Source organism: Medicago sativa, chromosome 8, assembly GCF_051527215.1.
Source record: "Medicago sativa cultivar Bolivia chromosome 8, Bolivia_mono, whole genome shotgun sequence".
NCBI lineage: Eukaryota > Viridiplantae > Streptophyta > Magnoliopsida > Fabales > Fabaceae > Medicago > Medicago sativa.
Genome location: NC_140756.1, coordinates 41,794,789 through 41,855,767, shown reverse-complemented (window position 1 = coordinate 41,855,767; position 60,979 = coordinate 41,794,789). Strand labels below are relative to the sequence as shown.

Below are 60,979 nucleotides of genomic sequence, written 5' to 3'. Positions count from 1 at the left end.
TTGAGTTAGCTTATGAGACAACTTGCACTCATCTCCGCCTTGAATCTGATTTCAAGCTTATCAACTTGGTTTTTACGCAATCTAAGATTATTCCTTGGAATTTATATCATCGTTGGCAGAACTATTTGGATTTTATTAAAAAAAACGAATTTCAAGGTCACTCACATTTATAAAGAAGAGAATTGTTGTGTTGGCCGTATGACGAATGTTAGTATTTCTATCTCGTCTCACTTGGTGGGATAACTTGCCAAATTCTATTAAGGATGATTTTCATCATAATAGATTGTGTCTACCTTTGTATAAATTCTACACACTTTTTCCCTTGGTAAGGTTTTCCATGCAGCATTTTCCCTCAAAGCAATAGTGTTAGGTTAATCATCATTATCATTGTCTGAATTTCAATTTTCCAAGATAATGGAATTATTAGGGATGATTTTATTTAATTGTATTCAATTATGTGGCTGATAATTAAAAAAAAAATAATCAAATATATGAAACCGAGTTACAATAAAGTTTTACATATATTGATATAAGACTATTTGAAATGTGAAATCAAAGTTCAAACACACCCATTATTTTGCTAATTTTTTTAAAAATTATAAACATTTTTATTAGTGTTAATTGCTTTAGTTTAAATTTGAAATAAACTTTTTTTTTTTTTTAGAAAAAACAACTGTACCTTGAAGCTTGGACTTGGTTTTTCTTGGCCCTAGCAAAATTAGAATAAATATGGATAGTGCCCTGGTTCGACTGCACAAGTTTGCAAGTAAGGAAAAATCAATGCAGAAGATGCATAGGAAGAAGGGGAATTTTTTTTGGTGGTAAGCGGATCCTTCATGCGATAGAGCTTTTTTTATCGAACCACTCCCTTCATTTCTTCAATGATCAATGTTTTTACATAGATTGTCCCACCTTCTACATATTTATCAATCACACTAAAATAAAAAGAGCTATCTAATAACATCAATTGGTGCAACAAAAACTTGTTTGTTAGAGGGACAAGTTCTAAAGATTTTGATTTTAATTTTGTGAAACACCACAACGCAGCAGAAGAAGATGTACACAGCTCAAAAATAGAGAAAATGAAACTCACTCACCCTTAGAAAACTTTTAGCATCATATATATCTTAAGGTATTCATATACACCCTGTCACAAAAAAGGGGTATATGCATATACATATAGGATATCTCCCCCCATCTATTTCCTTCAAATATCTTTTCTGGAACTGATTTTACTGCAGTAATTCAATACAGTCGTACATTTAACTCCTGGAAGATCAGGCTGCGAGTTTAGAACTTCGAAAGATCCTATCTAAGTAAGCAGAATCTTCCCTATGATGCTTTCGGTGAGTTTGATTGACCAGGAAGCAAGCAACCTCATGCTTATTCTAACAGAACAATCCCCAACATGAAACTCATTATATACACTAGTATTTAGTAGAGAACAAACAGCAGCAGATTATACATTAATTGTATGCGGATCAGTCTAATGATTTTCGTGGGTGGAAGAAATCGTCATCTGCTATGTACCCAACCCACCAACATCACACAAATTCTACTAGATATATCCAAGATACAGCTTCTGTTCGACATACCGAGAGATTCATTTTACATTAATTTGGAGAAGTTTCCTATGGCAATCACCATTTCAAGCACGTTGCTACTCAGCTCCAAGCTAAGTGCTAAGTGGCAATACTCTAAGAGACTATACATGATAAATAACGTTGAAGTCGTGTGGGTTTAAAATGTTAAGGACCATGAAAGGAACTCCTACAAAAGACCTTCCATTCTTATGCCTATGCATCCACAAAATTAGGTTGTTTTCACTTGTAAGAAATGAAATAAGTTGTAAGGGTAGTCTTGTACACGAATTGAAATCAACAAAATAATAACCTACGTAGCACGGACACTTTAGATTGAAGTCTTGTCAAATGTCCAACACGTGTTCAGTATCAAGTTTCGACATGACACAAACATTGTGATTACATTCAATCATTTACAAATTTTTCTAGCGTCGATGTGTCAGTGTCATGTTTAGTGACCGTGTATGTATCAATGCTTCATAGAAGAAGATAACTACTTATCATACTACAATATCGAGTGTAAGAAAGAAAATTTCTTACCCAAGGCTGAAGGTAGCAGCAGAGTCCCTTTAATGTTGACTATAGCATTTCAGCATAAGAATCTTTGTTGCAGGAAGAACAATTAAGATATTTCAGATTTCAGTACAGCAAACTACTAAGTATCGTTAATTTTCAATGATGAAAGTGAATGTTTTATAAAATATGAAACCAAAATAAGTAGTGCAAAATCAGAGAACAAAGCATATATTTGGTTTTTGCTTCTTTCTACAACAACCACATACTTGAAGTTGAAACTTTATATCCAAGGAATGTTGAAATTAAAAAAACAAAAAATACAAAGTTTCCCTTCCCCTAACCCCATCAATTAAACAAACCCAATTATGGATCCGAAACTCGCACACATTCCTTTGAGTCATTTTCACAAACACTACACATGCATTAAAAACTAACTAAGAAGAGCCACCACCAGGAGTATTACGAAGCCTATAAATGATGCGTCCTTTGGAGGAATCATATCGACTAACTTCAACTCTAACTCTATCTCCAGGAAGGATCCGAACGTAATTCTTTCGGATCCTTCCAGAGATATATCCAAGGATAAGGTCTTCATTATCGAGACGAACACGGAACATTCCGTTAGGGAGGGATTCTGTGATGAGACCTTCGTGGACCCACTTTTGCTCGCTGGCTTTGTCGGGGGTTGAGGACTTGGCGGCGACGGTGAAGATGGGTAGTGGAGTGGGGTTTAGGGGGGATGGAGGGCGGAGGAAGGATGGGGTGCGAAAGTGGAGAGTGGGGGTGTGGAAAGAAAAGGAGTGGGTGGTGATGGTAGAGGGTTGGCGATGGTGAATGATTGGGGCGTGGAATGGGATGGAAGATGAGGTGAACATGTTTCTGCTTTTAGGGGAATTGAAGGTAGTTTGATGTGTTTGATTGTGGTGTGAGGAAGATGAGATTTTTTTAGTGGGAGGGATAAGGTTTTGCTAGAGTCATTAGAAAAGTAAGGATCGTAAGACAATTTTAAGATGAGGATGTAATTGAAAAGAGTAAACCATTACATTAGTATGTTTTTTTTAAGTTATTTTTAACGGGGTTTGCTAGAAAACACACACTAGTTTTTATGTGGGAGTGTTTTAGCAAGTAAATAACTAAAAAGTGGTTAAATACACCCTAAGGTGTATGTTGCTATAACACACCTTCTAACAATAACAAGTGGGTGTGTTCTAGCAAATCCTATAGGCATTTGCTAGAACACACCCACTAGTTTTTATGTGGGAGTGTTTTAGCAAGTAAATAACTATAAAGTTGTTAATTACACCCTAAGGTGTAGCTTTGCTAAAACACTCCCACATAAAAATTAGTGGGTGTGTTCTAGCAAACCTCATTTTTAATTGGGTTAAATATGTTTTGTATATTAACTTTTCGTTTTAGCCTCTTTAAAATTTTCCTTCAATTTTTAGTCTATATAAAATTTTCATTCGCTACCTTTGGTCCTTATATTTAAGTATATTTTGTATTTTTTAATGAAATTGTGCATAAAAGTATAAAATATTGTAATAATCACTCAAAAAAAAATAGAATTTTTTAACAAAACATAAATTAAATATAAATTTTTTATCGCTAAAAATATAAAAATTCATATTTAATTCATATTTTGATAAAAAAGAACTCTAATTTTTCTTGGGAGAGATCCTTATAATATTATAAATTTTTCTGGAAAATTTTATTAAAAAATATGAATTCTACATATGAGTTTACTTTAAAGGAGGGTCCAAATAAATTTTTTTGGATGACTAAAAATTGAAGAAATTTTTAGAGGGACTAAAACAAAAAATTTACATATTTATAGAGACCAAAAACATATTTAACCCTTTTTAATTTAATCTATGACTTTATTAATATTTTAAATAAGTCATTGTCTTTGTGAAAAGTTTTTCGATTAGGTCCTTGTCTTTATGTTTTTGTCACATAACGAGAGACTTAATTGAGAAACTTTTGATAAAGACAGAGATTAGTTTGAAATATTAACACAGTCATGGATAAATTTGAGAATGAGTACACTGACATGAACCAATTTGATGATTTACTCAATTGAAAAACCAATAAGCACAATGAATTACGTTTTTTTTTTGTGAAAATCATTTTGATCTATAAAACTGTAGACTTGTTCCTCATAAAAAAAAAACATAAAACTAAAAAAGAAAGAAAAAAAACACTCAATAGTATTTAGATTAAATTGCTAAAAAACTTATTTCAGATTAATTAGAGGTCTGAATTTGAATGCATCATGAGAATGCAAAAATGTTAAATCTATTAAAAGAGAATTTTGGGATTTTTACAGTGTCATGTTTACGACCAAAACAAAAAGAAATTGTGGAATTTCATGTCTACTTATTTTCTTACATTTTTTTTTGAACAGACAAAAATGGAATATATTAATACCAATAACGTAATTGTTCCAGCACAAGGTGTGCCAAAACAATCACGGAAAGATACACAGTCTAGTCAAAGTTACAATACAATTAGTCGATACTCATACAAGTAAGCGGGTTCGACCACCAATTATAAGTACCAAAGCTAAAAACAACATTACTAGCTTTCAACCACCACAAGGAATATGATTTTACTTTTTCTAGCATATGCGGTATAGAACTCTGTTTGTTTCTGAAAACTCTATCATTCCGCTCTTTCCACAAAATCCAAATACACAGGAGCCATATCAGATGAAAAAAGGAACGTCGCGCTCTCAAACCACCTGCATAATTAATAAATTATAAGAAGTGGTCTGTTATAGACTGAGTCTCGACCCCAACAACACCAAGCCAAGCTCGCACCAACGGCCACAACGCACCAAAGTAAGGACAAGACAGAAATATATGATTCAGATCCTCAACATTCCCACACCCATCAATGCAAGACCGCGCCTCCATAGATAAGACCCCACGGAGTGCCAAATTATGTTTAGTAGATAATCGGTCCCTCATCAAGCGCCACGCAAATATGGAAACTTTCAAAGGAACCTGTTTATGCCAAATCAACTCATAATTTTGATGAAAGATGGGTTGTTCATGCGATGTCAGCATATCATACACACCACGAACCGTATACCCACCTATCGGATCCGGTAACCAAAGCCACCTGTCAGAAGATGAGTCGTGCAAAGTAACTGTAAGTAAAAGTTCCCTACACTCCTCCACCAACTCTTCCTCCCAAACCCACAATCGACGACGCCACTTCCACGCCCCCCACCAACCTCCACACCCTGCTGGAACATGTTCCTTACTGTAACATCTTTGTTTACAGTCAAATCAAAAAGCCGTCTAAAACGCACACAAAACGGAACATTTCCGCACCAACAATCACGCCAAAAATCAGTCTCACCACCATCTCCCACCTGTCTCCTAATACCAGACACAAACCAACCCTCTCCACCCTCTCCTATCCCATCTCTAATCCTCACTATCTCCCGCCACCAAGATGAGCAACTCCGGCCCCCATCTTCCAAACCACCATCCTCCGCACCATACCTAGCCACCAACACCCTACGCACAATCCATCTCTCTCTACTAACAACCTCCAACACCATTTTCCTAATAAAGAAATGTTAAACTCCCTCAAACTCCTAACACCCAACCCTCCATACTCCTTCCTCAAACACAAAGAATTCCAACTAATCCAAGAAATTTTTCTTTTATCCTCACTCCCCCCCCCCCCCCCCCCCCCCCCAAAAAAAAATTTATTTAACAAAGATTCAATGGAAGAGATTATACTTGACGGAGCTTTGAAAAAGGAAAGAGCATAGACAGGAAGCGCAGTCAGGACAGATTTGAGAAGGATCAACCGACCACCAAAAGAAAGAAACCGACTATGCCAACCAGACAATCTAGCTTTAATTCGATTAACAACAGGCTCCCAAAACAATAACCGGCGCGGATCGCCCCCAATCGGAAGCCCCAAATAGAGAAACGGCACTTTACCCACCTTGCAACCTAACACAGAAGCTGCTTCAGACAACCAAGAATCATTGATGTTGACACCAACCAGAGAGCTTTTATGAAAATTTACTTTCAAACCAGACATGGCCTCAAACAAAACTAAACCAGCCCTCATTGCACGAACATTACCCCAACTTTTATTACCAATTAGAAGTGTGTCATCAGCGAATTGTAAGTGAGACACCACCACAGAGTTGGCGCCACCCACCTTGTATCCTGTAAAGGTACCTGTATCAACCAAGGCTTTCATCAATACATTCAGACCTTCTGCTGCCAGTAAGAACAAAAAAGGCGATAAAGGATCACCCTGACATAAGCCCCGCTCAAGAGAGAACTCATCTGTCGGACTGCCATTCACTAACACAGAAGCAGTAGCAGTACAGACACACTCTTTAATCCATTTTCTCCATAAAGTCGGAAATGCCAGACTACCCATAACCTCATCAAGATACCCCCATTCCACAGAGTCATACGCCTTTTCAAAATCCACTTTAAACATTCAAAGCTCTTTCTTCGATTATTTGTCTAATTTACTAAAAATATCTTCTGGTAATTTTTTATGGGGTTTTCTAACCTATACAACATTGCATAGGATAAGGTACAATAAATGTACATCTTTTTTCAACATAAACAATCATATTAATTATTCTTTTTTTGAAAAATGATTCTTTTTTATCTATCATATTAATCATTCTATTTTTTTTTATCCATTGATCAATACAACAATATTATTTTTTATAAGTGTGTCATCATTATTAAAAAAAAATCCTACTTTTTTTATATCCCTTACGTCTTCTTCCAACGACACAGCATGATGAATCAGTTCATCTTTCTCCACCGCAGTCATATAGTGAGTCAAATGCCCCGAAAATTAGTGAGCCAAATGCCAAAAAGACGTAACCTGACGACAATGTATTTTAGATGCTGCATGCTTATTTTATTCTTCAGCATTAGATAATTTTCCTTGAAATTGTTCCTAGAAATAATTTTGATTGTGTTTTAGGATTGATTTTCTCGGTTGTTGCTTATAAGGGTGTCATCAAAGAAGGCTAAAACACTTCATTCCGTGTCTTATTTGTTAGGTTACGTTTTTTTGATCAATGTTGTTGTATTTGGATCAGAAAATTGCCCAGAAAATCAATGTTGTTGTATTTGATGACACCCTTATAAGCAAATATTGTTGTATTTTCCTTACTTCCAAAAAATCAATGCTTAGCCATAACGCTTATTTTTTTATCATTAGGAAAACTGCTCGGAAAATTGGTGACACCCTTATCTAAAATAATGTTGTATTTGATCAATGGATAATTTTCATTGCATTTGTTATTAGATGCATTTGTTATTAGATGTAATCTTTATTGTTGTAGTATGAAGTTTTTGGTGGTGGTCAGGGTTTGAACCCTGGACCTTACATATATTATGTATTGTTCCTATCAATTGAGCTAAACTCATGAGAACGTTGTAGTATGAAGTTATAAAAAAGTTGAATGATTAATATGATAGAGAAAAAGAATCATTTTTCAAGAACAAATTAATTAATATGATAGTTTATGTTGAAAAAAGAGGTTCAATTACTGTACCTTATTGTTAGAAAAACACAAAGTGTTTTTCTAAAAACTATTATAACTACTCATTACATTGACAAATTGACAATTACTCAAAAAAAAAATGTACTAATTGATTGGTCTCTCACTCAAATGAAAATCTAATTAAATCATCAACTCTTCATTCTCTTTTTTTTTTTTTTTGTGGGAATCAACTCTTCATTTTGTTTGTTACTTCTATCATTAGTTCATATGAAATTACAATCGAACTGTCTCTCTAAATCAATTATAATATAATATATAAAACTAACAATATTATATTAATATTCTTTTTGTTTTAGTGCTCCTAAAACAAAAAACGAATGAACAAAAGAATGAAATGGAGGGTCACCGAATTTATCAAATATCAACATAATAATAACAACAACAGAACAAAAGAAGATGGATATTCTTCAAAAAAAATAAGATGGAAATTATCACCCAAAAGAAAGAAAGATGGAGTAGTCATCACGTTGTGATGGCCTCGGGTGGTTTATAAGAAATGGACCATTATTAGCATTTGACATGAATTTTTTATCAGATGAGTTTTTATCCGCCGCAAGGTATAAGTTAACTTCTTGGCCTTATCAAATAGACACCGAATCATAACATACTAGTCAATGTAATGCATCCTCGAGCAGTTGGGGTTGTTTTTTAAGGCTGTAATATGCCAATTATTTTTTCCACTTGATGCAGTTTTTGTGTACCTTGTTTTTTTACCATATTATGGGATGGTTCGAATTATATAAATTTGTTTCAACAACATAATAAGACGGTGTAAAACAACGTAGTCAAACACGCAAAAGTTCACGGATCGGTCAAACATAAATCTTCATCTGGTCTAACCATGAGAGCCCGAATTTCATCATAGTTCCTGAGCTGGATCAAACTTTTTCGAATATCTTTGAAAGATATGACCAATGAAGCGTCCAACTCGATCGATTATTTAGAACTATACTGACCAAATAACAAGAACATGGTTCCCAAGCCATCATAGTTCCTAATCTTCAATTGGGTGAACTAAACCCTTCCAACTGAATCGGTTCATGGACGACGATACTCAACATTGTCCATTGTCCTTATGTCTCTATGACTAAGTCGACAACTGATTGGAATGAACCAAGCACACCAATATATAGAAGTTTATGTTCGTCGTGGACCACATAAATTATGGGTTCAACGTGGACCACAGAAAAATCATGTACTTCACATGTTTAGATTATAAAATCTGAAAAATCCCTCACCCTACGAAATACGAGTTTTAACACAATTTTGGACCAGTTCATATTGTATAATTCGAATAATTATGGGATGATTTCAGATTATATAATCCAATCCATTTCTAAGTGTGGACGGTGGCTTGCTTAACATGGATTGACTGATCAGCAAGACCTGGCCACGTTTTCTACCATCATCAATGGACCATTACACTCTATGCATCCATTCTTCACAAATTCCTATATAAATACCCAACAATCCTTCACAAATTCTCATTCCATCTTACATTCTTTCTTTCTCTTTTATAAATTTCTTCTACATTGTTCCACCGTTAGCCTTTCATATAAAGGTTTCTTTTATTTTATAGGGATGGTATGATGAATGGTCAAAGAACAATGTCACACTTTGTAAATCAGTAGTAAGGTTGCTCATTAGAGTCGCCTTCTTCCACCAAATTTATCTGTACCCCTCCCCTTCTCCCTTCCTAGAATGCGAGAGGAAACAAATCTTACCCTAGCCTCCTTCCCCTCCATCCTCTTGCACTAAAGATTTAGCTTTAGGTGTCTTATAATTTCTTGCAGAAAACATTATGTTAATGTAAATGTATTGCGAAAGTATTGATCAATTAATAAAACGAGAATTTGTATTATGTTTGTCTCTTTACATTTATTTGGTTTTTGTCATTTTCAATTACATCATCTTAATAATATGTTATCTGATTTATAATCTAGGCAAAACAAGTTTTTAGATTATATAATACGAATCAATATTAAAGAATTTGAATTATATAATTTGAGCAAATGATATTTTGAAAAGAAAAAAAAAAGGATGCGCGAGAAACAAAGAGTAAAAAAAAAGTAATAGCTAAGGATATGATAAAGGAATATATGATAGTGTAGTGGCCAAGAAATCAGGTGTCTACTTATCATTTATGCATGTGGATTAAGTGGCTGATTCAGGATCGTTGCACCTTGAAGGACTGTTCAATGTGTCAACGAACCTCCCCAGTTCTCCATTACTTTATTGATTATTGCATTCATCTTGAACACTACCAGATATTCCTTCAGATATTTTTAGTTCATCCGACCTCTTATGCACAAGTTCGTTTTGACACACAATCTAATTTATGAATAATGCTAGCAACAAACTCTAAAGATTAGCAGCAAAAGTTGATGATACAGAAAGCCATGATCATTATATATCTCATTATATTCGTAGATATAGGTAAGAAATTATGTTACTTGTTATTGTGTGTTGAAAAACAAAATACACCACTGCAAGAAAGCATAGAATCCGAAGTACCACAAGTACCGTACGCGTATCCGGTACGAGTACTTTACCATTTTAGAAGTATTCATGCTTTAGAGTAAAACAAACATTCAACTCAACTGTTAAATTTATTATATCACTTACTTTTGAAGAATAAAGGACTAAATATTAACTTCTTAAAAAAAAATTGATTTTGAATTTTCATTATGATTAAAACCAAAATACTATTTTTCTTCGAATTGACGTCACGTTATTCATAAAATTAAAAATCAAATTAACATCACCTATATTTTCAAGAGAGATATTGACCATCCAAGAAAATGTCAAAGCAAGGAAAGATGTTTTAACTGCCTGAACTTCTGTTTTCATGCTAAGATGATGGCAGTCAGTACTAAACCATAACAATTAAGGGAAATGTTAAGGAGTGCCCCCTTTAAAGGCTTTAAATAGTAAGTTTTTTATAGAAAAGTTTTTTATAGAAATTTGTATAATCTATGCATTGAAAATTGAAATATTTAACTTTCTTAAAAAATAGTAATTTCTTATTTTGGATTGCTTAAAGAGTCCCGGGGGCACTCATTAACAAGACCCAACAATTAATTAACGAGTCAAGTATCAAATTGTTTCTAACAAATACATCTAAATCTGATTTTCAGAACAAGTAATTACCAACTTGCCCATTTCAAAAACAGATTCACAATAAAGAGGTTTCCTGATTGGATGTATGCAAAACATGAAAGCAAAGAAAAAGATAAACCAGAATAAACAGATGAGGGATATTTTGCCATCCTAACAATGCATTAAGAATTCAATCCACAACTATATAGTATATACAGTATCGAGAACTATGTGCAGGCCATTGTTCATCAAAACAAGAAAGTCTATATAACAAGGGTTCAAAAATGTAAAAAAAAAAACATAAACCTGCTATTCGTTTAAAGTATAATAAACCTTTATGCAGTTTCAAAATTGGGGTTTATTAAGATTCAAGAAATTGTAGCAGCAAAATGCAACTATTCCAACGGCTTGTTGCTTACTGTTGATGAAGACAAGAATTTCTCACAGTCCCTTGCTCCAACTTGGGTAAACTCTTTAACAAGCATATCCACATATGCAGGTAAAGAATGCTTAAACTCCTTTGAGCAGCTCTTGTCACCCTGATCAACATCCTGAACCCCACCTTTGACCAAACAACCAACCTGAGCACCATCTATGTATGCTTTACAAGCTACCAAAATATCCTGAGCTCGGCTGCAGAAGTGCCCCTTAACAAAGTCCTCAAAACTCTGAAAACCCAAAATAACCTAAATAGTCAATTTTTTATGGAAGTTGCAAGTAAGGCAATAAAATACAGAAATAAATAAACCGCCACATATAACATAACTTGTCTTAGTTACCAATCAATCATGCATTCCTCAACAACGACAAAGCCTTACCCCACTAATTGGGGTTAGCTACATTGATCAAATTACACCATAATGTTCGATCATACACTCAATTGTAAGAAAGGATGAGGGTCTCAACTTAAACAGCACAAGCTCAAGAAACAACCAATCTCATTGTATTACCAATCTGAAATTTATTATTACTCTCATTCTTAGATCTGACTTTCTTCCTCTTTTCTCTCATACTTATATGTGGTTTGTTTATAGTTAATTGTTTTTGTATCTAATATTTTTGCTGGGTTTCTTCTTTGTAACAATGAAGATGTTGTTCTTCTGTTCTGAGTGAAATATATGAAAAAGATTGAATTTTTTTAGGCTTTTGTTCTTGATTTTTGTCTGAAACTCATGTCCCCAAACCGTTCCAAACCACCCGCACAACCTACGATCCGCCGTAACCGAAACCCGCTCACACTGATGGACGGGAATGGGTGGGATTTTCTCACCCACACTTGGTATACGATTCCTATTTTTCAGTCCGTCGCCGACCGTTGTCCACCCCTAATTTTAATGAGCTACTGCCAACTACAACAGTATGTGCCATATTTAAAAAGAAAAAAGACCTTGAACAATGCAACTCCTTCTTCATGCTCCTTACCCTTTATAGTTTACCTTAGGGGTACTCTACCTCTTGTGATCAGAATTTGGGGTCTGCTACTGTTCTCGATGTATCTACGACCTCTGTTATTCTACTTCGGCTTCCAGCTAAACCCCCTGCTGAGACCTTTGTTACCCTTACTGTTGGTGACAATGTGTGCCTTGCGTCTCAAATCGGAACCATTCTCGGCGAGAATCATCCACCTCTAATCCTTGTCCCAAATGTGAGCACTCTGGGGCATACTACGGATTACTCCTGAAAATTTCATGGCCGACCTCTCATCCTTTAAGTACGGCTTGGATTGCTCCACTGACACTCCTCAAACCACAGATTCTCTTGGACCTCTCGACATATCGTATAATACCATATCACGTAAGAAGAAATAGAAGAATATTTTATGATTACTCTTTACTTTTGAGCCTATATAAAGAGAGCCCAATGTGCAGTTGAAATACAGGGTTTCACCACATGCCTTTCTCTTTACCTCTCATTCAACAGTATCAAACTATATGGCCAAAAAAATTTGCACAAATCCAACATGTATAGGCAATTATATAAGTATCTTGTGATTAGTATAGATAAATCATGTGGACAATGCTACATGGCAAGAACTCAACTATTTACTACTGGAAGTATAAAGATATGGGCAATCTTATATGGCAAGATCTCAGCTACTTACGACTGGAAGTATTGATACTTTGAAGGGAACTGAATCAAAATCCCCAATATCATTTTCCCATGTATGCCCAGTTCATTGTTCAAAATGTTGAATTATTTCCTAAATTAGCAATTACAATGTCTATCATTATTCTCTTCTTTCGCTCCAAAGCTTGCCTTCAGGCAGAGCAGAAGAATTTCTAGGCATTACTCTGCCGAGGTGCAATGTTTAAAAGATATATAGATAAAAGCATGGAACCAAGAGATGCTTCTAGAATCAAACCTTTGGGGGCCTTCTTATCAGATAGACCATTGTCCTCAATGATAATAGGAAAGTGTCCTCATTATACCGCAGGGATCTCATTTCACCCTCTGCAGATCCACTCAGGCGTGCATATCCAGGCTCATTAAAGTAAGGCATTGTATTCAAGATTAGACCTTGTATGGAGACCAGGACCTGTAAAATTGTTGAAACGCCTGGGAGCCACTTCTCATTCTTATTGCCAGACCAGGTGTTAAGTAGGCTAAGACAAACTTTGCCACAATTATATAAATTTGGGTTGAGTCGAAGTCCACCAGAGTGGTAGTAGACATGCTGCCATGAAAAATTTCCCTTGAGTCAGACTTTGAATTAAAGATTAAAAATGGTGTACATAAGAATAATGTAAGTCAGATGCAGTAATGTCAACAGCATACCGGAGGTACATTGGGAAAGCCACTGGGAAAGAAAAAATCAAAAAAGAATAGGCCATCATGATAAGGGGTTCCCTCTGCTCCAATAATCACAGCCCTCAACAGATCTATTCTTGATTCATAAACTCTGACAAATATTGAATCTAATAGAGATAAAAAAAATAAAAAATGCGTCAAAGAAACAGCAAGAGACTGTATTAAAACTCAGTGACAGGTTGCTCACTATGACATTAAAAATACAATGTACATTTTACTGCTTTTTTATCCTCCAGCCTCGGAACAAGTATGTAACCTCTACCAAGAGAAAAGAAGACTAACTATTTTATAAGGATATTTAGTTAAAAGAATGTAGCCACACTAATAGCATTTGGGTTTGACAAACACCGCCACAGCATGTTAATAACAATAAAGTCAATCACACAATAAAGATCCTTCAACTTAAAAAAAGAAACCTAATGCAAAAAGTGGGGTAAGAAAAATATTACAGCCAATGCGTGACCGAAATACTGAACAAACAACTTTACCTGGTAAATCCTTCTCCAATGACTTCCATTCTTCCTGAATTCTTTTGACCCAGTTCTTGGAATGCTGTCCAGGAAATAAATTAATGGTAAAACAATATAATTATGATGAATACTGAAACAAAATGCATTAAAAAGAAAGTTACCAGCTCCGTGGAAGAGTTTTTGTGAACATAGTAATGGTCTGAAGTGTCATCAATAGTGTCAAATTGCTTAAAGTTTTGAAATTTCTTCAGAATTTCATCTCTGGCTTCATCAGAGATGGCAACAACAGTACTATCAGCAGTTGGGCCATTATTTCCATCTCTTGCAGGATTGTGAACCCAGGGATTATTGAACATTTGCTCAGGTGTGGCATGAAGAGGAACAAATGGATTAAAAAAACCTGAATTAGCTGTATGATTTGGATATGGGTTAAAATGAGAAGAATTCAACCAAGGATTTACAAATTCAGTTCCCGAAAAAGGAAATGATCCATTTACAGGCCCTAAGAAATTTGACTGATGTGAACTGATACTTCCAGTTCCACCTGCTTTCTTTGCCATTTCAAGTAGTTTCCAATGTGGTGATTCACCTACATGTGGCAGCTTCATGGCCTCCGAGTTGCCTAAAGAGCTAAAGTTAGTTGAAGAACCAAAAACATAAGGTTTCTTAAAACCAGAAGGTCCTGAAAACAAATTGGATGTAGATGACTCCATTCCGACTGGCAACTTTAACTTGCGTCTCCTGCTCTGTCCAGCATCAAATTTCTTCATACTAGGGACAGATTGAGAAAATAAAGGAGGAGGTAATTGTATTTTGGAAGGGTGATCAATAGATTCCACTTTACTTTGCACACTAGTACTACCTGCTGACGGTTCTTGGGTTTCCGGCTTAATAGGCTCTAATGACCATGTAGGCTGAAATAAGCCACTGCCTTGAGAATTTTTAGAATCAGACTGCGGAATATGAAAGCTAGGATGGAATAAACTACTTTCAGGCTTCTTCGAACCTAAATCATATTCTTTCAACCAAGGGACGGGTGCCTCAATACCAGGAGGTATATTCGCATTATCAAAATGCTCCTGTAGTAAAGTATAATTATCTACGTCCATATAATCATCCATAAAAAGATCAGAGAGGTCATCGTCGTCATCATCATCATATGAGTGGTCAGAACCTTGGTCATCAATGCTGATTAAGTTTTTTGATGCAGAAGTATAACCGTTGGAAGACTCGACCCTGCTACTTGGTCCAGATTTGTCAATCACAGGCGGATAATATATATTATCAAAGTCTTCCTGAAAATGGTTTCAAGCAAAATTTAGTCATTGTTAAAGTCGAAGAGGATGACATCAATCAGGTGCAAGAAAAAAGTCTTATTCACAAACCATAGTTTGATGATCACCATAACCATTGTGAACGGATTCAATTGTCTTTCCCTTATTACTGTTAACAACTTTTTCACCAACAACCACTAAATCTGTTGAGTCATCATCATCATTGTCGATGTCAATCACATCCGGAGAAATGGGCTACAGAAGAAAAATATATCGTTGAGATATCCAGGTAAGAAAATAACATACAAAAGGCATCATTAAATCTAAGAAAAACAAAGAATGCAAGGCAATTTATAACTAAGAGTGTGGATGTGCTGCAGAATAGATATTGTATGTAAAGGACATAATGATATAACCCAATCAACAGCAAGGCAGACAATTTGAAATATCTAGACTTCAACTACTTTTGGTGCCAAAGTAATCATGGATATAATAAAAAATCGGACAAAAAAAGCCACACAAAACAAACTAAATTGGCGTTTCAAAAACAAAATAACTATGAAGCACTGACACTAGTGTTGTCAAATAGCATAGCGGAATTTGAACAAACCGCTATTGTTCCGCCATACGCTATTTAGTACAAAATGTTGTCAAATAGCTGCTATAGTAGCGCTATATCACTACCGCTATCCATGATTGACAACATTGCTGACACCGATACCAACATAGACAGAGTACAGACACAACAAAGATATGAATGTTGAGCCGGTGTCAAACACCAACACATACCAAACACCGGACACATGAAGTGTCACTACTACATAGCAAAATAAAACACAAAATTGACAATGTATTACATAACAAAAGTGATAGCATACAAAGCGAGAAATATTGAATCCACGAAATCGATGAGAAACATACAGTAACGTAGGTGATCACCCCCAGTAAATTGAAATAATTAAAATGAAAAGTTAATAATCAAAGCTAAAATGAAATCAGTATAATAAATTGAAGAAAAAGAAGTGAAGTATACCTGTTTTTGCTTCAATAAATTAGAAGAGTTATGAGTTGATGGTGGTGGTGGTGGAATTTCGATGACGTCAGGGTCCATGAATAGATGAGAATTACTCCCAGAATACACACTCCTCCTGTAACAACAACACAAGACAGAGACAAAGACAAATAGTGAGTGTTTTTCAATTTCATGCACATGTATGTCACACCAACCGCAAAGAGAAAGAGAAAGAGAAAAAAGAAACCGACGAGTTAGAATTCTGAAATGAATGATCAGACAGCGACGGCGACTGCGGCGGCGGAAGAGGAGGCGGTTGCTCGATCGATCCACTCATGAAGAATCGTCGCAAATTTCAATTCAATTCAATTCAATTCAGTGTTCTGTGAAAATGAAAAAAAAGAGTAGAGAATGTAATGTAATGATACAAGGCTTCTTCGCGCGCGCGACTACTCCGTGTGTTGTGTTGTGTTGTGTTCTTTACTTCTCTTACAAACCCCTCTTTCTTTGCTCATCACCTAAAAAGACACGCCCTTTTAGTCATTTGCGTGTTTGCCACTTCGGAGTGTATGTTTTTGTTTTTGTCTTAAGGCTTAAGCACCGTGTAAAATGAATCAATCAACTCAAAAAAATACTCCCCCGTCTCAAAACGAGTGTCGCTTTAGCCAAAAAAATTTGTTTCAAAATGAGTGTCGCTTTCAGTTTTCAATGCAATAATAACTTTTTCTTTTCAATTTTGCCCTCCAATTAATACTCTGTACACTACTTCCTAAGTATTACTTTTAAAACTAACCAATAGTTAATAAGGATAATTTGGTAAAATAACAATTCTCTTTCTTTTAATCATTGCATTTCTTAATATGTGTGTAAACACCTAAAACGACACTCATTTTGAAACGGAGGGAGTAGTTTGGAATTTCAATAATTTATTTATTTATTTATTGAACTTGATTCATCGATTATATAAGTTGAATTTGAGTTGAAAATTAGGTTCATCAATTAAAAAAGTTGAATTGGAATTGTATATAGTTCGATTTGGATGGTTTATGAGTTGATTTGATAACATTTGAAAGTGAAAGACTATCGTAAGGATTCTTTTTTTTTTTTTTGAACAAGCCTATCGTAAGGATTCTCAATTCTAGTTGTGGAATTTCGTTGGTTTTTGTCTCGTTTAGATGTACTCCCTCTGGTCACTATTATAAGCAAAAATCAACTTTTTAGGTTCATTCATTAAATGATGTATTTGATCTATATTATTAACCAAATAATCAATTTAATGAATGAACCTAAAAAGTTGATTTTTGCTTATAATAGTAATCGGAGGGAGTACTAATTATGATGTGATTTTGTATTTTTTAGGAGTGTTCGTAAGGAGTTAAGGGTGGCAAAATGGGTCCAAAACGTCGAACTAGATCGTTTAACACGTCATTTTAGATGGGTTAGGATCCTCTCCATCTGATAAAATAAATGGAAGTACACAATTTGGAGAGAGATAGACACATAAAATAGATAGTGGGTCCTACCACTAAGTGGGTTCCATCATCATTAATTATTTTTCACTTTTCCAATTTTTTTTTTGAGTTTATATCTATCTCTCCAAATGGAGATGATACAAAATGGAGAAGATCTTGACTCATTTTAGATTGAAAATTTTTCTTATCCTTTTTCAGTTTTACTCATTCTCACCCCGAAATTCCCCATTTAACCCCAGTGTAAGTTAACTACCGCTTGGTACCAATGACAGTTAACTCGCTGTGGGTACCATCGATAGTTAACTTGAGCTGAGCCCAATGACAGCCAACTTTTGCGGGTTTCAAGTCTGCACAGAACAACAATTCTTAACAGAATTGATGTTTTTTAAGCACATAAACACCACATTCATTCATTGTTTAATTCAATTATTTTCATTCATTCTTTCAATCATTTTCATCGATTCATTCAATCATTTCATCCATTCATTCAATCGTTTTTAAAATAAATTCAAACTTAAAATACGCAAAATAAAAAACTATTCGAAAACTATTTAAATGTCATAGAAAATATGAAAATGCGCAAATGTCACAAAAATGTCATTATATGACATAAAGAGCCAAAATGTCATAAAAAAACCCAAAAAAATGATCAACCATATCATTGGCTCGGGCTCTGGCTTTCCCTCATCTCATCCTTCCACCTCCTCCGAAAAATTTGTAGCTTAGTCACGGATGCATCTCATGTTGTCTCAAGATGTTACAGACTCTCGTGCGGATGAAGAAGCAGCCAACTAACATAAAATGGATATCTCTAACCAAAGATTGCCAAGTTGTCGTTGAAGCAAAGACACAATTAAAAATTGAAGACTCGTGATGTTTCAACATTCCAACATCAATCAACGGTGTTTATATAGGTGAAGCCCTATGTGACTTAGGAGCAAACATCAACTTGATGTCGTTAGCAACCTTCAAGAACATCAAAGGTCTGAGAATAAAGCCAACGTAAACAATGATAGGTGTAGTTGATGGAACAATGATAGAACCTGAAGGAGTACTTAAGAATGTGCAAGTGGAGGTAGAAAAATTCAAATTTATGGCAGATACAGTGGTAATGGACAAGGAAGAATGTCCCCTGACATTAGGCAGATCTTTCCTAGCTACAACCAAAGCTTGAATTAATGTTGAACACGTGGAGATTGTGCTTAGGTCAAAAGATCAGTACATGATATATCATCACTCAAACGATAACTTAAGATCAGATACATGTACTGAATGTCGTGCATCAAGAACAATCAATACTTACGGTTCCCAAGTACTAAAAAGACGAAAAACCTTGAATAAGGAAAAAAGCTTAATGAAGAAATAGGAGACAACATCAACATCTGGGACATCATGGAAAGAGGTAAAGGGACTCTTGATGACGATCAAGATTTTGAAGCTGGAGACCGTGTAATGCTAAAGTCACCTAAGGAGTTTTATTGGAACCAATATCCAAGGAGAGGATGGGATGAACCATTCTTAGTAAAGCGTATCCGTCAATATGGAAAAATTGTGATTTGGGATGAAGTCATGTGGTACTCGTACATTGATCCAGTTGAGATAAAGATGATTGAATACCATGTTGAAGATTATCCATCTGAAGAATATGAACTTACTTTGAAGAGGTTCAAAGGCACAACATAAATATAACCGTCAAGCTCGAGGAGTAAAACACGCGCTGAATGAGAGACAACCCATTCCGTCAAGCTGATGACCTAAAACAAGTGTTGAATGAGAGGCAACCCTTAATTTTATTTTCTGCAATTTCTCTTTCCAATAAGCTAAGTTAAGATTCCCTGTCTGAAACAATTTCTTTCTTTTATTGTTGCTAATCCTCATTATTATATTTAACTTTATTTCTTTGCATTACATAAATAACCTTTTTCATTTATGATTAAATTTTTTTAGTCTCAGAAAGTTATTTCAGAACATATACAACAAAGGCTAGCTTACCCCCAAAGTTCAAGAGCAGAGTAACTTTTGGGAACTTTTGGGATTTGCTGCGGAAGGTACTCATCACAATCACCATCTATTTTCTGTATTGCATAACCGGTGAGAATTTGAGACAAATATTCAATCCACTCTTCTAATATAATTCTTTCTATATTGAGTGTTTCATATGAATGCTATTTTTGCACGAATTTTCGGTTGTTCTTTACGGACGATCAATCATGTTATATTACACATGAAACAATTTTTTGGTACCTTGAGCCTTTCAAGCCATCGTTTATATTTGTATTATCCGTTGTGAAACCAATTTGAGCCTCCAACAATAATTTCTTTTGTACAAGACCTATGGCATGGTTGTTGAGAATTGTTTATGTTGTTGAGATAATTTTTTATGATGATTTCCCACTGCGATCTTTTGAAAGCATAATTATGCATGTTTAGAAATTAATTGAAGATATAACACCTAAACTCTTTTGAATAATTGTATTATTTGCATGTTTTATTGCGTTTAAGGGTTTAAGGTGTTATACCGAGCACATGAGTGTATGGCCAAAACCATGCTCTAGCGCATGGCACTTCTACCCGAACCTAGTTTCTCTGATTTTCCGTCGTTTTAGGTCTTCGTCTTCAAATAACTTGCCTCGGAACTTGGGAAAAAAATTCCTCTCTCTTGTAAGTCTCTTGAGGCCTCTTGAATCTTCATTCTTGGTCTTCCTAAGTCTTCACAAATCTTCGGATGTTCTAGATTTTCCGATTTGCATGATTTCTTTGTGAATTACTTCAAAAACCCCCTAAAATTGCTACGTTTCGGGAAAATTAGAATTACAAACTCAAATATAGAAAACATTACAAATGTCCCAAAATCATAGGCAATAATTCTAATACTCATCCTTTTTGCTGATAAAACCTACTAAAAATGACCAAAAAACATGCTAAGAATAACGTAAGATGACCTATCATCAATAAGCAATAGTTTAAGTTTGGGGTTGTGATGACACGTCATCTTACGTTATTCTTAGCATGCTTTTCAGTCATTTTCAGTTAGTTTTTTTATATCCAGAATAGAGGAATATTAGAACAATTGCTTATGGTTTTTGACCTTTCGGGACATTTGTAATGTTTTTCTATATTGATTCATGTAATTTTAGTTTTTCCTGAAACATAGCAATTCTAGGGTGTTTTAGTGTAATTCAAGAAGAAGTCATGCAAATCGGAAAAACAAAACATTTGAAGACTTTAGGAAGACCATAAATGAAGATTCAAGAGGCCTTGGAAGACATTACAAAGGGAGGAATTCTGTTCTCAAGTCCCAAGACATCTTCTATGGAAGCAAACACCCAAAAAGATGAAGCAACATGTGATTACGCACAAAACTGCACACTCATGCGCCTTGAGCATGTGCCATGCACCTTGAGCACAACTTTTTGGTCTATGCTGCCTAGCCATGTACCATAAGCATGCTAGGAACGAGTCAAAACTGCTCTATGCTACTTTTAAGTGGAAAAAACCCAGTTTTTCAACCCAAGCCCAGTTGGAAACTTGCCTATAAATACCAAACCTCTGTTTTATCTTGGTTTTTCGGGTGTCAAACAGTGATTACGTTTGAACCATTTTAACCTTTGATATCTCATTTTTTCTTGGGAAGGGAAAAATAAGAAAAACCCTTGAGAATCGAGGTCCGGGAGTTGTTTTCGCTACGGGAAGGTGTTAGGCACCCATAACGACTATAATATACTATAGGAACCGTCTTTACTTTCTACGCGCGCGCTTTATTTTTAAATGCTATTTGAAAAAATGATATTTACACCTAAGAGTTTACTAAGTGAAGAATTGGAGGGAGAAGAAGATGTTTGAATTTTGTTTTATTGGACTTGGAGAAGTTTTGACTTCTTGCCTACATACCCTTTTAAGGGATCAAACTCCATGTAGTTCTCTTCCACAAAAATGTTTTTGTTTTTGTTGGTTGATTTTAATTTTGAAAAATGGAATTTTGAAGAATGAGAGGGAGAGGCCTCAAGGGCATAAGATTGTGAAAATATGAGGTTGAATTAGTCATTTTGCAAAAGAAAGTCTAAGTATCATTAGAATTCGTTAAGGTTTTTGTTTAAGAAAATAAAGAGAAAATCAATGGGATTTTGATCCCAAAGTTTATTTAGAAAATTATTTGAGTGAAGTTGTTCATATTTTTTGGAAAAGAGAATTTTTCTAAGTATCGCGATTCCTAAGCATACATCTAAAGCATACATTCCCTAAGCATACATCTAAAGTAACCATGTGATATGTGTGCATGTGTCGGTGCTTGTGTCGGTGTACATCATTAGAGTCCATTGTCCTTTACACATGCCCTAGTTTACATTCTATGGTCTTGCAAGAATTTAAAAGCACAAAGTAAAATACACCACTCTAAGTTTTACATCTTAACTTTTGCATGAATTTAAATGGCAAGAAGTGAAATGGAGATGGGATGCTCATGAGATGTATGAAACATGAAACAAAGGGGTTAGTAGTACCAATGATATAGAAACAAAATAACAAATGCATAGTAAAACAAATATAACTTGCAAGTAAAGTAAACTAACAATTTTAGCAAAAAGTGACAAAAGGACTTGAAATTCAATATAATTCTAAAGCAAGCTCAAGACCTAGATTCTCACAACATTAAGACATTTCAAGTGATTTATTCCAAGGAAAAAAATATGAGAATCAAGGAAAGTTAACATGCCAAAAAGTTATAAGGTTTTCAAGCTCTTTATGCACTTTTATTTCACAAAAGCATTTTGCATTATTTACAGCACAAAGTTCATAAAAAGACTAAATCAAAACAGCAAGCATACATCACATTTAATAGGCAAATTCACCCCAAAAATTATATGTCCAAAGCCACATTTATGCACCAAAACCCAAGCTTAAGATCACACCAAAATGTCATAAAAAAAACTTAACCAAAAGTAAGCAAACACAAGAACATATCCTATATGTTTTGAAATGAACTTTCACATGTGATCTTATTCCAAAAGATAGGTCTCAACCACCAAAATCATTTACAAGAAAAATCCGCAAAATTTTCAAAGGGTTTTTTCACAAGTTTTTAGTAAAATTTTAACATAAAAAAAACAATGAACAAAATATTTTCACATACATTTTTAACCAAGATTTAACATGCAAGAAATATCAAGAATCAAAGAATATCAAAGGAAAATAATAGGCATTTCTTGGAATTTTTAACATAGAAAGATAACACGCAGGGGGTGTATATAGCAGTTTTCAACAAAAAAAACATGAAGCAGGGGGGTGCGCGTAGTAAAATGATCACACAAGTATGCAGAAGCAAGAAAAACGTGTTGTTGGGCTTAGGGAGAGGTTGGACCGGTCCAAGAATGGGTTAACCTGATTTGTTGGCAATATAAATGGGCCTGAACCGGTTCAAAACTCATTTTCTCCCAATCCCTCTCTCTCTAAAATTTTCTAGAGTGAGAGGCTCTCCTCTCCACCCCTTTCTTCTCCGACGAGGCTTGAGAACGCCGACGTGGTGGGTGCCGGCCCAACAGGGCGGCGCCGCCGCGCCGGAGACCCTAACACCTCCTCTTTTCGAAGACAAACACACCTTTGAATATCTTTTTCTGTGTAGATTACGGATCTGGCTTCAAAATTCCAAAAACACGCTTACAAATACGTAGATCTACACATGCAGATTCGAAACAAAACGAAGAGAGGGGAGAAAGAACGAGTTACCTCAGTTGCTTGCTCCTTGCTCCTTGTTCGTTGTGGTAATCTCCATCTTCAAACAGATCGGAATCGTGATTTCTCCGCCTTGATTTGTTACGAGTTGCTTCCTCTTCCCTTGCTTGAACTCGTTCGAATATTCTTCTTCTTTGATTCGTGTTTGAGTTTCCAATTTGATTCTGGTTTTGTGTGGATCGATCCGTTTTTGGCTTGATGTATGTGTTATTGTGTGAATTTGCGTTTGAATCTGCACTGTGATGTTGTTATGAGCTTGGATCGGTTTCTTTGTGTGATTGATGATGATGATTTGGTTATGGAGGTTGGATGAATATTCAAGTGTTCTTGAATGTTCTTGAGATTTTTTGTGATTTTTGGTGGTGTTTGATCCGTAAAATGTAGAGAGAGAAAAGTGAAATCAGTTTCTGCTGATTTGGCAGAATGAATAGTGTCTTCTGACTCAATGATGAGTTGGCCTGCTTTTATAGGTGCCATGCAGTGATTCCTGACCAATAGGAGGACACCACGTGGACTGAGTTGCATAACAAACTTTGACCATCTTCTAACTGCTTTGACTTTGGGACTCTTCTGCAAAATATAACAAACAAAGGACCAAACTGCAAAAACAATAGAAGGACTAAAAAGGACTGAAATGCAATTAATAATAAAATTGGAATAAAATTGGTAAATTGGAAAAAACGTAAAGTGGAATCAATAAAAAACACAAAATGGACTAAAACGAACCAATTACATAAATGAGGTACTTCAAAGTAACCTCTCTCTGTCAAAATTTCATGTGAAATGACCAAAATGCCCGTAGGGACTAAAATGACTCAAAATGATTCAGATGCAATTTTGGGAATGGATTTTGACATGAATTAAACCAGGGACTTATACAAACAACTTGAAATGACTCAGAGACAATTTTCAGGGATTAAAATGAATTTGAATGCAGGAAATGACTAAAATACCCTTCTTTATGACTTTTGCAAATAACTTTGAAATAAGATTCAGAGAAAGATGCAATTGATCAGGGACAAATTCAAATGACTTGAAGTGCAAGAAAAATATTTTTGGATGTCTTGAAATGCAAGAAAACATAGACAAATACACAGTTGAAAAGATTTTTAAAGCTAAATTGGGAGATAAAGCAGAGTAAAATATCAGTGTAAAACAATAGCAAATTGGCAATCTTTCAAGAGTAATAGACATATATCAAAGATGGAAAAATATTTTGAGCAAGTATTTTTAGGTCCAAAATTAGGGTATAACAGCTGTCCCTATTTAAGTTTCTTTGTCCGGAGGGTCAAGAGACGAAGTCTTTGATCTGACGGGACGGAGATACTTAAATATTAACATTTGCACTATTTTTGGACATAAAAATACGCTCTCTCATTTTCAAAAACATGAATGCCATGCAACACTTCGATTATGAGTGCAAGACAAACAACTGGAATCTACAAATCATGTCATATCGCTGGGGATCTTGGTAGACATTGACAGGGTAGATAATCCAGGGGACAAAAGGTAGGTACAAGCTGTTCTTTGGATCGAACTAGCCACTTGACCAAGAAATACAAACAAGAGATGGGTACAAGCTGTTCTTTGGATCGAACTTGCTGCTTGACTGGGGAATAGAAATACAAGACAGGTACAAGCTGTTCTTTGGATCGAACTTGTCACTTGACCGGAAACATAGACATATAGGTAGATACAAGCTGTTCTTTGGATCGAACTTGTCGCTTGATTGAAGATACAAACAGATAGGCAGGTACAAACTGTTCTTTGGATCGAACTTGCCGTTTGACCTGGAAATATAGGCAAAAGGCTGATACAAGCTGTTCTTTGGATCGAACTTGCTGCTTGATCATTATCACAACATATAGGCAGGTGCAAACTGTTCTTTGGATCGAACTTGTCGTTTGATCGGAAGAATAGGCATATAAGCAGGTACACGTTGTTCTTTGGATCGAACTAGCCACTTGACCAATAGCAAGACATATAGCAAGATACATTGGAGTTTTGATTTAACAAGATACAAACTGAGGGTAAGTTGACATTTATTTGTTTTGAAAATAGACATGACCTTTATTGTTGGCCCAAGAGCAAATTGAGAGTGAATTAATATTGACGGAGACATTGAATTGATTTGAAAGTTGACATTGGAAGAGACGTTGAAAGTTGAAAATAATCAGAGGCATAGACATAGACATGGAGTTGAATTGAAAGTTTAATAGAGACATAGACATTGAATTGGAAAGTTGAAATTGAGTTGAATTGAAAGTTGAGATAGAGTTGAATTGAAAGTTGGAATTGGGGATGCAACATGTATGTATGGTATAACAACATCATCGAATGTATGATCACATAGAATGCATGATTATGCATGTATGAATGCTTGGAAATGCATGCTTGGTTTACAATTTGGCAGAGAAATTTCGCAGAGACAGACAAAACATTGGAAGATTGGGCACGTAGTGGCTCGTGCTATAACATATACACATAGAAATCCTCTTTGGAGAGACCGTCGTTGAGAGACGTATCGAAACCATGGCTGAGGGCAATATACAAAACTTGTAGAAGAGGGACCTCGGAAGATTCTTTGATACAAGTCGCTATTGCTAGGCGTGTCAGTGCTGGGTAAATATTGGATATCTGCATCTGTGGTCAATGCTTTTCATATTATTTCATTCTTTCTTTTCTTTTATTTTTCAATCCCATTTTTGCCTGAACCGCCCTTTCGGGTTTTCGATTCACCGGGAATAAATTCTTTTCATTGCCCCATTTTTGCCTGAATTGCCTTCATAGGTTGTCAATCAGCGGGGTACTCATTTTTGCCTAAGCCGCCCTTTCGGGTTTTCAACTTAGCGAGCTTTTCATTTTCATTTTCATCATCATTTTTTTTTACTTTCATTCTGTTTTTTCATTCTTGCCATTGACCACAGACCATCCTGGGGAACAACCTACTTGTAACATGTATTGAAATAGACATTGACACTCATTTATTCATGCATGTTTCACTGGAATGTACCCTATTGCTCAGGTTTGTTTTCAAAATAGATGGAAAAGATTTTTCAATTTTAAAAAATGTTTGTTTCAGACGTTGACATTATCAAATAGAAAGAAAATATTTTGTATATAGCATGGAAAGTAGCAAGAAAGTAGAGTTTCAAACAACAGCACAGGCTCAAATTGATGTAGAAGAGTGAGAGTCAGCCAAAGGCATAACTCCACGGATTTACAAAGCTTGGAAAATGGTAATTTTATTGGTTGGTGGTACATTGAACACGATGACCGCTACATTTCATAGAAATTTTGAATTCACAAGTACAGAAGCTTTTGATGAAGACGATCATTGACAGTTGCAGATGCCCCAAGTGGTGATGGTGATTTGCCAGATATAGTTACTTGTCTTTTATTATCAATCCCATTTTTGCATGAACCGCCCTTTCGGGTTTTCGGCTCATCGAGATGCTCATTTTTGCCTGAGTTGCGTATAATCTCAGCGAGCTTTTCATATTCATTTTTTTGTCCCTAACTTTTGCCTGGATCGCCCTTTCGGGTTTTCGATCCACCGGGAAGCGAATTTTTGCCTAGGCCGACCTTTCGGGTTTTCGACCTACCACGCTGTTCTTTTCTTTTAAGACAAAGTATTTCTTGACTATATCGGCATTTACAGGATTGGGAAGTTCAACACCATCCATGTGTGTAAGGATCAAAGCACCACCAGAGAAAGCCTTCTTGACAACATAAGGATCTTCATAGTTAGGTGTCCACTTGCCCCTTGGGTCGGGTTGCTGGCTTATCCTCCTTTTCAATACAAGTTCGCCTTCCTTGAATTCTCGAGGTCGGACTTTCTTGTCAAAAGCATTCTTCATTCGCACTTGATACAACTGTCCATGGGCCATAACATCCATACGTTTCTCTTCAATCAAGTTCAACTGATCATACCGACTTTGACACCATTCAGCCTCAGTTAGTTTTGCTTCCATGATCACTCGAAGAGATGGAATCTCCACTTCCAGAGGGAGAACTGCTTCTATACCGTATACCAGAGAGAAAGGAGTTGCCCCAGTTGAACTGCGCACGGTAGTACGGTAACCATGCAAGGCAAAAGGTAGCATCTCATGTCAGTCTTTGTAAGTAGTGACCATCTTCTGAACAATCTTCTTGATATTCTTGTTAGCGGCCTCAACTGCACCATTTATCTGAGGTTTATATGGAGAAGAGTTGTGATGTTCGATCTTGAATTCTTCACATAAAGCCTGCATCATGCTATTGTTCAGATTGGAACCATTGTCAGTGATGATCTTGTTGGGAACACCATATCGACAGATGATGTTATTCTTGATAAACTTCACTACCACTTGCTTGGTCACATTTTCATAGGAAGCAGCTTCAACCCATTTGGTGAAGTAATCAATTGCCACTAGAATGAAACGATGCCCATTGGAAGATTTTGGTTCAATTCTCCCGATCATGTCAATGCCCCACATAGAGAAAGGCCATGGGGAAGATATAACATTGAAGGCGTGTGGAGGCACGTGAATCTTATCAGCATAGATTTGACATTTGTGGCATCTCTTAGCATGTCTGTAGCAGTCACGCTCCATGGTTATCCAGTAATAGCCGGCTCTTAACAGTTTCCTTGACATGGTATGGCCCGTAGCATGGGTTCCAAAAGTGCCGTCATGTACATCATGCATCAATTTCTCGGCTTCTTGTTCATCAACACATCTCAATAAGACCATACCATAGTTCCTCTTGTATAGGATTTCTCCGTCCAGAAGGAATCTGCTAGCCCATCTCCTCAGGGTCTTTTTATCCCTATTGGATGCACCAGGTGGATATTCATGATTCTGCAAGAACTGTTTGATATTATAATACCAAGGTTTTCCATCATTCACATCTTCATCAGCCTGATCTGGCATATTTTCAATAGGAAACACATGAGCGGGTCTATCAAGACGATGTACCTTGATTACGGGCACATCATTCCAGTGGTTCACGCGAAACATGGAAGACAAAGTAGCAAGAGCATCAGCCATCTGGTTTTCATCCCGAGGGATATGGTGCAGCTCAACCTTTGTAAAGTATGTCAACAGACGTCTTGCATAGTCACGGTAAGGGATCAGCTTCTCATGATGAGTCTCCCATTCACCTTTTATCTGATTAATGACAAGCGCGGAATCACCGTAGATGTCAAGATGCTTGATTCTCATATCAATGGCTTCTTCAATGCCCAAGATGCATGCTTCATATTCAGCCACGTTGTTCGTGCATTCAAAAGTTATTCGTGCAGTAAAAGGAATGTGGTGCCCCTGTGGAGTTACAATAATGGCCCCAATTCCTTTACCATAAGCATTGACAGCACCATCGAAGACTAATCCCCACTTGCTATTGGGATCCGGCCCTTCATTGATCAGTGGTTCTTCACAGTCTTTTGCTTTTAGATACATGATCTCTTCATCAGGGAAATCAAACTGGATCGGCTGGTAATCATCAAGAGGTTGACAAGCAAGATGCTCAGCAAGGATACTTCCTTTGATTGCTTTCTGAGCTTTGTACACAATATCATATTCAGACAACAACATTTGCCAACGTGCAATCTTTCCAGTAACATCAGGCTTTTCAAAGATGTACTTGATTGGATCCATTCGGGACATCAACCAAGTTGTATGATTCACCATATAATGACGCAGGCGTTTGGCAGCCCAAACTAAAGCACAACAAGTCTTTTCAAGCATTGTATATCGAGTCTCACAGTCGGTGAACTTCTTGCTCAGATAGTCGATAGCATGTTCTTTCTTTCCAGTCTCGTCTTGTTGACCGAGAACACAACCCATGGAATCATCTAACACTGACAGGTACATAATCAAAGGCCTTCCTTCCACTGGCGGGACAAGGATAGGTGGTTCCAATAGGTATTCTTTAATGCTATCAAAAGCTTCTTGGCATTCATCGTTCCATACAACAGGCTGATTCTTTCTGAGCAGTTTGAAAATTGGTCCGCATGTAGTGGTCATGTGAGATATAAATCTTGAAATGTAATTCAGGCATCCGAGGAAACCTCTGACTTGCTTTTCAGTTTGAGGGGTCGGCATCTCTCTGATAGCTCGGACTTTGTCAGGATCAACTTCAATGCCTCTTTGGCTGACAATAAAGCCTAGCAACTTTCCAGATCTTACACCGAATGTACACTTGTTGGGATTCAACCGCAGCTTGTACTTTCTCAATCTTTCAAACATCTTTTCCAAATACACAACATGCTGCTCTTCATCACTTGATTTCACAATCATATCATCAACATATACTTCAATCTCTTTGTGAATCATATCATGGAACAGAGTAGTCATACCTCTTTGATAGGTAGCACCAGCATTTATCAAGCCAAACGGCATTACTTTATAACATAACGTTCCCCACAGAGTGATGAAGGACATCTTTTGTCTATCTTCAGGTGACATCCGTATCTGGTTATAGCCAGAGAAACCATCCATAAAGGAGAACACTTTGGATTGAGCAGTACTGTCAACGAGCACATCAATATGAGGCAATGGGAAGTTATCTTTTGGACTGGCTTTATTCAAATCTCTGTAATCAACACACATTCGAACTTTCCCATCTTTCTTTGGTACTGGTACAATGTTGGCGATCCATTCAGGATATTCAGCTGTCATGAGGAAGCCCGCATCAATTTGCTTTTGCACCTCAGCCTTGATCTTAAGAGCCATGTCTGGACGAGACCTTCTCAATTTCTGTTTGACAGGAGGGCATTCAGGTCTTGTCGGTATCCGATGTTCCACAATCTTGGGATCTAGACCCGGCATATCTTCATAGGACCATGCAAAGACATCTGGATAGTCACGGAGAAGCTGAGTAATCTTCTTTTTCACTTCTGGCCCAAGTGCAGCACCAATCTTGATCTCTCGTTTGTTCTCTTGAGTACCCAGGTTGATAAGCTCAATCTCTTCATGGTGAGGCTGAATGGCTCTTCTTTCTTGCTCAAGCAGTCGAGTGATCTCACACGATATCTCTTCATCATCTTCCTCATCTCCAGCTTTATATACAGGGAATTTAAAATTTGGAGGAACCATAGGGTCACTGTGTTCAACGGGCTTATTATGGTTCAATCTGCATAATATGATTGGGATGATTTTAGAAAAATGTTTTTCATGCATATTTTTGAAATTATTAAAAAAATACAGATGTTTTGGTTTTTTTTCTGGCATTACCATTATTTCCAAGAAAAAGGCACTAAAAAGTACAAAAACAAAGAGTCGCGGAAAAGACGACAACTTTTATTGATAACGGCAATGCCGAAACAAACATGCCCTTACAAGGATATCACTTTCGCCTTGGGCAGAGCATAAGGATTGTTATTTTGAAAACAAAGAAAAGCATGAGCAACAAGACACATTACATGGAAGCATGCATGACTAAAGGAACATCAATGGCCTCCCAATTTCTCACGGTGCCTCCTGGTACAACAAATGTAGGTAAATAACTACTTTCAGCAACATCTTCAGCAATAACATTGATAAACCCAGCACTATAGAAAGTTCCTGTTGAAACGCCTGAGGTTGGGGAGAACCCAAGGCCCTCTTTACGCTTGTTCTCCAAAATCTGTATCATTTTGCCCCAGCCAGCAGCTTGCCCTTCTTGAACAGCTTTCTGGGTGTCTTTCAATGAAGCCATACTAGCACTAGCTCTTCGAGGCTCTGCACCTTTAACATTCAAGCCTTGAAATGATGTCCCTTCAGCGGACCCTGCTTCAACACAAGGGAAAGATGACACTTGGCTAACCAGATACGCTTCTTCACCATGTATAGTGACAAGCTTACCATTCCTCACAAACTTGAGTTTTTGATGTAGAGTAGAAGTTACTGCCCCAGCGTCGTGAATCCACGGTCTTTCGAGGAGACAACTGTAAGAAGCATTGATGTCCATGACCTGAAAAGTGATCTGGAATGTCTCAGGACCAATGGTAATTGGCAAATCTACTTCTCCAAGAACATCTTTACGAGATCCGTCAAAAGCCTTAACCAAATAACTGCTTCCCCTCAGAGAAATTCCATGATGACCCAACTGTCTCTATGTAGACTCAGGCATGACATTTAAGGATGATCCAGTGTCCACCAGCACATTGGATATCATGTCAGACTTACAGAGCACTGAGATATGTAAAGCTAAATTGTGGTATTTCCCTGCTTCGGGGAGCTCATCGTCACCAAACCCCAAGTTATTGCAAGCAGTAATGTTACCCACTATTCCATCGAACTGATCCACGGAGACTTCATGATCCACATAGGCCTGTTCTAGTACCTTCATTAACACTTTCCTGTGAGCTTCTGAGCTCAGGAGCAGAGACAAGATGGATATTTTTGACGGAGTTTGCAGCAGCTGGTCTACAATCTTATAATCGCTCTTTTTAATAAGCCTCAGAATTTCGTCCAGATTAGACTCTTCAATAGACTGGCCTGATGGGCCGGCGTTCTTGTCAATAGGAGGAGCAACTGGTGGAGTTATTGTGGCAACAGGTGTAACCACCTTCTTTTGGAACAAAGGTGGACGGGCCTTTCCGCTTCTCAGAGTTGTAACTTCTCCAGCAATGTTATCAACCGTAGCTGGGGATACCAGAGGCACTTCCACCCATTCTCAATCATAGTTGCATCATACTTGTAAGGGATTGCCTTCGTAGAGGCATAAGATACTGGGCCAGGTAACCTGATCACTAAGGGTTCAACATTCCTTGTCTGAGATACACTTCCAGCAGGAGAATCATGAAACACTGGCACAATCACACAAACATCGCTGGCAATCAAGCGTTTGTCATCCATTAGGCTTTGTATATCACCTTGCACCGCACAACAACCCATAGGATTTTGAAGACATTCTGAACAAGAAGCATGATCGTGATCAAACAAAGAAGCTTGGCAAAGTTTGACATGTAGCGGTACCAAAGGAGTAGCAACATTACGAACATCTAAAGTGGGAGCCTCTCTAGGAACACGAACTCCTTCGAAAGCCTCGATCATGTTAACGACAGCATGGTTTGAAAGCGGGTTGTCAAGAACATGAGGAACACTATTTTCAAAAGTCAACCGTCCTCTGTCTATCAGGTCTTTTACAACATATTTCAGAGCATAGCAACCCTCAACATCGTGGCCTTGAGCGCCTTGATGGAATTCACATGTGAGATCCTGTCGGAACCTGGGAGGCAATGGCGTAGGCGGAGGCTTGCCTGGTCTGGTGACGCAGTGGCCATTAGCGAGTAGAGTTGGGAGTATATCAGCATACCACATTGGAATTGGTGGAAAATAAGTCTTGGGCCGAGGACCCTGTTGTTGTTGCTGTTGCTGTTGAGCAGGAGGCTGCTGTTGTACCTGCTGGGCAATGACATTAACGGGCACTGGTGGTTGACCCAGTGGCAGAGGATATTGCTGGTAGAATGGTGGGAAGAAAGGATGTTAAGAGTACTGCATATATTGGTAGGGCAGAGGTAACTGAGCAGCAGTTGTAGACTGGTTACCAGATACCATCCCTACTTCGGAATCTTTCTTCTTATGGTGGCCATTACCATACTTCTTTGGCGCACTGGCTGAGGTCTCACCCTTTTCAAGAATAATAATACCTTCTCTGACGGCCTCCTCTAGACGAGTTCCCATAGTAACCATGTCGGAGAAATTATTTGGAGCAGAGACTATCATTCTTTCAATATATTCCTTCTTCAAATTTTTCAGGAATGTCTGTGTCAGTTCTTCCTCATCAAGCCGAGGAGAAACACGGGCAGCTGCCTCTCTCCATCTCTGAGCATATTCACGGAAGGTTTCATCTGACTTTTGAGACAAAGACTTAAGAGATTCCCTATTCGGCTTCAAACTGGTGTTAAACTCATAATGATTTTCAAAAGCAGCAGTGAGTTCCTCAAAAGTATGGATATTGTCTTTGCTCAAACCAGTGTACCAGTCTGCCGCATCTTCCATCAAGCTATCCTGGAAGCAGTGGATCATCAGCGCATCATTATCTGCGTAATTGGCCATCTTTCGGACGTACCGAATGACATGGTTATGTGGACAAGAAGTTCCATTGTATTTGTCAAAATCTGGTACTTCGAACTTATTGGGAACCTCAAATCGGGATACCAGGCATAGATCACGAGCCTTAGCAGAAACACCGTTCCCACGGCTAGCTTTGACCTCGCGAAGTTCTCCAGCTAACTCTCTTAACTGTTTTCTCATAGCCTCCATTATAGGGTCTTGTCCACGTGGAGTGTCAACATCGATTACCTATTGCACAGTGTGTACAATAGGATCGGTAACAACAGTAGTCACTTGAGGCATAGAGGTAGATGTAGAAGCAAAGGTTGTCACAGGAATCTGTCATTGATTGCCAATACCGGAAATACCAGCCGCAGTATTGGGAGCATAGAAAGCTGAGAGTCCATAAGGGCGTCCATTGGGCATAACGAACCGAGCATCAGAAACCACAGTGGATAATGGGATGGACGGAGTCACTTCAGTAGAAGCTGGAATAGATGTGGCTGGTTGTTCTTGTGCAGCCATCAGACTAGACATAGTGTCATGAGCCTTAGCCAAGTCTTCTTTCATAGCAGCCAATTCAGCGCGGAGCAGAGCATTTTCTTCTTCAAAGTTAGCCATGTTTCTTCTCTTGTACAATCTTGTTTGATGAACTCTATCTGGTTGGTGAATCTTGCGTGCACGAGCCACTTTTCAGACTGCGGCGGGAAAACCAGGAGGCAATGAGCACGAGGGAAGTTTTTTGTGACCAATGAATGCATATGATGCATGAGATGTGCATATGCAAAAAAAAGACTCTTTTTGTGTTATCGAAGGGTTTTAGACAAATTAGAAATTTGTAAACATTACTAAACAAACTGAAACATTCAAACATCACAAGGTCTCACAAGATAACTCCCTTTGAAATACTAAGCCAAGGGATAGACTTTGAAACGTAAAACAACAATAACGACTGGAAATAACAACAGGAAACAGAAATCCTCAAGCATAGGAAGTGGAAACATCATCCTCAGACTCAGTCTTAGACTCGTAACTGTAGTATTGGGTATAGAAGTCACGGGCCCCCCTAGCCCTCTTGGAGTCCCTCATAAGTAACTTATCCTTTTCTTCAATTTCTTTCCTAGCTTTAGCCAACTCTTTTTTCAATGTCAAAACCTCATGAGTCTTCTGTTCATCTTTTCCATCCAAAGTCATGATCAAATTCTCAACCTCATAGTATCTAGCCTTCCACTGATGCTTCTCTCGGGTCTCCATAGCTAGATGCTCCTGATACATCTCCTGAGTAGGTGGGAGTAGAGGCAAAGGCATGGTTGGAATAGACGCAGTCACATATCTCATGGCGGGGTAAGGCATGCCAATCTTCTCAGCCTGGTTTATCACCCACTGAGTATAGGCCTCATGAGCAATACCGGACCTCACACCCATATGCTTCACCTCTTTCTTCCGAAGCTTAGACCAAGCCTATATGAAATCTTCTCTTATTCATGTGGAAGCATTAGAGTAGTGGAAGAAGTAAGGAGATGTATCAAGATAGATAGGCTTCTCTTTCATCGGGAAACCAAATTGACGCAAGGCAAGCTCCGAGTTATAGTTGATTCCACCCCGGGTACCAAGAAGAGGTACATTAAGGAACTTCCCACCACCGAAGATGATTTCTTTGACTCTAGCAGCCGGAGTGAGCCAAACTACTTCATTAGGGGTGAGAGCCATGATCTTCTATGAAATAGTCCAATTCTCTGGATTATCATGGAAAGACTTCGGAAGGTGAGAAATATACCACCTATAGAGGAGAGGTACACAGCAAAGAATGTATCCACGACCCTTGCCGGATCGATCGTGAATAGCATGGTATGTGTCAGCTAGCAAAGTAGGAACCAGATTCTTGGAGTGGAAGATCATAATAGCATTCATGTCCACGAAGTCATCAAGATTTGGAAAGAGGATAAGCCCATAGATGAGCAGTGCAAGAATAGAAGTGTCCTGACAAGTGGTTTTGAGGTTGGCTTTCTCAAGTAGATACTTCGAAGTGAACCCTCGGATGTGAGCCTTAGTGACAAGATTCTTGGAGACATCGGTGGTCTTGAGATAGAGATCTTTAGCAATAACCAAGGGAGTAGGAGGATGCTCAAGTCCCGCGAAAGGTGTCCCCTTGGCTATAAGTAAGCCTGTCAAAGAAGAATAAGCCTCAAGAGTAGGCATCAGCTGAAAGTCAGGGAAAGTGAAGCACCGATAATCCCGATCATAGAATTGCACTGAAGTGTGCACAAGCTTCTCATCCACATTGGTCCGGAGAATAGTAAGTAAATCCCCATAACGGTGTCGGAAACCAATCGGATCCTTGATCTTGAGTGCCAAATCTCTCAATCTAGCCAAATCCACTTCCTTGAACTTGTAGGACTTAGTCTTCCCCATTCCTACAATGTTTACAAATTCAATTTGTCTAAGCCCTTTGATAAATGCATGGAAAAAAGTTTATGCATGTATGCATGATCATGTTCAAGTACGGAGAAAACATGGTGGGTTGAAATTCAAAGTCAAGGAGTCGTGGGTGGACACGGTGTTCGGAGAATCTAGGGCTTTGGATAATAGTAACCAGGTTCTAAAAGTTCCCAAGTCACAACCTCTCCGACGTATATCATGGTGTCACGAGACAAACACTCGCTCCATGATTATCCATAAGAAGGTCTAACTTGAGTGTAGTATCGCGCGACGACTAAAATTCGAGACAACACTCGGTTTAGCCTCCGCACTACATCCTAGTAAATGGCCATGGATGGGTTCGGTTATCTACGGTTCATAGCGTCATAGAACAATTAGAAGTAAAGTGCCTAAACGCGACAACATGCGCCGACAACATCACCCCCAAAATGCCTCAGCTATGTGGGATTGATCGCATAATCCAATACACGAGGCAACCCTCGAAATGAATTGTCGATTATATCCCCCCTAAATCCTAAGTTCACTCAGCCCAGGTGTAGGACTTTTGATATTCTCACCCCCACACGTTTGCAAGAATTTAAACATTTATTCACATAAGGAAGCAAGTAAAAGAAGCAAGTAAAAACAAAGCGCAAGCGTGAAAATAAAGACTAGGCGTAACTCTCGAATCTCCCCAGTGAAGTCGCCAGCTGTTTTATCTTGGTTTTTCGGGTGTCAAACATTGATTACGTTTGAACCTTTTTAACCTTTGATATCTCATTTTTTCTTGGGAAGGGAAAAATAAGAAAAACCCTTGAGAATCGAGGTCCGTGAGTTGTTTTCGCTACGGGAAGGTGTTAGGCACCCATAACGACTATAGTATCCTATAGGAACCGTCTTTACTTTCTACGTGCGCGCTTTATTTTTAAATGCTATTTGAAAAAAATGATATTTACACCTAAGAGTTTACTAAGTGAAGAATTGGAGGGAGAAGAAAATGTTTGAATTTTGTTTTATTGGACTTGGAGAAGTTTTGACTTCTTGCCTACATACCCTTTTAAGGGATCAAACTCCATGTAGTTCTCTTCCACAAAAATGTTTTTGTTTTTGTTGGTTGATTTTAATTTTGAAAAATGGAATTTTGAAGAATGAGAGGGAGAGGCCTCAAGGGCATAAGATTGTGAAAATATGAGGTTGAATTAGTCATTTTGCAAAAGAAAGTCTAAGTATCATTAGAATTCGTTAAGGTTTTTGTTTAAGAAAATAAAGAGAAAATCAATGGGATTTTGATCCCAAAGTTTATTTAGAAAATTATTTGAGTGAAGTTGTTCATATTTTTTGGAAAAGAGAATTTTTCTAAGTATCGCGATTCCTAAGCATACATCTAAAGCATACATTCCCTAAGCATACATCTAAAGTAACCATGTGATATGTGTGCATGTGTCGGTGCTTGTGTCGGTGTACATCATTAGAGTCCATTGTCCTTTACACATGCCCTAGTTTACATTCTATGGTCTTGCAAGAATTTAAAAGCACAAAGTAAAATACACCACTCTAAGTTTTACATCTTAACTTTTGCATGAATTTAAATGGCAAGAAGTGAAATGGAGATGGGATGCTCATGAGATGTATGAAACATGAAACAAAGGGGTTAGTAGTACCAATGATATAGAAACAAAATAACAAATGCATAGTAAAACAAATATAACTTGCAAGTAAAGTAAACTAACAATTTTAGCAAAAAGTGACAAAAGGACTTGAAATTCAATATAATTCTAAAGCAAGCTCAAGACCTAGATTCTCACAACATTAAGACATTTCAAGTGATTTATTCCAAGGAAAAAAATATGAGAATCAAGGAAAGTTAACATGCCAAAAAGTTATAAGGTTTTCAAGCTCTTTATGCACTTTTATTTCACAAAAGCATTTTGCATTATTTACAACACAAAGTTCATAAAAAGACTAAATCAAAACAGCAAGCATACATCACATTTAATAGGCAAATTCACCCCAAAAATTATATGTCCAAAGCCACATTTATGCACCAAAACCCAAGCTTAAGATCACACCAAAATGTCATAAAAAAAACTTAACCAAAAGTAAGCAAACACAAGAACATATCCTATATGTTTTGAAATGAACTTTCACATGTGATCTTATTCCAAAAGATAGGTCTCAACCACCAAAATCATTTACAAGAAAAATCCACAAAATTTTCAAAGGGTTTTTTCACAAGTTTTTAGTAAAATTTTAACATAAAAAAAAGCAATGAACAAAATATTTTCACATACATTTTTAACCAAGATTTAACATGCAAGAAATATCAAGAATCAAAGAATATCAAAGGAAAATAATAGGCATTTCTTGGAATTTTTAACATAGAAAGATAACACGCAGGGGGTGTATATAGCAGTTTTCAACAAAAAAAAAAATGAAGCAGGGGGGTGTGCGTAGTAAAATGATCACACAGGTATGCAGAAGCACGAAAAACGTGTTGTTGGGCTTAGGGAGAGGTTGGACCGGTCCAAGAATGGGTTAACCCGATTTGTTGGCAATATAAAAGGGCCTGAACCGGTTCAAAACTCATTTTTTCCCAAATCCCTCTCTCTCTAAAATTTTCTAGAGTGAGAGGCTCTCCTCTCCACCCCTTTCTTCTTCGACGAGGCTTGAGAACGCCGGCGTGGTGGATGCCGGCCCAACAAGGCGGCGCCGCCGCGCCGGAGTCCCTAACACCTCCTCTTTTCGAAGACAAACACACCTTTGAATATCTTTTTTCTGTGTAGATTACGGACCTGGCTTCAAAATTCCAAAAACACGCTTACAAATACGTAGATCTACACATACTGATTCGAAACAAAACGAAGAGAGGGGAGAAAGAACAAGTTACCTCAGTTGCTTGCTCCTTGCTCCTTGTTCGTTGTGGTAATCTCCGTCTTCAAACAGATCGGAATCGTGATTTCTGCGCCTTGATTTGTTACGAGTTGCTTCCTCTTCCCTTGCTTGAACTCGTTCGAATCTTCTTCTTCTTTGATTCGTGTTTGAGTTTCCAATTTGATTCTGGTTTTGTGTGGATCGATCCGTTTTTGGCTTGATGTATGTGTTATTGTGTGAATTTGCATTTGAATCTGCACTGTGATGTTGTTATGAGCTTGGATCGGTTTCTTTGTGTGATTGATGATGATGATTTTGTTATGGAGGTTGGATGAATATTCAAGTGTTCTTGAATGTTCTTGAGATTTTTTGTGATTTTTGGTGGTGTTTGATCCGTAAAATGTAGAGAGAGAAAAGTGAAATCAGTTTCTGCTGATTTGGCAGAATGAATAGTGTCTTCTGACTCAATGATGAGTTGGCCTGCTTTTATAGGTGCCATGCAGTGATTCCTGACCAATAGGAGAACACCACGTGGACTGAGTTGCATAACAAACTTTGACCATCTTCTAACTGCTTTGACTTTGGGACTCTTCTGCAAAATATAACAAACAAAGGACCAAACTGCAAAAACAATAAAAGGACTAAAAAGGACTAAAATGCAATTAATAATAAAATTGGAATAAAATTGGTAAATTGGAAAAAACGTAAAGTGGAATCAATAAAAAACACAAAATGGACTAAAACGAACCAATTACATAAATGAGGTACTTCAAAGTAACCTCTCTCTGTCAAAATTTCATGTGAAATGACCAAAATGCCCCTAGGGACTAAAATGACTCAAAATGATTCAGATGCAATTTTTGACATGGATTTTAACATGGAATTGAAACAAAGGCTTATACAACAAATTGAAAAGACTCAGAGACAATTTTTAGGGATTAAAAGGAATTTTAACACAGGAAATGACTAAAATGCCCCTAGGGGCTAAACTGACTCAAAATGACTCAAATGCAATTTTGGGAATGGATTTTGACATGAATTAAACCAAGGACTTATACAAACAACTTGAAATGACTCAGAGACAATTTTCAGGGATTAAAATGAATTTGAATGCAGGAAATGACTAAAATACCCTTCTATATGACTTTTGCAAATAACTTTGAAATAAGATGCAGAGAAAGATGCAATTGATCAGGGACAAATTCAAATGACTTGAAGTGCAAGAAAAATATTTTTGGATGTCTTGAAATGCAAGAAAACATAGACAAATACACAGTTGAAAAGATTTTTAAAGCTAAATTGGGAGATAAAGCAGAGTAAAATATCAGTGTAAAACAATAGCAAATTGGCAATCTTTCAAGAGTAATAGACATATATCAAAGATGGAAAAATATTTTGAGCAAGTATTTTTAGGTCCAAAATTAGGGTATAACAACCTCCCACTCATTATTTCTCAATTAGATCGAAGCGGTTCAAGATGAAGGCAAGCACTAAGAGCTTGAAGGGAGGAGTATCTCTCCTCATTCTAAGTCTTTAGGGTATGTTTTATTACTTTTATAGTTTGTCTTTAGGTACCATGAGTAACTAAACCTTTTTAGGCTAGGGTTCTAAGATGAACCTTTATTTTGTTTTTTGGATTATTTAATTTAAGTTATTTATTCAGTTATTTTTAGAATCCTATTTAATTTTACTATTACGTAAGATTTGTCTCCTCTGAAGCGAACCACCTTTAAGGTAACAATACTTAAGAAGGTAATATACCTAATATGTTGGAACAAAATGTGTTTAACAATGAACCTTAAAGAGTTTTGATGATAAAAGGTATTAAAAATTGTAAATTGGACTAGCTAATTTTTGTTCAAGTGTACAGGACCATAGTTAAAAATTTATATCATACAAAGGTTCTGAATGAGCAAATAAAGAGCAAAAGAAATCAACAAAATTGAAGCTTAGATGCTCCTGAAGGCAAAGTGCTCCTGAAGACTAAAAGCGCTCCTGAAGGAGAAGTGCTCCTGAAGTCAAAGTGCTCCTGAAGACTAGTGCTCCTGAAGACTAGAGGTCCTGAAGCGCCACATCATCAGAAGCTACACCATCAGAAGCTGCCTCATCATAAGCTATTTCACCAGAAGCTGAAGATCAACTGGAGTTGTGAAATTCAAGGATTCAAGAGTTGTTTCATGGATCGAAATTCATCTAAAGACAGCAGAAGACTAGTGGAACTTTGCAACGGTCATTTCAAAGGTGTTTGAAGGCATTTGCTTGCAAAAGAAACGAAAGCGTTGACATTGTACGAACTGTACAACCACCTTCTCCACTACTCTACAGTTGTTCACGCTACAAGACAAGAAAACAGCTCCAGAATACGGCTACGCCTGCAAAGATGTTCCTTCACAATGGGAATGGATTTCAAATTGGTTCTTCATAGGACAACAACCAAATCAGGCAAAAGATCATTGGTGAAAGATCAAGCTTCAACAACGACTCTTTTGATGTGCTGGCAATTTCACAACGTCTCTTTCACATCTCTATATAAAGGAGTGAAGACTTAGAGATTGGTTACTCTAATGTTAAACGAAAGACTCTCAACATTTTTACGAGTGCCAAACCTCTGCTGGAATTGTTCTGCATTCACTTAGAATTTCTATTTCTCAAAGTCTCATCTTAGAAATTCTTAAGTCTTAGAGTCTGTATCTGATTTGTATTGTGAGCACCTCTAATTGTATATCAAGTGTTCAACCTCAAACATTATTCTTTGTAATCTTGTTTGTTTAGAAGTCTCTTGCAGTTGTTCTTGAGCATAGAAGTCTCTTGATTATGTTCTTGAGCATAGGAAGACTCTTGCGAAGTGTGCTTGAGCAAAGGTAGTCTCTTGATGTGTGCTTGAGCAATTGTAATCAGATATTACATTCTAGTGAAATCTCCTTGGAAGTGCAAGGGGGACTGGACTACTTCCGGATTGTGGAAGGAACCAGTATAATTGCTTTGTGTCTTTCTTCTTTCCTTTCTCTTTGTTTTTATTCCGCTGCATACGCTTCTGACCACTCCCTTCAGAAGTAGTTCTTCAAGCTTCTGAACTGAAGTCTTCTGATTTTTAGAGAAAATGAAGAAACGTCTAACACAATTCAACCCCCTTCTTGTGTTTTTCTCACCTTCATAATATTGGTGTAAACCTACCAGGAAGTAACTAATAGTGGACCACACAATTAGGGAAACACAATGACTACATGACTTAAATCAGCATGGAAACTTTATTCTTCTTTAATCCTTGGTATGGTAGACGAGATAGGGATGCCCATTTGTAGAACTACCAATAGGGAGAATATGTTGATGTGCTTTTGTTGATTCAAATACGTCTAAGAAAGTAAGAGCCCTACGCGTACCTTTATGCGCGTAAGTGTATCTCCCTATATGATTAACGACCCTAAACACTAAACCATGTAGAAACTCTGGTGCAAGGTTGCAACTCGCAGCTACAGGACAATGAACCCAAACCTCTGAGAGAATAAGACCCCACACGTACAAACCCGTGTAATAAGTAGGTGCAACCTGACAGCTGGTAGGTAGTAAAACCACATGAACTCATCACTTAGATAGAAGACATAAGAAACTGAATAATGCTTGACCATTAGTTACTTTCAACAAATTAATAGAGAGGATTCGAATCTAACCATCACTAACATTCTGCAATCAAAAACATGTTAACTCCTAAACTCTCGCTCTGCTGCAACACACACACACACACACACACACACACACACACACACACACACACACACACATCTTGTATTTCAAGTGTTTTTTTTATTGATTCTATTGTTCTAAAATAAGTAATGCGAACTGCCCAGTTGGAACGACAATCACTATGGATACGATACTCTATTTATCACTTTATTACTCTATAAACGTTTTTTGTAGTGACTTTGTAAACGATTTGTTACACTTGCCTAATTCCGACCATGAGTAAGCATTGAATTGTTAAATTAAATAATTAATTTAATTATTATTTGAAAACGTTAAATTAAATAATTATAATTTTTTTGGTAGTGTAAATAATTATGTCTTTAATCATTATTAGAAAGTGTCTTCTCCTCTTAAAAAAAAGTGTCTTCTTAGTCCCTAAGTTTTGCTAAAATATTTTGGAACGCAATCTAAAATATTTTGGTGCACAATCTAAAATATTTTGGTATACAATCTAATATATTTTGGTACTTGATCTGAAAAATATATTTTGGTACTCAATAATATATTTTTGTACTCAACATAATATTTTTTTGTACTCAATTTGAGATATTTTTGTACTGGATCAAATATGTGAATTACTTGTTCCCAGAGTTTCTCACATATTAGTTGTGAATCTTCTCTATAAACAGAGAGCTGCATGCTACACACCGAAAAATATTTAGAAACTTCGAAACCTTTTTTCTTTCTCCCTTTTGACTTGTGTTGACATCTTCTTTGCATGTCCCTTTGGTTTCGAGTGATATTCTGTAACACCCAATTTGAAAGAGTCTAGAATATTCAAATGTGCGTTAAAACTGATATTGGATACATTAATTATACAATACAGAAATCGACATTAAGTCAAGAGTTTAGGTACAACAATATCCCAAAGTTCCTATGTTACATTATTACACCAAAGTTCGATAAACGAAGTATAAATACATGGTTTGTAACATTTCATCTCATAATATAACATATGCATCTCTAATCCGGTCAATCCAAGACTTTTTCTTTACCTTTCCCTCGAACAACCTGAGAACCTGAATAAATAAGGAGTTGGGTGAGACATAATGCCTTAGTGAGTTCTTTCTAGCCCTAAGCTAGTGATAACCTTGGGGAAAACCTATGGTTATCACGTGTCTAGAATACAACCTGACGGTTGATTATACGTGTGTGGACATTCATGTCTAGACGGATGTGCATACTAGAATCCGTCTTAGATTCTTCATAACATGCTATAGGCTTCGCTAACATCATAAGTGCCATAGCGGTCGAGGGATCCTAGAACCGCTTCGCTAAGATACCTTAACGTATCAAAGCTAAAACTTATGACAATCATAGCACAAACCTATACTGGACGAATAGGGTAACCTAAGGTCGTCTCGGCATAATATTCTTTCCTTGTTCTATTTCAATACTTGTTCGAAACTAGCATTATATCATAGACATATTAATGAATGGATGTAATCATTATGTTAGCGTGGATCAAACAATGATAAATCTTGACTCATTTTTACAGAGAGCCCCGGGTGGAGTAACCCCGAGAACTATCCCTTACTGACCGATGAAACTTAATCAGAGTACGTCGGACTCCCTCGGTGTCGTGTGGGTCCCTTACGGCTTGAATCGTTCCCCTTGGTTTGAGAACCTCCCGTATCCCCCTAGCGTGGATAACAAGAGACACAAGCACCTACATCTTATAATATTCATATTCATATGCATACATGAAAGGTTAAACTATTCAAGTTAAATCCTTTACCTCGGATCCTTGATCGATCCCCTAGGGTAATTCACATATATGTTCATGGGCATAGAATAAATTCTTCGCAAATTACGCATACTCAAACATACATGCTAAACATTATAATTCTCGACAACTAAGTCGAGGCTCTAGTTTGTTCCCTCTTGCTAGGTATTCGCTTGCTACCCAATCAAATATTTGTTTTACCTCCCACAAGCCATGCTCTATTATGCGATTAAATACTTGCTCTACCCTACAAGAGACTATTTAAAAGAAACTATGCCTTGGGGACTAGTTATGATGGGTTTACATTTATAAAAGTTTGCATGAATGAAAACCGAGCCGAAATACGACAAAAGGGATGAGACGAGCGAACAGGGCAGCAACCACCATTCACTCGCCTCGCGAGTGAGCTTACTCGCAGTAGCGACGAGCTTGGGGCGAGCAACCCCCCCCCCCCCATTCTGCTCTTCATGCTCGCCTCACGAGCTTCATGCTCGCAGTAGCGAGTTAGTGTAGTTCAACACCTGCAGAAAACTTGTTTTAAGCCAAAAATCTCCATCACAAAGTGACCCAAGGCATATGGTGTCTCTAGTATTCATAGGAAACCTGAAAAACTTTCTTGAAGCAAGCATATACAAGTATAGAGAGCATAATAATGAAAAGGGGTAACAAAATCCTATATAAAACTCTAAAAGTTCAAGTACTCTCTTGTTAGCATAAACACACTAACCCTTGGGTAGGATCTAACTTAGAACTCACCTTAGAAAGTTTGTTGTTGCTGTCAAGCTTCAACACAGCCAAACCCTAACTATCTACACCTCTAGCAAACAAGAAAACAAGTTGAGAAGTTTGCAACCATGACCATCTCTTGCAAGGATTCCAACTTGGAGAAGTTTGAAGCAAAGATCAAGCAAAGAGAGGGAGAGAGAACCTAAATCTTAGAGAGAAGGGAGAGCAAAGCTTAAGTTTTCACCCTAGAGAGAGAAAGTGGAGTGAATAATGAGACATTGGGACCTAAAATCCTTTTAACGCCCTTTCGTGATCTTTTACTAAATTACCCTTAGTCTTAAATGCGCATGATCTATCGTTATCAGGTAAATCATCGTATGATAAAAAGCGGGATATTACATCCTACCCCCGTTAAAAAAATTTCGTCCTCGAAATTTGAAATATACCTGAGAACAATTGCGGATACTGGTTCAACATCTCTGATTCAAGTTCCCACGTGGATTCACCGTCCGGTGAACCTTTCCATATCACCTTCACTATGGGAATCTCCTTGTTCCTGAGAGACTTTACGTCACGGTATACTATTCTTTCTGGTTCCGGCTGAAACGTCAAATCTGATCTTAGTTCCATAGAGTCTAATTCAACTGGTTGGAAAGGATCTGGAACAAACTTCTTCAATTGTGATACATGGAACACATCTTGTAAGCCCGACATGGCTGGAGGTAATGCTAACTGGTAAGCCACTGGTCCGATACGCTTGAGTATCAAAAACGGTCCTACATATCTAGGACTCAACTTCTTGGTCCTAAAAACACCTCTCAAACCCAATTTAGGTGTAACTCTTAGAAATACATGATCACCTTCATTAAACTCCAAAGGTCTTCGTCTCCGGTCCGCATAACTTTTTTGACGACTCTGAGCTGTTCTCATTTTCTCTTGAATTGACTTAATCTTCAAAGTGGTCTCTTGAATGATCTCTGGTCCAATAATGCTCTTATCTCCAACCTTGGCCCAACACAATGGGGTTCTACATTTCCTACCATACAAAGCTTCATATGGTGCCATCCCGATACTCGAGTGATAGCTATTGTTGTAGGAAAATTCTATCAAAGGCAAGTGATGATTCCAACTTCCACCATCTTCCAGAACACATGCACGCAACATATCTTCTAGAGTTTGAATAGTCCTCTCTGACTGACCATCGTTCTGAGGATGATGAGACGTGCTTAACTTTAAACGAGTTCCCAACGCTACTTGAAAAGCTTTCCAAAAGCGTGAAGTGAAGATTGGATCTCTATCTGACACGATGCTTACCGGAACACCGTGTAACTTGACAATCTCTGAAATGAACAAAACCGCATATTGAGACGTCTTGTAGGTAAATTTAACTGGTAAGAAATGAGCTGATTTGGTTAACCTATCCACAATCACCCATATTGAATCATGACCTTTCTGAGTACGGGGTAAACCTTCTACAAAATCCATAGTAATGTGTTCCCATTTCCATTGAGGAATCTCTAATGGTTGAAGCATACCAGCTGGCCTCTGATGTTCTATCTTGACTTGTTGACATACAATGCACCTTGCTACGAATTCAACAACATCTGTTTTCATGTCAGGCCACCAATACTCCTTCAAATCTCGGTACATCTTGGTAGCTCCAGGATGGATTGAGAAACTACTCTTATGAGCTTCTTCCAAGATCAATCTCCTAAGCTCCTGGTCTCTTGGAACACATAACCTTCCATCAAACAAAATTGCTCCATCCGAAGCCATCGAAAATTCTGGGTATCCACTTCTTTTCTGAAGTTCTGAGTCAACACTTTGAGCTAGTATGATCTTTGATCGCAAATCACATGAAACTTCCAATCTGTGCAACCAAATACCATCATCATCCTCTGTGACTTCAAGGTTAATATCCTGAACCTTTTCATACATATTACAAGTATGCATCATAACTTCAGCTTGAGCTAAGACCCTGCTGCTCAAGGCATCGGCTACTACGTTGGCCTTTCCTGGATGATATTTCACGTCAAAGTCGAAGTCTTTTAGATACTCCATCCAACGTCGTTGCCTCATATTCAAATCCCTTTGATCAAATAAGTACTTCAGGCTCTTGTGATCACTAAACAATTCAAATTGTGCTCCATACAAATGATGCCTCCATATCTTCAACATGAAAACTATGGCTGCCAACTCCAAGTCACGAGTGGGATAGTTTTCTTCATGCGTTTTAAGTTGTCTAGAAGCATAAGCTATCACATTCTTCTCTTGCATAAGTACACCACCAAGTCCTTTTTGATGACGCATCACAAAACACAATGTATTTCTTTTCCGGGTCTGGTATGGTCAAGACTGGAGCTTGAGTTAGCTTCTTCTTCAAAGTCCTGAAGCTTTTCTCACATTATTCATCCCACACAAAAGGCATGTCCTTTCTTGTGAGTTGGGTTAAGGGTAGAGCAATTTGGGAAAACTTCATGATGAACTGTCGGTAATAACCGGCTAATCCCAAAAAGCTTCGAACTTCCCAAACATTTTTCGGCCTTGTCCAATTCTGAACAGCATCAACTTTCGATTGATCAACTGCCACACCTCCCTGAGAAATGACATGTCCCAAAAACTTGACTTCCGTCAGCCAAAACTCACATTTGCTGAACTTGGCATACAATTGTTTTTCCCGAAGAATATCCAACAATATCTGTAGATGCTGAGCATGCTCTTGCGGATTCTTAGAATAAACCAAAATGTCATCAATGAAGATAATGACAAATTGGTCAAGATACGGTTGGAAAATCTGATTCATATAATCCATGAAAACCGCTGGAGCATTAGTTACACCAAAAGGCATGACCAAAAATTCATAGTGTCTGTAACGTGTTCTGAAAGCCGTTTTGGACAAATCCGAAGATTTAATACGAATCTGATGGTATCCTGACCTGAGATTAATTTTCGAGAACACCGATGCCCCCTTAAGTTGATCAAGTAAATCGTCAATTCTTGGCAAATGATACTTATTCTTGATGGTCACCTTATTGAGCTGAGGGTAATCAATACACAGCCGCATGCTGCCATCTTTCTTCTTGACTAACAGAACCTGTGCACCCCAAGGAGACACACTAGGCCTGATGAAATGCTTCTAAATAAGTTCCTCCAATTGGGTCTTCAATTCCTTGAGTTCCAACGGAGACATTCTGTAAGGTGCTACTGGCACAGGTTCAGCTCCCGGAATCAAATCGATAGAAAATTCAATTTTTCTTTCCGGTGGCAAGCTTGTGATATCGGCCGGAAATACATCAAGATACTCACTAATAATAGGAATATCACTTGGACTCAAATCTGACTCTGAAGTCACCGTGAGCATAACATAAAAACCCTTATCCTGAGCACAAATAAAATGAACCATCTGGTACGTGTGCTTAAGTAGTTCCGACAAGGCCACTCCTTCCACCGTATTATTAGTTGGCATGTAAATACTCTTCTTTGCACACCCTATGTACACATGGTTTGATGACAACCAGTCCATGCCTAGTATCACATCAAGTTGCTTCATCGGAAGACACACTAAATCTATGTAGTATGTCTTGCTAGATACGGTGATCGGACAATTTTCACAGACATAGTTCGCTAAAATACTTCCGTCGGTGGCCGTTGTTACCATCATAGGGGGATTTAATAAAGAAACAGACAACTGAAGAGCTTCAACACATTGATAAGAAATGAAAGAACATGATGCACCACAATCGAATAAAACTCTAATAGAATTTTGACCAAGAAAACACATACCGCCAATCAAATCTTCATTAGCCTGTGCTTTCTTTCCATCAAGCGAATACACTCTTCCTTTACTCATCGTGGTACCTACACCTTTGCCCTTGTTCCCTCTGGTTGGACAATCTGCCACATAATGCCCCGCCTGACCACATGCAAAACAGTTGCCAGTGCCTACCATGCATTCTCCCTGATGAGCCTCGCCACACTTCTTGCATGTTGGATTAGTCCTGGGTGGTCATGTGTGCTTCCCCCTCTGAGGAGAACCATTAGGTTTCAGTTTATCATGATACTTGTCGGCAAAGTTACCTCTGCTCCTCCCACTTGCCCCAGAACCTTCTCTAGCTGCCTTATCAAAACCTCTTTCAGCCTCCAAACTGTTATGCACCATCTCATCAAAGTTTGTCAACCTCTGTTGACTGACCACTGCGTAGATTTCACCTCTTAAAGCATGCCTATACTGATTGACTTTCTACATCTCATTACCCGCATACTCATTATGAGTAGAGTAATGAGACAATTCCTCAAATTTCTTGGTAAACTCCGTCACTGACATCTCACCCTGCTTCAAGTGAAGGAATTCTTGTTCTTTCCTGACCTTGTATGAGAAGGGAAGATACTTCTCTTTCATCACTTGCTTGAAGTTCTCCCAATTCACTGGTATTCCATTCGTCACCATCCGACGTTGAGCGGTTTCCCACCAATCCTGTGCTGCACCTCGGAATTGATTAGTTGCAAAAAATCACCTTTTCTTCCTCGGTACAGTTAGCCATAAGGAAAATCTTTTCCATATGCTTGATCCATCTCTTAGCTTCAGGTGGCTCCCCGCTACCGTCAAACTCTGGGGGATGGTTCCGGTTATATTCTCGGAAAGCTGGATTTCCCACAACTGGAGGCGGTGGATGCGGATGATGCACTCCCGGACCTTGCTGCATAGCTGCAGCCCACTGTTGTTGGGACTGAGCATTCTGCTGAATCTGCTGTCGCATCATATGCATCATCTGCTGGTTTTGTTGCATCATCTGTGCCCACATCTGAGCTTCAGGGTTTACATTCTCCTCCATATCCTGATTAGCTCTTGGCCTGCCTCATCCTCTTCGTGTTCCAGACATTTTCGTTCTAACTGTCATATTTAAGTCAAAGTGATCAATTTCAACCAAATATAACAATGAGGACAAATATCCTAAATGCCAAAAAGGTAGTCTCTTGATGTGTGCTTGAGCAATTGTAATCAGATATTACATTCTAGTGAAATCTCCTTGGAAGTGCAAGGGGGACTGGACTACTTCCGAATTGTGGAAGGAACCAGTATAATTGCTTTGTGTCTTTCTTCTTTCCTTTCTCTCTGTTTTTATTCCGTTGCATACGCTTCTGACCACTCCCTTCAGAAGTAGTTCTTCAAGCTTCTGAACTGAAGTGTTCTGAGTTTTAGAGAAAATGAAGAAACGTCTAACACAATTCAACCCCCTTCTTGTGTTTTTCTCACCTTCATAATATTGGTGTAAACCTACCAGGAAGTAACTAATAGTGGACCACACAATTAGGGAAACACAATGACTACATGACTTAAATCAGCATGGAAACTTTATTCTTCTTTAATCCTTGGTATGGTAGACGAGATAGGGATGCCCATTTGTAGAACTACCAATAGGGAGAATATGTTGATGTGCTATTGTTGATTCAAATACGTCTAAGAAAGTAAGAGCCCTACGCATACCTTTATGCGCATAAGTGTATCTCCCTATATGATTAACGACCCTAAACACTAAACCATGTAGAAACTCTGGTGCAAGGTTGCAACTCGCAGCTACAGGACAATGAACCCAAACCTCTGAGAGAATAAGACCCCACACGTACAAACCCGTGTAATAAGTAGGTGCAACCTGACAGCTGGTAGGTAGTAAAACCACATGAACTCATCACTTAGATAGAAGACATAAGAAACTGAATAATGCTTGACCATTAGTTACTTTCAACAAATTAATAGAGAGGATTCGAATCTAACCATCACTAACATTCTGCAATCAAAAACATGTTAACTCCTAAACTCTTGCTCTGCTGCAACACACACACACACACACACACACACACACACACACACACACACACATCTTGTATTTCAAGTGTTTTTTTTATTGATTCTATTGTTCTAAAATAAGTAATGCGAACTGCCCAGTTGGAACGACAATCACTATGGATACGATACTCTATTTATCACTTTATTACTCTATAAACGTTTTTTGTAGTGACTTTGTAAACGATTTGTTACACTTGCCTAATTCCGACCATGAGTAAGCATTGAATTGTTAAATTAAATAATTAATTTAATTATTATTTGAAAACGTTAAATTAAATAATTATATTTTTTTTGGTAGTGTAAATAATTATGTCTTTAATCATTATTAGAAAGTGTCTTCTCCTCTTAAAAAAAAAAGTGTCTTCTTAGTCCCTAAGTTTTGCTAAAATATTTTGGAACGCAATCTAAAATATTTTGGTGCACAATCTAAAATATTTTGGTATACAATCTAATATATTTTGGTACTTGATCTGAAAAATATATTTTGGTACTCAATAATATATTTTTGTACTCAACATAATATTTTTTTGTACTCAATTTGAGATATTTTTGTACTGGATCAAATATGTGAATTACTTGTTCCCAGAGTTTCTCACATATTAGTTGTGAATCTTCTCTATAAACAGAGAGCTGCATGCTACACACCGAAAAATATTTAGAAACTTCGAAACCTTTTTTCTTTCTCCCTTTTGACTTGTGTTGACATCTTCTTTGCATGTCCCTTTGGTTTCGAGTGATATTCTGTAACACCCAATTTGAAAGAGTCTAGAATATTCAAATGTGCGTTAAAACTGATATTGGATACATTAATTATACAATACAGAAATCGACATTAAGTCAAGAGTTTAGGTACAACAATATCCCAAAGTTCCTATGTTACATTATTACACCAAAGTTCGATAAACGAAGTATAAATACATGGTTTGTAACATTTCATCTCATAATATAACATATGCATCTCTAATCCGGTCAATCCAAGACTTTTTCTTTACATTTCCCTCGAACAACCTGAGAACCTAAACAAATAAGGAGTTGGGTGAGACATAATGCCTCAGTGAGTTCTTTCTAGCCCTAAGCTAGTGATAACCTTGGGGAAAACCTATGGTTATCACGTGTCTAGAATACAACCTGACGGTTGATTATACGTGTGTGGACATTCATGTCTAGACGGATGTGCATACTAGAATCCGTCTTAGATTCTTCATAACATGCTATAGGCTTCGCTAACATCATACGTGCCATGGCGGTCGAGGGATCCTAGAACCGCTTCGCTAAGATACCTTAACGTATCAAAGCTAAAACTTGTGACAATCATAGCACAAACCTATACTGGACGAATAGGGTAACCTAAGGTCGTCTCGGCATAATATTCTTTCCTTGTTCTATTTCAATACTTGTTCGAAACTAGCATTATATCATAGACATATTAATGAATGGATGTAATCATTATGTTAGCGTGGATCAAACAATGATAAATCTTGACTCATTTTTACAGAGAGCCTCGGGTGGAGTAACCCCGAGAACTATCCCTTACATGACCGATGAAACTTAATCAGAGTACATCGGACTCCCTCGGTGTCGTGTGGGTCCCTTACGGCTTGAATCGTTCCCCTTGGTTTGAGAACCTCCCGTATCCCCCTAGCGTGGATAACAAGAGACACAAGCACCTACATCTTATAATATTCATATTCATATGCATACATGAAAGGTTAAACTATTCAAGTTAAATCCTTTACCTCGGATCCTTGATCGATCCCCTAGGGTAATTCACATATATGTTCATGGGCGTAGAATAAATTCTTCGCAAATTACGCATACTCAAACATACATGCTAAACATTATAATTCTCGACAACTAAGTCGAGGCTCTAGTTTGTTCCCTCTTGCTAGGTATTCGCTTGCTACCCAATCAAATATTTGTTTTACCTCCCACAAGCCATGCTCTATTATGCGATTAAATACTTGCTCCACCCTACAAGAGACTATTTAAAAGAAACTATGCCTTGGGGACTAGTTATGATGGGTTTACATTTATAAAAGTTTGCATGAATGAAAACCGAGCCGAAATACGACAAAAGGGATGAGACGAGCGAACAGGGCAGCAACCACCATTCACTCGCAGTAGCGACGAGCTTGGGGCGAGCAACCCCCCCCCCCATTCTGCTCTTCATGCTCGCCTCACGAGCTCCATGCTCGCAGTAGCGAGTTAGTGTAGTTCAACACCTGCAGAAAACTTGTTTTAAGCCAAAAATCTCCATCACAAAGTGACCCAAGGCATATGGTGTCTCTAGTATTCATAGGAAACCTGAAAAACTTTCTTGAAGCAAGCATATACAAGTATAGAGAGCATAATAATGAAAAGGGGTAACAAAATCCTATATAAAACTCTAAAAGTTCAAGTACTCTCTTGTTAGCATAAACACACTAACCCTTGGGTAGGATCTAACTTAGAACTCACCTTAGAAAGTTTGTTGTTGCTGTCAAGCTTCAACACAGCCAAACCCTAACTATCTACACCTCTAGCAAACAAGAAAACAAGTTGAGAAGTTTGCAACCATGACCATCTCTTGCAAGGATTCCAACTTGGAGAAGTTTGAAGCAAAGATCAAGCAATGAGAGGGAGAGAGAACCTAAATCTTAGAGAGAAGGGAGAGCAAAGCTTAAGTTTTCACCCTAGAGAGAGAAAGTGGAGTGAATAATGAGACATTGGGACCTAAAATCCTTTTATAGCCCTTTCGTGATCTTTTACTAAATTACCCTTAGTCTTAAATGCGCATGATCTATCGTTATTAGGTAAATCATCGTATCATAAAAAGCGGGATATTACATCCTACCCCCGTTAAAAAAATTTCGTCCTCGAAATTTGAAATATACCTGAGAACAATTGCGGATACTGGTTCAACATCTCTGATTCAAGTTCCCACGTGGATTCACCGTCCGGTGAACCTTTCCATATCACCTTCACTATGGGAATCTCCTTGTTCCTGAGAGACTTTACGTCACGGTATACTATTCTTTCTGGTTCCGGCTGAAACGTCAAATCTGATCTTAGTTCCATAGAGTCTAATTCAACTGGTTGGAAAGGATCTGGAACAAACTTCTTCAATTGTGATACATGGAACACATCTTGTAAGCCCGACATGGCTGGAGGTAATGCTAACTGGTAAGCCACTGGTCCGATACGCTTGAGTATCAAAAACGGTCCTACATATCTAGGACTCAACTTCTTGGTCCTAAAAACACCTCTCAAACCCAATTTAGGTGTAACTCTTAGAAATACATGATCACCTTCATTAAACTCCAAAGGTCTTCGTCTCCGGTCCGCATAACTTTTTTGACGACTCTGAGCTGTTCTCATTTTCTCTTGAATTGACTTAATCTTCAAAGTGGTCTCTTGAATGATCTCTGGTCCAATAATGCTCTTATCTCCAACCTTGGCCCAACACAATGGGGTTCTACATTTCCTACCATACAAAGCTTCATATGGTGCCATCCCGATACTCGAGTGATAGCTATTGTTGTAGGAAAATTCTATCAAAGGCAAGTGATGATTCCAACTTCCACCATCTTCCAGAACACATGCACGCAACATATCTTCTAGAGTTTGAATAGTCCTCTCTGACTGACCATCGTTCTGAGGATGATGAGACGTGCTTAACTTTAAACGAGTTCCCAACGCTACTTGAAAAGCTTTCCAAAAGCGTGAAGTGAAGATTGGATCTCTATCTGACAGGATGCTTACCGGAACACCGTGTAACTTGACAATCTCTGAAATGAACAAATCCGCATATTGAGACGTCTTGTAGGTAAATTTAACTGGTAAGAAATGATCTGATTTGGTTAACCTATCCACAATCACCCATATTGAATCATGACCTTTCTGAGTATGGGGTAAACCTTCTACAAAATCCATAGTAATGTGTTCCCATTTCCATTGAGGAATCTCTAATGGTTGAAGCATACCAGCTGGCCTCTGATGTTCTATCTTGACTTGTTGACATACAATGCACCTTGCTACGAATTCAACAACATCTGTTTTCATGCCAGGCCACCAATACTCCTTCAAATCTCGGTACATCTTGGTAACTCCAGGATGGATTGAGAAACTACTCTTATGAGCTTCTTCCAAGATCAATCTCCTAAGCTCCTGGTCTCTTGGAACACATAACCTTCCATCAAACAAAATTGCTCCATCCGAAGCCATGGAAAATTCTGGGTATCCACTTCTTTTCTGAAGTTCTGAGTCAACACTTTGAGCTAGTATGATCTTTGATCGCAAATCACATGAAACTTCCAATCTGTGCAACCAAATACCATCATCATCCTCTGTGACTTCAAGGTTAATATCCTGAATCTTTTCATACATATTACAAGTATGCATCATAACTTCAGCTTGAGCTAAGACCTTGCTGCTCAAGGCATCTGCTACTACGTTGGCCTTTCCTGGATGATATTTCAAGTCAAAGTTGAAGTCTTTTAGATACTCCATCCAACGTCATTGCCTCATATTCAAATCCCTTTGATCAAATAAGTAATTCAGGCTCTTGTGATCACTAAACAATTCAAATTGTGCTCCATACAAATGATGCCTCCATATCTTCAACATGAAAACTATGGCTGCCAACTCCAAGTCACGAGTGGGATAGTTTTCTTCATGCGTTTTAAGTTGTCTAGAAGCATAAGCTATCACATTCTTCTCTTGCATAAGTACACCACCAAGTCCTTTTTGATGACGCATCACAAAACACAATGTATTTCTTTTCCGGGTCTGGTATGGTCAAGACTGGAGCTTGAGTTAGCTTCTTCTTCAAAGTCCTGAAGCTCTTCTCACATTCTTCATCCCACACAAAAGGCACGTCCTTTCTTGTGAGTTGGGTTAAGGGTAGAGAAATTTGGGAAAACTTCATGATGAACTGTCGGTAATAACCGGCTAATCCCAAAAAGCTTCGAACTTCCGAAACATTTTTCGGTCTTGTCCAATTCTGAACAGCATCAACTTTCTATTGATCAACTGCCACACCTCCCTGAGAAATGACATGTCCCAAAAACTTGACTTCCGTCAGCCAAAACTTGCTGAACTTGGCATACAATTGTTTTTCCCGAAGAATATCCAACAATATCTGTAGATGCTGAACAAGCTCTTGCGGATTCTTAGAATAAACCAAAATGTCATCAATGAAGATAATGACAAATTGGTCAAGATACGGTTGGAAAATCCGATTCATATAATCCATGAAAACCGCTGGAGCATTAGTTACACCAAAAGGCATGACCAAAAATTCATAGTGTCCGTAACGTGTTCTGAAAGCCGTTTTGGACAAATCCGAAGATTTAATACGAATCTGATGGTATCCTGACCTGAGATTAATTTTCGAGAACACCGATGCCCCCTTAAGTTGATCAAGTAAATCGTCAATTCTTGGCAAATGATACTTATTCTTGATGGTCACCTTATTGAGCTGAGGGTAATCAATACACAGCCTCATGCTGCCATCTTTCTTCTTGACTAACAGAACCTGTGCACCCCAAGGAGACACACTAGGCCTGATGAAATGCTTCTAAATAATTTCCTCCAATTGGGTCTTCAATTCCTTGAGTTCCAACGGAGACATTCTGTAAGGTGCTACTGACACAGGTTCAGCTCCCGGAATCAAATCGATCGAAAATTCAATTTTTCTTTCCGGTGGCAAGCTTGTGATATCGGCCGGAAATACATCCAGATACTCACTAATAATAGGAATATCACTTGGACTCAAATCTGACTCTGAAGTCACCGTGAGCATAACATAAAAACCCTTATCCTGAGCACAAATAAAATGAACCATCTGGTACGTGTGCTTAAGTAGTTCCGACAAGGCCACTCCTTCCACCGTATTATTAGTTGGCATGTAAATACTCTTCTTTGCACACCCTATGTACACATGGTTTGCTGACAACCAGTCCATGCCTAGTATCACATCAAGTTGCTTCATCGAAAGACACACTAAATCTATGTAGTATGTCTTGCTAGATACGGTGATCGGACAATTTTCACAGACATAGTTCACTACAATACTTCCGTCGGTGGCCGTTGTTACCATCATAGGGGGATTTAATAAAGAAATAGACAACTGAAGAGCTTCAACACATTGATAAGAAATGAAAGAACATGATGCACCACAATCGAATAAAACTCTAATAGAATTTTGACCAAGAAAACACATATCGCCAATCAAATCTTCATTAGCATGTGCTTTCTTTCCATCAAGCGAATACACTCTTCCTTTACTCATCGTGGTACCTACACCTTTGCCCTTGTTCCCTCTGGTTGGACAATCTGCCACATAATGCCCCGCCTGACCACATGCAAAACAGTTGCCAGTGCCTACCATGCATTCTCCCTGATGAGCCTCGCCACACTTCTTGCATGTTGGATTAGTCCTGGGTGGTCATGTGTGCTTCCCCCTCTGAGGAGAACCATTAGGTTTCAGTTTATCATGATACTTGTCGGCAAAGTTACCTCTGCTCCTCCCACTTGCCCCAGAACCTTCTCTAGCTGCCTTATCAAAACCTCTTTCAGCCTCCAAACTGTTATGCACCATCTCATCAAAGTTTGTCAACCTCTGTTGACTGACCACTGCGTAGATTTCACCTCTTAAAGCATGCCTATACTGATTGACTTTCTACATCTCATTACCCGCATACTCATTATGAGTAGAGTAATGAGACAATTCCTCAAATTTCTTGGTAAACTCCGTCACTGACATCTCACCCTGCTTCAAGTGAAGGAATTCTTGTTCTTTCCTGACCTTGAATGACAAGGGAAGATACTTCTCTTTCATCACTTGCTTGAAGTTCTCCCAATTCACTGGTATTCCATTCGTCACCATCCGACGTTGAGCGGTTTCCCACCAATCCTGTGCTGCACCTCGGAATTGATTAGTTGCAAAAAATCACCTTTTCTTCCTCGGTACAGTTAACCATAAGGAAAATCTTTTCCATATGCTTGATCCATCTCTTAGCTTCAGGTGGCTCCCCGCTACCGTCAAACTCTGGGGGATGGTTCCGGTTATATTCTCGGAAAGCTGGATTTCCCACAACTGGAGGCGGTGGATGCGGATGATGCACTCCCGGACCTTGCTGCAAAGCTGCAGCCCACTGTTGTTGGGACTGAGCATTCTGCTGAATCTGCTGTCGCATCATATGCATCATCTGCTGGTTTTGTTGCATCATCTGTGCCCACATCTGAGCTTCAGGGTTTACATTCTCCTCCATATCCTGATTAGCTCTTGGCCTGCCTCATCCTCTTCGTGTTCCAGACATTTTCGTTCTAACTGTCATATTTAAGTCAAAGTGATCAATTTCAACCAAATATAACAATGAGGACAAATATCCTAAACGCCAAAAAGAATGACTACTTAAATTGTATTCTTAATGACCCAAGGCACAGTCTGAATCTACCTGCTCTGATACCAAATTGTAACGCCCAATTTGAAAGAGTCTAGAATATTCAAATGTGCGTTAAAACTGATATTGGATACATTAATTATACAATACAGAAATCGACATTAAGTCGAGAGTTTAGGTACAACAATATCCCAAAGTTCCTATGTTACATTATTACACCAAAGTTCGAAAAACGAAGTATAAATACAAGGTTTGTAACATTTCATCTCATAATATAACATATGCATCTCTAATCCACATCAAGTAGATTCCATGAAAACTCGGTCAATCCAAGACTTTTTCTTTACCTTTCCCTCGAACAACCTGAGAACCTGAACAAATAAGGAGTTGGGTGAGACATAATGCCTCAGTGAGTTCTTTCTAGCCCTAAGCTAGTGATAACCTTGGGGAAAACCTATGGTTATCACGTGTCTAGAATACAACCTGACGGTTGATTATACATGTGTGGACATTCATATCTAGACAGATGTGCATACTAGAATCCGTCTTAGATTCTTCATAACATGTTATAGGCTTCTCTAACATCATACGTGCCATGGCGGTCGAGGGATACTAGAACTGTTATGCTAAGATACCTTAACGTATCGAAGCTAAAACTTGTGACAATCATAGCACAGACCTATACCGGACGAGTAGGGTAACCTAAGGTCGTCTTGGCATAATATTCTTTCCTTGTTCTATTTCAATACTTGTTCGAAACTGGCATTATATCATAGACATATTCATGAATGGATGTAATCATTATGTTAGCGTGGATCAAACAATGATAAATCTTGACTCATTTTTACGGAGAGCCCCGGGTGGAGTAACCCCGAGAACTATTCCTTACATGACCGATGAAACTTAATTAGAGTACATCGGACTCCCTTGGTGTCGTGCGGGTCCCTTACGGCTTAAATCGTTCCCCTTGGTTCGAAAACCTCCCGTATCCCCCTAGCGTGGATAACAAGAGACACGAGCACCTACGTCTTATAATATTCATATTCATATGCATACATGAAAGGTTAAACTATTCAAGTTAAATCCTTTACCTCGGATCCTTGATCGATCCCCTAGGGTAATTCACATACATGTTCATGGGCGTAGAATAAATTCTTCGCAACTTACGCATACTCAAACATACATGCAAAACATTATAATTCTCGACAACTAAGTCGAGGCTCTAGTTTGTTCCCTCTGGCTAGGTATTCGCTTGCTACCCAATCAAATATTTGTTTTACCTCCGACAAGCCATGCTCTATTATGGGATTAAATACTTGCTCCGAGACTATTTAAAAGAAAGTATGCATTGGGGACTAGTTATGATGGGTTTACATTTATAAAAGTTTGCGTGAACGAAAATCGAGCCGAAGTACGACAAAAGGGATGAGACGAGCGAACAGGCAGCAACCACCATTCACTCGCCTCGCGAATGAGCTTACTCGCAGCGACGAGTAGCTACTCGCCTTGGCGAGCTTGGGGCGAGCAACCCCCTATTCTGCTCTTCATGCTCGCCTCGCGAGCTCCATGCTCGCAGTAGCGAGTTAGCGCAGTTCAGCACCTGCAGAAAACTTGTTTTAAGCCAAAAATCTCCATCACAAAGTGACCCAAGGCATATGGTGTCTCTAGTATTCATAGGAAACCTGAAAAACTTTCTAGAAGCAAGCATATACAAGTATAGAGAGCATAATAATGAAAAGGGGTAACAAAACCCTATATAAAACCCTAAAAGTTCAAGTACTCTCTTGTTAGCATAAACACACTAACCCTTGGGTAGGATCTAACTTAGAACTCACCTTAGAAAGTTTGTTGTTGCTGTCAAGCTTCAACACAGCCAAACCCTAACTATCTACACCTCTAGCAAACAAGAAAACAAGTTGAGAAGTTTGCAACCAAGACCAACTCTTGCAAGGATTCCAACTTGGAGAAGTTTGAAGCAAAGATCAAACAAAGAGAGGGAGAGAGAACCGAAATCTTAGAGAGAAGGGAGAGCAAAGCTTAAGTTTTTACCCTAGAGAGAGAAAGTGGAGTGAATAATGAGAAATTGGGACCTAAAATTCTTTTATAGCCCTTTCGTGATCTTGCGGTTGATTGTCTTCCTTACACAACTTTTGTAGTGTCGGAAAATATTTTATTTTATTTGATCCTTGTAATTACTAACGAAATATTATATTTTTATAATCGTTGACTTAATTATAGTTTTGATCCCCTATTTTCACCCACACACAAATTTGGTCCTTCATTTTGAAATCGCTCAATTTTGTATTTTTTATTTTGCTCAAAAATATGCGGTAAGAATTATGAGAATATTATCATTTAAGTCCCAATTAAATTACTCATTTGATGTAATATTTTGTAAAATTTGAACTTTTAGCACTACAATTTTGAGTTAGATTGTTGAAATTGATTATAGGTAAAAAAAAATGTTTTTTTTACAAACATGTAAAAACAAATGTTGTTATTGCCAAGTTAGCACTTTTATTAGAATAGAGTTTCATTTCATATGTTTTGTTTATGAAGAAAAATGTAGGTATTTATTTTTGACAAAAAAATGTGTGTATACTTTGCATCTAAATTATAAAAGTTTAAATGCACTTTTAATCCCCTATTTTCAAAAGAATGAACTTTTGATCCCCCAATTTTAAAAACCAATATTTTGGTCCCCCAATTTTATTT

The 60,979-nt window shown here is 37.9% G+C and overlaps 4 protein-coding genes across 4 annotated transcripts; all 4 read right to left on the bottom strand.

The window, feature by feature from the left end:
- Positions 1 to 2,311: 2,311 nt before the first annotated feature.
- On the bottom strand, positions 2,312 to 3,104 carry LOC146899219 (Nucleic acid-binding, OB-fold-like protein). The gene has a single exon (XM_085732926.1). It carries the CDS (start codon positions 2,972 to 2,974, stop codon positions 2,534 to 2,536), a length of 441 nt encoding a protein of 146 aa, XP_085589052.1. The 5' UTR covers positions 2,975 to 3,104; the 3' UTR covers positions 2,312 to 2,533.
- Positions 3,105 to 10,928: 7,824 nt separating this feature from the next.
- On the bottom strand, positions 10,929 to 16,823 carry LOC146899218 (uncharacterized). The gene is made up of 8 exons (XM_085735581.1): positions 16,583 to 16,823; positions 16,353 to 16,467; positions 15,431 to 15,574; positions 14,207 to 15,340; positions 14,064 to 14,127; positions 13,543 to 13,682; positions 13,130 to 13,441; positions 10,929 to 11,435 (listed from the first exon to the last, which is right to left on the bottom strand). The coding sequence occupies exons 1-8, from the start codon at positions 16,666 to 16,668 to the stop codon at positions 11,163 to 11,165; spliced, it is 2,268 nt and encodes a 755-aa protein (XP_085591707.1). The 5' UTR covers positions 16,669 to 16,823; the 3' UTR covers positions 10,929 to 11,162.
- Positions 16,824 to 48,170: 31,347 nt separating this feature from the next.
- Positions 48,171 to 48,884, bottom strand: LOC146899217 (uncharacterized). The gene has a single exon (XM_085736721.1). It carries the CDS (start codon positions 48,882 to 48,884, stop codon positions 48,171 to 48,173), a length of 714 nt encoding a protein of 237 aa, XP_085592847.1.
- A 7,552-nt stretch (positions 48,885 to 56,436) lies between these two features.
- On the bottom strand, positions 56,437 to 57,150 carry LOC146899216 (uncharacterized). The gene has a single exon (XM_085736720.1). It carries the CDS (start codon positions 57,148 to 57,150, stop codon positions 56,437 to 56,439), a length of 714 nt encoding a protein of 237 aa, XP_085592846.1.
- Positions 57,151 to 60,979: the final 3,829 nt, after the last annotated feature.

What these genes read in the sequence shown, in the direction of transcription:
- LOC146899219 (XM_085732926.1), bottom strand. Translation starts at nt 2,974, where the DNA reads ATGTTCACCTCATCTTCCATCCCATTCCACGCCCCAATCATTCACCAT.
- LOC146899218 (XM_085735581.1), bottom strand. Translation starts at nt 16,668, where the DNA reads ATGAGTGGATCGATCGAGCAACCGCCTCCTCTTCCGCCGCCGCAGTCG. An exon ending in TCATTTCAGAATTCTAACTC is followed by an intron (nt 16,468 to 16,582) that starts GTCGGTTTCTTT and finishes TTGTTGTTACAG; the next exon opens with GAGGAGTGTGTATTCTGGGA. An exon ending in AAAACTCTTCCACGGAGCTG is followed by an intron (nt 14,128 to 14,206) that starts GTAACTTTCTTT and finishes TTTCCTGGACAG; the next exon opens with CATTCCAAGAACTGGGTCAA.
- LOC146899217 (XM_085736721.1), bottom strand. Translation starts at nt 48,884, where the DNA reads ATGAGTAAAGGAAGAGTGTATTCGCTTGATGGAAAGAAAGCACAGGCT.
- LOC146899216 (XM_085736720.1), bottom strand. Translation starts at nt 57,150, where the DNA reads ATGAGTAAAGGAAGAGTGTATTCGCTTGATGGAAAGAAAGCACATGCT.